The following is a 72,089-nucleotide window of genomic DNA, read 5'->3' as shown; positions in this document are numbered from 1 at the left end:
CTGTATGTTTCAGCATATTCACTGCACAAAGTCACAGAGCAACATAGGAGTGTTAATGTGCAGCTGAGTGATACAGTGTATTGAATACTGATTATAATTGTTTTTTTGTCAAGAATGCAGAACTCATTCACAGTGATCTTAACCTGAAGTGATTGAATGACAGCTTAAGTAATAATAAAAGAAGCGCTCTTTGGATAATTTGCAGATTGAAGTTTCATTATGCTAATAGACATGCACTGCAAACCGGAATTGAGTTTGAAAAAGCAGTGACTGTAATATAACTGTATAATAATTTGTACTTTATAAGATATACATTTTTAGCTATATTGTGCAGGTACAATCCAGCTTATTTGTTATTGTTTAAAAATGTATTATTTTGAGTTACTCACAGCAAACCAGAACATTGAATTTCTTGTAGGAGACTTCATTGCTGCTCTTGATCTGCAGTTCGTAAACTCCAGAGTCTGTGCTTTTAGTGTTCATGATGGTGAGATCTCCAGTTTGTTCATCCAGCCGCAGTCTGCGTTTGAATTTCCCGTTGTTAACATTGTAGATGCTGTTGTCACTGCTCTTTCTATTAACTGTGGCTATGATGGCATCTTCAAACATCCACAGTATCTCTTCATCTTCCTGTAGTTCAGTGACACCGGTCTGCAGATGGACAGGTTCTCCCTCCGTGATTTTTTGTGTGTCCTCTTCATGTAACAGAAACATGAAAATGTTTACATGTAAATCGGCAGATGAACAACTTAACATCTACTAAAGAGCTTAAAAGGAATAAAGTAATATTTGTAGTATAAAGGATATTATAATAAAGGTTATTTGAAATATTTTAAAAACATCACCTCGTACAATAACTTTGAATCTCTTATTTTTTGCTTTGCTGCCAGTGATCTTCATCTGATAATCTCCAGAGATTGGGATCCTGATGTCGCTGATGGTCAGATCTCCAGTCTGATGGTCCAGCTGTAGCTTGTCTCTGAATCGCTCATCATCGGTGTATGAGATGTTACCAGCCTTTTTGTAGATCTGAGCGATGACTGTATCTTGAGGTCCAAACATCCAGAGCACTTCATTGTCTCTCTGGATTTTAGTTGCACCTGTGTTCAGCGTGATGGAATTTCCCTCCGACACTGACATCATTTTCTTTTCTGTCTCAACATCAAGTGAATGGAGAAGATGTAAAATGTTTTAACATGGAAGATCATGAAAAAGCTTGTACATGAATGAGCAAGGATGAAAGGGTTAAACAATTCTACTCCTACGCATATTTACTGTAGATAACACTCACCTTTTCGTTTTTTAGAGTATTTTAACATGTAGCACATTACACCCAAAGCTACAGCCACTAACAGCGGGACACAAAGACAAATGAGCACAATATAACCAGTGGACAGACCCGGATCTGGAACAGCTGAAGAGAGACAAACACACGAACGATTTCATTATGAGGGAACATCTAAAGTACACTCTTTTAATGTGAGTTGACATGAACTACGTACCGACAAAAACATTGAATCTCTTGTAGAGTGTTTCTTTACTGTTGGAGATCTGTAGTTGATAAACTCCAGCGTCTGAGGTTCTGATGTCTCTGATGGTGAGAGATCCCGTCTGATTTTCCAGATGTAGTCTTCCTCTGAATATATCATCTGAATTCAGTGTGATCTCATGAATCTTAATGTTCATTTCAGCTATAACGCTGTCTGGATTTGTAGGTCCAAATGTCCACTGTATTAGATCATGTTTCTGTGAATCAGTAACACCAGTGTGTAGAGTAACAGAATCTCCTTCTTTCTTGTTTTCTAACCCTGCAAAAATCACATCTGGAAAACAAAAATGTCCACTGTATTAGATCATGTTTCTGTAACATAAAAAATAGTGTACAAATATCTGAGCTTCTCACCATGGACAGTAACACTGAAAGTTTTGAGGTAGGTCTCGTCGCTGATGATCTTTAGATGATAATCTCCAGAGTGTTTGGTTCTGATGTCACTGATGCTCAGAGATCCAGTCTTATTGTCCAGCTGCAGTCTGTCTTCAAACCTCCCATCATCAACATCATATAATGAGACTGCCTGAGTTTTCCCATCGATTTTAGCAATGATAGTGTTTTGAGATCCGTACATCCACATCAAGAAAAATATTCTCTGTATTTCAGTGACATCAGTGTGTAGAGTGAGAGAATCTCCCTCCTTCACTGAGACTTTTTCCATGTCCCCAAACACACCTGCAGAACAAAACGAAACAGCTAATTTAAAAAAATAATAATAATTTATATCATTAAACTACATTATTACTGCAATAAATAATTTAGGATGATGCCAACTGACGTTAATAGAGCCCACAATATAATACAGAATAATTGTCACATGTTTGTTCCGGTTTTCCTTTTTTGGTCATGTTTCCTGTTCCTGTCCCCAGGTGTGTCCCATTGTGTCATGTGTTTAAATAGTGTTCCCTGTGTTTAGTTCCTGTGTATGCTGTTAAATGTCTTTTTGTTCCTGTGTATGCCTGTTAATGATTAAATGCTATATCTTGAAGAATTCTCCTCCGTCTCCTCACTCCTTCCCGAGTGTATCATGACAGAACAGCAGACCAAGTAACATAAGCGGCACCCCTTTCCCCCTTGTTTTTTAATGAAGTATTTAGTTTTGTTTTTTCCCGCTCGTTCTGCCGCACTTAAATGGAAGAACGGGCAATGTTCATTACATTGGCTCAAGCGAGCCCAGACCCCATCAACTTCACGAGGGCATTCATGCCGGTCACTCTTACCAGCTCCCTCGAGGGGGAAACCTTGTGACGCTGTTCAGGATTCACGAGGGCATTCATGAGCTCCCAGACACAGGAAACGTATCATATATCACTGGGCAGGATCCAGTGTCTGCACAATATGATGGTAGTTCGACATTTTCCTAACTTCCAAGTTTTGTGATTTTTTTTTGTATGTGTGTTTTTGTCTGAGTCGCTTTTTTTTGAGTATAGGCTTAAAAACATGGACATAGTGTCCGTGACGAAAACCCGGGGGTTCCTAAGAGCGTTTTTGAAGCACAAAGTAGGCCACGGAATAGTGCCTGGTATCCAAATGAAGGCCCACCTTCTGAAATACGAAATGTGTTGTGATTGGTTAGGATGAGGCCAGTGTGATTTGTGATTTGGTTAGCACAATGGGTCAGTGTGTGTTGTGTTACTTTAGTCTGGTCCTGTGTTGTGATTAATTAGCTTGGCGTGTGTTAAAGTCAAGTCAAGTCACTGTTATTGTCACATCACCACAGCACATGTGCCTTGGTAAGTGAAATTCTGTTGGGAATGCTTGCTACCTTCAGAAATTGCAGAAAGCTGGGCCAGTGTGTAACATGGTTAGCCATACAGATTGGTCAGCTGGGTCAGTGTGTGTTGTGAAAGCTTGGCCAATATGCACTGTGCTTGGTTAGCTGGGTCATCAAGTCAAGTCAAGTCATAGTCACACACACAGTGTGTTCTATTAGACAAACTAACAATTAACACTACACACTTATACACAATATGTACACAGTCATACAGTTTAGCAAACTACACATTAACATACACATTATACACAGAATGTACACACATACATTCTACATTATGTAAACACATAATACACACGCATAAAACATACACACGCATAAAAATATGGTAAGGTGCAACAGAGTGTACATGAACCGGATACAGAAATGTCATGGATGTGCATCGGATGGTATCCAGTGGTAACAGGTAGGTTATTGTATTAAATGCAGTGTGTATGTATAGTCCAGTGTTGAGCTGTTAAAGTTAAAGTGCAGTGTGTGGCATACCATATTGTGGGAGTATGCTGTAGGGGGCTGTAGGGTGTATTAGTTCTGACTGTTCATTAGTCTGATAGCCAGAGGGAAAAAGCTATCCCTCAGTCGGCTAGTGCACGATTGGATGCTGCGGAGACGTCTTCCCGAGGGCAGCAGAGAGAGCAGTCTGTGGGATGGGTGGCTGGAGTCACTGATGATCCTCCGGGATTTCCTTATACACCGCCTGGTGTAGATGTCCTGGAGGGAGGGAAGCTCACCTCCAACAATGTGGCTGGCAGTTGGCACGACCCTTTTCAGAGCTTTGCAGTTGCCAGCAGTGCTGTTTCCAAACCAGGCAATGATGCATCCAGTCAAGATGCTCTCTGTAATGCAGGTGTTGAATGCTGGGGCTCATTCCAAACTTCCTCAGCCATCTCAGAAAAAAGAGGCGCTGATGTGCCGCCTTCTTCAGGACTGCGTCAGTGTGTGTAGACCAGGTGAGATCCTCACTGATGTTAATGCCCAGGAACTTGAAGCTGCTTACCAGCTCCACAGGTGTCTTGTCGATGGTGATGGGTGTGTGTTCTCTTCTCTGTCTCCTGAAATCCACCACCAGATCCTTGGTCTTGTCGATGTTGAGTGAGAGGTGGTTCTCCTGACACCATTTAGTCAGGGTGCTCACTTCCTCTCTGTAGGCCGTCTCATCGTTGTCGGTAATCAGGCCTATCACCGTTGTGTCGTCAGCGAATTGGATGATGACGTTGGAGCTGTATGTGGCTGTACAGTCATGTGTGTACATGGAGTACATGAGTGGGCTGAGGACACAGCCCTGAGGAGCACCAGTGTTGAGGGTCAGTGGGGATGAAGTGTTGTTGCCCATTCTGACCACCTGACTTCTGCCTGTCAGGAAGTCCAGGATCCAGCTGCACAGAGATCTATTTAGTCCCAGAGTCTGGAGCTTCGCAACAAGTGTGGCAGGCACTATGGTGTTAAATGCTGAGCAGTAGTCCACAAACAGCATTCTCACATAGGTGTTCTTATTTTCCAGGTGGGAGAGAGCAGTGTGTAGGGTTAAAGCAATAGCATTGTCTGTAGAATGGTTGCTACGATATGCAAATTGTAGCGGATCCAGTGAGGCAGGCAGGCAGAGCATGTGCTGAAGATGGGTGATTTTGTTTCATGTGATTTTGTTTTTCTTTGGTTTGGGCACAATGGTGGATTTTTTTGAAGAAAGAGGGACAGAGCTGTATTGAGAGCTTTTTTGAGGGATGTGTGTCTGTGAAAATTGGCTAGTTGGAATGCGCATGCTGGCTAGCCTGGGAATGCCAGTTATTAAGTCGGAAGGATCATACAGCCGCGACAGAGACGGAGAGGCACTCACATATTCTGCGCAGCCACGGGATGTTCTGTGTGGGCAGTAGCTGGTTATTAGCTCATCTGGTAGAGAGGCCAATTTACAGTCTGTTTATTTATGTTATGTTATTGATTCCCTGCCACATACTTCTTGGCATCGTTGGTGTTTGTTTGTTCTTCAACTTTGTTTTTGTATTGTCTTTTTGCGGCTTTGAATGATTTCCTGAGATCGTAACTGGCTTGTTTGCGATCATCAGCATTCCTGTATTTAAAAGCGGATGTCCGCACTGACAAGGCTGCTCGAACATTGCTATTAATCCACGGTTTTTGGTTGGGGTAGATGTGGATTGTTTCTGTTGGCACTACATCTTCTACACACTTCTTTATGAAACATGTTACAGTTTCTGAGTATGCCTCTATGTCGTCATCAGACGGTGCCCAGAACATGTCCCAGTCCACGTGATGAAAATTGTATTTTGGTATTTGGTTTGATTTGTACGGTCATGTATTAATTGTCCTGAGGGCGGGTCCTTCCCGTTTCAGTTTCTGCCTATAAGCAGGCAGAAGCAGAATGAAAGAGTGATCCAAATTGGCAAAAGGTGGGAGGGGGAGAGATCTGTAGTTGTCCTGAAAAGAAGAGCATCAGTGGTCCAGTGCACGATCACCACGTGTGTTGATGGTGATGTGTTGAAAATATTTTGGAGCTATTGTTCTGAAGTTGGTTTTGTTAAAGTCCCCCATAACAATAAACGCTGCATCTGGGTGCGCGGTTTCCTGCTCACTTATATTCCCATACAGTTCCTTGAGTGCCTGCTCTGAGTTGGCTTGAGGAGGAATGTAAACAGCGGTGATTATGACCGCTGTGAATTCCCTCGGTAGCCAGAATGGTCGACACAGAAGCATATGAAATTCCAGATCAGGGGAGCAGAAGGATTTAATAGAGTGTAGGTTCCTTTCATCACACCACAAGTTATTGATAAAGAAACAAACGCCCCCACCTCTTTCGTTCTGTCCGAGCGGTGCACGGAGAACCCCGTAAGCTCGATGGCTGAGTCTGGAACCACTGCAGACATCCAGGTTTCTGTGAGGCAAATAATGCAGCAGTCCCTTGTTTCTCATTGGTATAAGATACGTGCCTGCAGTTCACAGAGTTTGTTGTCCAGTGACTGAACGTTAGCCAGCAAAATGGTTGGGAGAGGAGGTCGGAGGGGACGACGTCTGAGTCTGACAAGGACGCCTGCTCTCTTCCCTCTTTTCCGGCGGCGTTTCCTCGGTTGTGCCCGTTCAGCCCAGACAAAGGGCTCTGATGCGGTGTCTGTAAACAAGGTGCCAACATTCAAGAACTGAAAGTCCCGTTTGTGTTTTGCGACATAGGAACCTATGCTTAGAAGCGTGTGTCTGTCGTAGACAGTTATACAAACAACATCCAACACGTAGAACAACAAAAAGACAAGTAAAACAAACGAAAAACTGCAAAGTTTACTCGGACCTCGCAACATGGCCGCCATGCTCGGCACCATCTTGGATCATCTTGGATCATGAGTCAGTGTGTGTTGTGACTGGTTAGCTGGGCCAGTGTGTGTTGGGATTGACAGCACTCGGTGCCTGGTCGGGAAATGTCATGCCCCTTACCATAGTCACCTGCTGCAAGCTTCAGTGTAAATATTGCATCAAAATCTAATCAATCTGACCTCGATTTAAACCTGGATGATTGTAACCACTATAAGTTTGTCTGTCTTAGGAAAGCTAGCACATCTCTGACATGGTGATAACACTCACTGCCTTTTCTAGTGCAGCTCAACCAGGTCTCATCCCATTCGTTGATATTTGTGATATCACAAATCCCGGCACTATAAGTTTGTCTGTTGGTTTGTTTAGTTTTTGAAAAGTGTCATCTCCCTTTGAATTGGACTTTGGCTTTGCATTTTTTAACTCAACTTTGCAGATTTTTTATACTCAAACAGCAACATTACAGAATGAGTTGTGTTGATAAGTTGATTGGTTTAACTCAATGTTGTCATGAAGGGTCAAATCAGCTATATAGACCAATTTCTTTTTTTTTGTACCAGGCTGTAAACTTTTATTTATTTATTTTTTCTGCTGTAAAGTTGGGCATTTTAACATGGGGAGTCTATGGAATTGAGTCCCTTTTGGAGCCAGCCTCAAGCAGCCAGTCGATGAATTGCAGTTTTTAGCCACTTCCTTGTTGGCTTCACGAGAGAGCAGGGGGGTATTCCAGAAAGCGTTGGTTGTTTTTATGTTTAGAGAGTAAGTAAGTGGATACCCTCAACTTTCGGTTCCAAAAACGGAGGTAACTTTCAGGGTATGTTAGTAGTCATAGCAACTCACTCTCGTGAACTTAACCTGCTCCGGAGCAGCTTCTGTTCCAGGGTTAGTTCACTTCAGCGAGCCTTCAGTGGGCGTGACAGATAGCACACAGCATTATATAATATTACAATAGTAATATACTTATTATATATATATATATATATATATATATATATATATATATATATTTTTTTTTTTTTTTTGATAGGTTAATGAGGAAGCACAATATAAGTAATAAATAAGGTAACATTATTCTAATATGATTATTTCTTTTATTGCCATATATAAGCGTTATCTGTATAAATTATAAAACATTATGACAAGGTAATGTTTAACTTATAAATATTTATTTATTTTATTTATTACATGTTATATTATCTCACACATGGATTTTCTATAATGTCTAAATTCTAAATCAAAATACATATCTGATATGACTTAATATATAATTAGCATAAAACAAAAAAAAGAATTCACATTCTCAAGGATTAAAGATTACATGGGAAAAAAATCACGGTCATCATTAGGTGGCGATATGCACTAACCATGTAAACAACTAATGAACGAAGAAAGAAACAGCTTGGCGAGCGTCCGTTTCCATAGTGACTCGTCAATTCGTCACTCTGTTGAGAATGTCTTGAGTCTTAACCAGGAACATACTCTGAGTTAAACACTCCCGGAGCATTTTTGGAACCACATACCTCGAGTAAGAGGGGTTAATCAACCGAGAGTTCAGGGTTTAGTTCACGGTAAGTTAACCCTGCTTTCTGGAATACACCCCAGGAGGTTGCCTTGCCGCTTGGTGTAAACACAGAGAGAGCCCATGGAGCTGCTAAGCTTCGTCAGATCGCGTAAATCAGCGGAAAATGAATAGAAATGTTGATTCTGTCTGAAGCAATATTAAGAAAACAAGAGTAAATATATCAATCTCTCCATGTTTATACATTTTTGGATTATAATCTCTTATTGACGCTGTTCAGTGAATCTATGTGAACACAAATAAACCGCTGCTGACATGCGTGGTGAATTTCTATTCTAAATCTGACATAATAGAGATTAATTATTTTGCACTCCTGACATAAATTACTAAATTACTGTTACTGCAACAACGTTTTATCAAAACAGTGGTCAAATATCAAAGCTATAGAGTCTTCAATATTTCTACTGACTGCAGTTTGTCCAGAGTGTGATGTTTAACGTGCTGTCAAAGTGAAACAAAAGTAATCTGGGGCCGTCGCCAATCTTTGACTTTAAGCCTTTAAGCATTGTCCCAATCCCATCCACCCAAACTGTGTTTTTCGCAGTTATTAAGTTTCTTAGTAAATAGTTTTCTTCCTCGTTTGAATATTTCAGGATCAGTAGCCTATCACAAAGAGGGGGAGCACACATTCCTTCGCGTTCACGCATCTGTTTTGAATCACAGACTTTGCGCTTTTGGTTGAACTTTTTTTGAGGTTATAAATACACGATTTGTATTACTATTCGAGACTCGTTGTATTTCGCTTCTTCTGCTGATTATATTCATGCGCAAGATATAAAAACATGAAACCGAAAGTACTGAAGAAATAAACCGAAAACTTACCGTCCAAAATGAATACGAAAGAAACAAATAAAAACACTTTCTTCATATTGCTGCAGGGTTCAAGATCCTGATCCTGACTCGAGTTCTCGTCCTGTCAGTTTGTCTTTTCTTACCAACACACCCAGTCTGACGCAGGGCCCGAGAGGGACTCATTTTTAGCCCTGGAATTTATACCTTTGACCGACCTACCTCCTTTTTTTTATCTATCATTCGCACGCATATCTCCAACAACTGAGGCTGTTGTTGTTTTTAGCAAGATGCCGCTGTCAGAGGAGTCAAAAGATAATTATGTCATCTACTGCCAGTTATCTTCAGAAATGGAAAATAAGTGAAAATTGTGATGTTTTAAGAAACTATTGTTTATTCTTGTATAGGCTGCTTGTAGAAATAAGTGTTTATTATTTAAGAAAATAAGGGACAGAATAAGGAATGCTCAAAATATGTGTACTGTACCATAATGCAGGCCTACAGTATATCTGCCTTATGTAAAATTATTTTAAAATAATTTTAATGTCATACAAAAAATGTCATCAGCCTGAGTAAATTGTACCATAATAGAATTGTGACTTCACAACAAGTGTAGAAGGCTAATTTAGGAGGCAAAAATAGTGTGAAATTAGAAATGGCATGAAGGTCTATGAAACGTCAGTCAATAAAGCATTCATGAATTCATGATTTTTCAGCCATTTCAATTAAAATTATCCTAAAATTGCTTTTATTACTCATTGTTGCATTTAGTCTGATGCTCCAGGCCATGCTTAACTCCTAATATTGCCGCTGCAGTGCTTGGGCCCATAATTGCTGCTTGCAGCTATATTTTATTGTTTTACTGCTATCACTGCCTGGTATTATAATAACTTGTAGCTTCTATTATTAAAAATGCAAGATGTGTTATTGACATGGGAAGCTGTAGCAAAAATGACAGTGCTCTAGCAACAGTAGCTTAATACATTAATACATGATAACTGACACTGAATGAGAATAAACACACAAAATAGAAACACAAAATGAAGATGATGTAATCAAGTTTCAGTGAAATATCTTCACAATCTTCTATGATGGCTGAATCTTCTATGATGTAAAAAAAAAAAAACAGATGATATTTGGTATTAAGGGACAAACTATTGCAATGCATCAGCATCTCTTAGAGATACTTCAGAGTAAAATAATCTAAAAAAACAAAATTTAATCAATTAATACATTTATTTAGTAATATATTTATAAATTTAGAATTTTATTAGCAAATGAGATGTTCAGAGAAAGTGCATTATAAACCTTAAAATATATTTTACAATGTTAGAAACATGAATCTCATTATGGCTGCGGGGTTTCTGCTCGAAAACACACTATCAATCAGTTCAAGAAAGAAACTGACCACTGGAGTGAGGGAGAAAAATCAAACACACTGACCACAATCATGCTCTTGGTCCTAAAAATAAATGTGAACATTAGTCTGTTCTTCAGTTTATATTCCATATGGCTATTATCGTTTGATCGTTATAACATATAATGGAGGACATACAGATAAGAGTCAGGAGGGATTGTGGGAAATGTAGTGCAGTGGTGATCGTGACAGTACATTAAAATCTGTTATGCATTAGATTACTTGCGAACAGCTTTTAAGTAAAATCAGTGTTTGTCCACTAGAGGACAGACATGATCAGATACTAATACCAGCAGCAGTGTATCTGTGTGACCGTTTATTTATTGAGCAGACAATTTTATCTAAATGACTTATGGATGAAAATTCAACAATCAAACGCAATTATTGCAAGGCAGAATACAATAAATGTAGTGGAATACAAAAACCAATATGATTTAAAGAGAACAGTCACTCAGGGCTCATTCAGCCAATACGAACTATAGCATTCTCTTATAAAGGACATACAGTAACAAATAACACAGTACCTCCGTATACCCGTTGTATAAAGTTAATTTACTCACAAACTGATGTAGTAAAGTAAATTCATGTATAACAAAATATATACAAGTTGAACCAAATACTGTTATATGTCACCTTTTTTTCCACAAGCACCAAAGTTAAATAGTTAAGAAAACAATCACTCTCATTGGGAATGTAATATCATCAAAAATGTGCAATACTAGTGCAATAATAGTTTCTATTATTGTTATGGTGTTGTTATTTGCATTAAGGGGGTCCCCTCCTGCTCAGGCCCCCCATCTGGACTTCTTTCACTCCCTGAATGCAAAAATGCAAAAAGTTAAAAAGTTTATATTTATGTACTAAGATAAATCACATTTAAAAAATCTAAGTATTCTGGAAATGGAAATTAAATCCCAATTGATATTTTTTTTTTTCAATGTAATTATTTTAATTAAAGTGAAATAATGTGATTTCCAAATAAAGGCACACTAAATAAGATCACCATGTTACTCACCACGGATTGTAACTTTGAATCTCTTGTATTTGGTCTCTCGGCTGCTGATGATCAATAGTTTATAAACTCCAGTGTGTTCAGTTGTGCTGTTTGTGATTGTCAGAGATCCAGTCTGATGATCCAGGTTCAGTCGGTTTCTGAATTTCCCTTCAGTTCCATCATATGTACACTGTGGAGGTCCAACTTGGTAAAAACAGTGGCTCTGCAGACTTGTTCTAAAGCTACTGCGATGAGAGGAAGTGTGTATCGAAACTTCACAGTAATCTTGTTGAGGGTAAAGTAATTGCAGTAGCCTCCATCGTTCTTTGCCATGAAGGAGAAGCTCAAAGCAGAAGGGGAAGCTGAAGGGAAGATGTAGCCTTGTTTTAATGCCTCCTCATTGTACTCCTCCATGGCTTTCTACTCACAAAGTGAAAGAGGGTAAATTCTCGTGTCAGGTTGATGCCGCAGTGATAGCCTTTTTGGGCAGCGCCGACATACAGAACGGTTTCATTACAGGTGTCCTGAGTTTAAATCCTGCATGGCTCGAGGAGCTTTCCTGATCCTCACACTCTCACACTCTCTCACTTCACTTCCTGTCAACTCTTCATTGTCCTATCATAATAAAAGCAAAAAACTACATCTTTAAAAAGAATTATCATTCCAGGATGAACGCTTCAGCTGCTGAAAATCTATTTAAATATCTAGAATTAAACCACAGTGTAAGAAAAAGAAAAATCCTTTTGATGAGGAAGTGGTTAAAAGTTTTTTTCAGTGTTACACTCTACATAAGCTTATTTTGCAACTTTATAGGCCTTGTGCAAAACTGTGACTTTATTTCTGACTTCAGTTTTTAAAATTGTGACTTCATGAGAACTGTGGGGTTATAAAGTGACACATTATAACAAAGTAGCTTGTTTACTTAATTTTCTGACTTTATTTTTGTCTCTTTATTTTCTTTTGTTGTTCAGCTCTTCTGCCTGTTCCTGTCATCTCCAAAAACTGTCCACAAAATCCTTCATCATCAGTCTCCAGATGTGTGCTGCTGTGTTCAGTGGTGAATGTGAGTCATGTGACTCTCTCCTGGTACAAAGGAAACAGTTTATTGTCCAGCATCAGTGTGTCTGATCTCAGCATCAGTCTCTCTCTACCTCTGGAGGTGGAATATCAGGATAACAACACCTACAGCTGTGTGATCAACAATCCTATCAGAAACCAGACCACACATCTGGACATCAGCAAACTTTCATCCATGTAGGGGTTTGTTTTTTTCTGTACTGCACAAAGTGAAAATTTATTTTAATAAATTCATTTTTAAGAAATCTGACTGTAAGGTATTACTAGCTAGCTAACTAACCCACATAGGTAAAATGAATAAGGGGCTGTTGTGTGTAAAGACCACCCATTGGCCCAAGTATGGAATTAATTGGGATGTGCGAAGGTTCACTGTGTAAGTCTTTTACTTGTGCTTCTGTTAAGTTCACTTTATTTATTAGAATTGTTGTTTCAATTTGATTCTAGCACTGTGCTTAATCTAAATACAATTTCAAATTATTACAAAATGTAGACCGATATATTTATCAGTTTAGTTGGTTTAATTTGGATATTCAATTATTTCTATTATTTCCTTATTAATTATTGAACTATATTCATTCATTATTGATTTGATGTCACACAGAGTCTCATGTGAGTCAGGTCATGGATCTCACGCTCACAAACTCTCAGCTCTGATCTCTGTCAGAGAATGCAGGGCTAACTATAACTATCTGGCCGCCCACTGCTTGTAGTTTGCTTCGTCATGTTTGTACAACTTGGTAAGACAATGTAGACATTTTAAGATATACTTTAGTATTATTATGCTATTATTGTGATAATAATACAGACCCGTGAAGAAGAGATAAGAAAGAAAGAAAGAAAGAAAGAAAGAAACCTTTTGAACTTTTTGTTTTAAGTGCCAATTAGGTAAGTTTATCAGTCAAGTGCCCCATACGCACTTTAAATTTAGGTCATATTAATTTGACATTCAGATGAGAATAGAAGGAAAAAAGCATTGACTCCAGAGCAGCTCATTCTTCAAACGTCCTCTTTGTCATGACTCATGGGATGCTGGTGTTCATCTCATTGTCTTAGGCAACATTTTTCCAGAGTGTTTGCACTTTTCCAGAGTATAAATGTGACCCAAACCACAAAACCAGTCATAAGTTGAGTAGGTATGTTTTTTTTGTTGGAATAGAATAAAGTGTATTGTTTGGGATGATTGATTTTTCTTTTACGTGAAAAAATCATTAGGATATTAAGTAAAGATCATGTTCCATGAAGATATTTTGTAAATTTCCTACCGTAAAATATACATCAAAACTTAATTTTTGATTAGTAATATGCATTGCTAAGGACTTCATTTGTGCAACTTTAAAGGTGATTTTCTCAGTATTTAGATTTGTTTGCACACTCAGATTCCAGATTTTCAAATAGTTTCATCTCGGGCCAAATATCGTCTTGTCCTAACAAACCATAAATCAATGCAAAGCAAAATTGACAAAATTTACCCTTATGACTGCTTTTGTGTTCCATGGTCACAAATGTGCATGAAATATTTGAATTACAAAAAGACTAGGTAAGACTTTACTTTAAAATTGACATTTAGTCATTGTTTATTCCTTATTTCATGTTCTCTTCAATTCTCTTAAATGAACAAACAAGAAGGAACATTTAAAAAATGTTAGATGAATTGAATATTCAACTTACCATTCCAAAAAAAAGTATAATTAATATTTTTGTGCTAACGTTTTGAGAACATTTTTAAACACCATAAACTATTATTATCAGAAGAAAGTTTGTTCATAACTTTAAGAGAACCTTGCCAGAACGCTCTGATAGCGTTCACTATTAGCTGGGTATCTGCTAAATGTGACTATAAGGCATGAAGGCATTATAAACATCATGATTTTCTGTAACAATGTGTACTGTGCAAAGCACTATACCAAAAAAAATTTGACAAATAACAACACATTACCTGAGTCCGTATACTATGGTATAACGTTCATATACTAACAAATAGATTTACGTATGAAAGTAAATTCATTTATAACAAATAAATGGACCAAGTTGTTAAATCTTTTTTTTTTTTTTTTTTTTTGAAGCACCAAGTCAAATAGTTAATAATAAATTCCCTCTCATTGGGTATGTAATGTCATACAAATGTGCAATACTGCCTGAAATGGTCTGAATTCACAGATACTATATTACTGTTATGAGTTTGATATTTGCATTAAGGGGATCCCTTCCTGCTCAGCCCCAAAGTCTGGGATTCTTTCACTCCCTGTAAGAAAACAAAGAATCACAGGAGGTTAAAAAGTTGATGTCTCAGCATTATGCAGCATTATACTCATGTTTAAAAATCTAATCGGATTCATCACACTCAAAGTAACTGAACTGTTGAGTGTCAATCCATGAAGAATCCACATTATTAGGAATATGTGACTATTGAGAAATTTTGTTAAAATTGGAGACATTTCAATTCAGAACTGAACTCATAATTAATTTTTTTTTCAAATGTAATTATTTGAATTAAAGCTGATGTGATTTCCAGATAAAGCCTACATATATAATATCACCATGTTACTCACCACGGATTGTTACTTTGAATCTCTTGTATTTGGTCTCTCGGCTGCTGATGATCAATAGTTTATAAACTCCAGAGTGTTCAGTTGTGCTGTTTGTGATGGTCAGAGATGCAGTCTGATCATCCAGCTTCAGTCTGTCTCTGAATTTCCCTTCAGTGGAGAAACTTGTACTGAAACTTGTACTGAAAATTGCTTTATTTATTTCTCCTCTAGCGATGAGACTGTCTTCAGGTCCAAACATCCACAGCAGCAGATCATCTTTTTGTATTTCAGTTTCGTTGTTTAGCGTGACTGAACCTCCCTCCGTCCCGTACACAGTCTTCTCTTTATTTTTATCACAGCACCACATAAAAGAGGAAACTCATGAACATTATAACACACGATGACTGCTATAGTAATGTCAAAATTAACGGCACCTGATAAATTCAAATTTTGTTCAATATTATGGATATATATTTTATTATGGATTTTTGTTTTGCACATAGGTAAGAACTTGCACAGGTTTGGAGTGACATTTTAAGTAACTTTTGTTTAAAATTATTTGTATATATTTTATATTGTTGATGGGTTTTTTGTACATATTCTTATCCCCTCTTTGCTGCATTATAAATTTTGACAACTACGTAAATCCACTTTTATGGTATAAATTTGAGTAAAGAAAAAAAATATATGCAATGCAAAATGTGTCTGTTGATCTTATTCTAGTTCATTTATAATTTCTCATGTTTGTTGCCAAAATATATTAAAACTAACATTGTTACCTATATTTCCATTATGAAAAACTTTATTTGTTTTTATTTATGTGTCTGTTGCCTGAGTAGGGAACGAGACACTGCGTCCTCTAGGGGTCGCTATGGGGAACATCTCGTCGTGACCCGTGTCTGAAGCATACAAATGAAAAAACACCAACGAGTTGGCCGGCGACAGCCTCTGACGTCACTATCGGTGCGACTATAAAACAGGCACCGGGAAAACACGTCATTCACTTCTTCGTCTGAAGCTTGCGTCCGAAGCATGGCAGGGGGCTAGAGGACGCAGTGTCTCGTTCCCTACTCAGGGAACCATGGTTACATTCGTAACCTGAGACGTTCCCTTTCAAGGGGACTTCGAACTGCGTCCTCTAGGGGTCGATGTGCGGAACAGTATACCCACGTAGCCATGCTGAGGGGAGTGCAGGCCAGAATCATGGCGAACACTAAGTACCAACTCTACCATTTCAATGGGAGTTGCCCCCGGGACGTTTAGACGGCTGTCTGTGACAATACCCCTTACGGCCAAAGGCCTAAGCTGCATACCCAACTTAATTGTTAGGGCCTCGGCCCGGTGGTAGAGCTAAAGGCTTGGAATCAGGAAAGATTCCTTTAAAGGGATACGGCTAGGAACCTAGCATTTTATACTAAGTCTTGCCTGTCACACAGGGGCTACAGCTTGCTTCCGCAAAAGCTTGCTGAAGGAGCTGTCTCAACAGATCTCCAGTAGCAACACCCTGTTTAGGTAGGTATCGAAGGATACATAGGTGGAGTGGCACCCAAGATGAACGAGGATTTTACCGACTCAAGAAAGGGCACGAAGCAACCCTGAGAAGCTCTCACTATATAGGATTTTAGAAAGAACGCAGAGTACTAGCGTGTGAACTTACCACAGTGTGGATTTCAGAAAGTGTGCAAAGACTTCACGTGCACACTTACCATATCATGGATTTTCAAATACTGTTCTAAGGAAGGGCTCTCATGGCACTCTGATAGAGCAGCTCATAGATGGGAATGGTGCATCTCAAAAAAGTATGTTTAGAGTCATCAACTCGATCTGTGGAAATAATGCTGGAGCGCTCTGGGAAAAACAGTGAACTCAGTCTCATATGAGAGGAGAACTCCTGAATCCAGAGTAGCACGCTCATAGGCGACCCTTCTTGGAAAAGGGGAGCGCTGCTAAACTACCACGAGAATCGCCCGAATAGCCCCTCATGTTGAGGGAAGCGATGCTTGAAGTGTATAAACAAATACACACTGGCTGAATGGAGCCCAAGGAACCAAGGTCTAATCATCTCAAGAAAGGGAACGAGGCGGAGCGCGTAACCCTTACCATACAGGATTTCAGAAAGTGCGCAGAGTCTTGCGTGCACACTTACCAATATGTGGGATTTTTAGAAAGTGAGCAAAGTGTTCACGTGCACACTGACCACCATGTGGTTTTCAGAAAGTACACAGAGCTTAGCGTGTGTACCTAAAGGTTCCTAAGCATCGCAGAGGCGCTGAACTGCACGGGAGAGGCAAGCTCAAATTTTATAAACCTCTAGCGAGGGGAGCATCACCTGAGGCAGCATATACAAGAAGACTTCTGTAACTGCCACCTTCACTTCCCGCTGGATGCGACAGCACCTAAGCGGCCAGGAGACCCCTCAGGGTGACCTGGCCGGACATCCATGAAATTCCCTGCAGTGCTGTGCCAGGCCTGATGATCAAGGAGGCTCCCGCAGAAACCTGTGATCTCAGCCGCCTAATACCGGAACATGAAGCCGGATGGCTGGTGCTGACGAGTGTTTAGTAAACACTGTAACTGAGCACTGCAAAGGAAACTCACAGAGTTTATTAGTAGACATAACCACCAGCAATTTACACATAAGTATATACAGAAAGGGTTATTTTTATATTCCCACCCTCCTGCGCTGGAGCCCCGCTCAAGGGGCGCTTCCTTTTAGTCCGGACCATCAGTAAGGTGGTTGCTATGAACATAGAACCAGCCAAAAACATTATAGGTCCAGCATAGGAGACTGTTATGCGTTAGAGGTTTCCACCTAACCTCGATCAGGTGGAGAGCTGGTGGTTACAGGGGAATTAGGAAGGGGAGGATAAAAGCAGAAGTTAAAAATCCCTAAAGGGAACGAGTAGATACCTCAGTATCACTCTGACTCAGACGAGAACGCTGCCTCGTCTGGATCACATCCCTTAGGTTCTGCTTACCCCCTGTGACCCACAATTCCTCTTAACCCTGCCCGCAGGTGGGGGAGGAGCGTGAGTCGCGACACTAGCCTTCTGTGCCCGTCTTTGATCCTCAGATCGAGACAGGCCAGGACCCCTATGTTGTTCGGGCTCAGACCTGGACCTTCGTGCAACGAAGGATCTGAAAAGCAGCGTAGTGCGCCTTCGTCTCCCCGAACTTCTCGATCACCGTCTCAACGGAAATACCGAAAAGTTCAGAAGGCGAAACCTGAGCATCGAGAAGAAAGCCTTTTCTTTCTTCCCGATGTCTGCCAGGTTCATCCACAGATGTCTCTCCGCCACCACCATGGCCGCCATAGTCCTGCGCTTGGCAGAGGCGGCCTGCTTGGTAGCCCGGAGAGAGGCCTGTGGTGCGGCGCAGCTCGGCTACCTGATCAGGAAAAAGGCTTTCGTCTTTATCCAGGTCTCTTAGCAGATCAGTCTGATATGCTTGAAGCATTTATTTTGTAATAAAACCACAGCCTGACCTGCTGCTGTGTATGCCCTGCCATTTAAGCAAGATGCATTGCTTGAAGGGGCTTAGATGGCAAGGAGGGAGATTAAGAGAGGATGTCTCCCCCGCAGAATGAAAGCTCTTTCTGCGGGGGCATCCTCTCATAGCCGTTATCGCGCATCGCCTCGATGTCGGCAAGACTCTTATGCTGAAACCGATGGATGCGAGAAGAAAACGGCCTCTTTTATTTCCTTTCGATCTCTGTATGGAGATCAGGCAGAAATGGAAGGCTCACCTGAGCTGGAGGGCTATGGTCGGAAAGATAACGCTCATCGAGGCGCGATCCATAAACTCCAACAGCTCTACATACGCAGGGAAGGAGAATTGAGAAGGCTCAGCCTCAGCTTCTTCACCATCCTCAAATATCTCCTGCTTTTCCTGGGTAAAAACCCAGCAGAGCACTAACCTTAGTATCAGAAAGTGTTAAAGATATAACATCATCCTCCCGAGGCTCTCTCTCGTCTGACGCCATTATGAGCGCGAAAGGGAAAGTCCCTCTTTAAACCATTCAGACAGATCCACCTGAAATTCTCACGAGCTCATTCTCCTCCGTGCCTCAGCAGCGCTGGGTCCTGAAACCGCGGGAAGCAGATGGCTGCCCTTTTTTTTTTTTTTTTTTCTCGGAAAGAGAGATGAACGAGAGCGGAGCTTTTTCCTTGAAAAAAAACGCTCGCAATACACGCAGATTGCCTCCTCAAAGACATCGCGTGCGTGCTCTTTACCCAAACAAATCACGTAAAGACCGTGTGTGTGTCATCGGGAGTCAAATGCCGACACGGATGCATACATTGTCTAAACGCTTGCTAGTAGTCGCCATGATAGACAGAGAAAGAGCGCTCTTACCGGTTCTTTCAGATGCACGCTTCAAACAAAACAGTCAGTGAAGACGAAGAAGAGAATGACGTGTTTTCCCGGTGCCTGTTTTATAGTCGCACCGGTAGTGACGTCAGAGGCTGTCGCCGGCCAACTCGTTGGTGTTTTTTCATTTGTATGCTTCAGACACGGGTCACGACGAGGTGTTCCCCATAGCGACCCCTAGAGGACGCAGTTCGAAGTTCCCTTGAAAGGGTGTTGATCTTATTCTAGTTCATTTATAATTTCTCATGTTTGTTGTGAAAATTTGCCAACATAATTTTTAAGTCTTCTTCAGTTTTTTTTTGCATCTTTAACTATTAATAGTAGCATTAAAATCCTTAAAAACAGTCAGAAATACGATTGAGTTACTCACCATGAGCAATAACCATGAATCTCTTGCATGTGCTCTTTTTGCCGCTGGTGATTTGAAGTGTATAAACGTCTGAATGAGCTCTGCTGATGTTCCTGATGGTCAGATCTCCAGTTCTCTGGTTTAACTGCAGTCTGTCTCTGAATCTCCCATCAGGACCTTTGTATAATTTGGTCTGATTAGTGGCTCGGTTGAGTTCAGCTATGAAAATATCTTTATCGCTAAACTTCCACAGTATCCGGTCATCTTTGTTCAGTGCAGTAACACCAGTTTGTAGAGTGACAGAATCTCCAACTGTATATTTCAGCGTGTTCACTGCCAAAGCAAGAGAAACATGTAGAAGAAATTTGTGAATGTAAACATGAACTCAGTTATCGATATTTTGATTATTTTTGAGCTACTCACGCCAAACAAGAACATTGAATTTCTTGTATAAGTCTTTATTTCTGCTCTTGATCTGCAGTTCGTAAACTCCAGAGTCTGTGCTTTTGGTGTTTGTGATGGTGAGATCTCCAGTTTGATTGTCCAGCTCCAATCTGTCTCTGAATCTGTCATCATCATCGTAGACATTGCTCTCATTGCTCTGTCCATCGATTTTGGCAATAAGTACATTTTTAGGTTCAAACTTCCACAGTATCAGATCATCTTTCTGTATTTCAGTAACACCAGTTTGCAGACGGACAGTTTCTCCTTCTGTGAATTTCCGTGTGTCCACTTCATTTCATAAAGAAACAGAAACACATAAAACATGTTGACGTGAATGTGGAGGTGAACAATTCAAAACCCACTAAGGAGCCCAATGAAGGTCAAAAACAAATAAAGTAACATATTCTGCCATCCAAAGTCAAAGTGCAGTAACTACACATCTGGTCAAAATTGAGTTAAGTCCTAAAATGTGCTTTGTGACATCTGTTCTGTCTTGTGACAAAGTCTCCTGGTTCAATCTTTTCCCATTTCAGAGAAACGAGAGTGGCAAAGTTAATGCGTTCTGGCTTTGTTTTCCGTTAGACACCACAGATACTGCGCGGTCTGCCTTGGTATCCCGCGGCCAAATGATGATTGAACTCACGTTTAAACGCAAATATCCAAAGACGGGTAAGGAAAATAGCAAAATATTAACTCCTAGCAAGAAAAATGACAGCTTTATAATCAGTTAACATTAACTATCCAGCCGCTAGCAAATTAAACAGCCTACCTACATTGCTTCATATCCACTCTGACAACGTAATAATAATCTGATTTATAATCGTGTTGATGTTTGTTGATTCAGACATATCTCCACGTTTTAGGCAGCTAATCCAATTGTAATAACAGGGGTTATTCCTTCAAAAGTTAGCTGGCTCCGGTAAAGTTATATAATTCATCAAAGCGTTCTGTATAGAACGCAGTCTGTTCCCTATCCATCTGTTCATATGCCATATGACTACCAGACTGTGTAAATAATAAATTCTTAACTGATAAGTAATCATTAGTTTTGCACAAATCACCGTTTCATTTGTTAACACATTCGAGGATATATATATCTATATATATATATATATAATTATATATATATATATAATATAAATTATATATGTTTAATTTATTTTTGTTTTGTTTTTCTTAGAAAATTTTATACACCTTTTATATACTTAACGGCAGACATGGACTTGGTACAGTACAAATATTTTGAGCATCCCTTATTCTGTCCCTTATTTTCCTATAAAAAATCACAATTATCCCTTATTTTTCTATATGGCATCCCTAGTTATATTGTTTGGAAAAGTTTAAATTGTGTGAATTTTAACTACTTGGTCTGTAATTAATTACTTTTTAAATAAAATGAGCAAAACTCTTTGTGGTGAAAGGAGCATTGCAATAAGATGATCTTGAGGCTTACTACGGAGTAATTTTAACATTCCCAGCATGCAAACAACAATAAAACCATTAAAGTTATTAAAAACAATCAGCATGTAGTAAGAAACACACAAAAAAGCTGGATGAACTAGTTTTTTATCTGATTTAGTTTGTAGATACTGCACTTTGCTTTTGCACTTAGTTGTGTAAGGTCAACCAAAGGCAGAGTGCAGTATCTGCATTTTAGTGGTCAAAGGTCACATAAATGGTCATGGTTTTTATCTATAAAAAATTTAATCCTAAAACGGCTTTAAATGAATGCACTGCCAATAATCTACACACAACATGTTTGACTCGCTGATGTAAAAACTTTAAAGGCATTTTTCTCAGTTTCAGTGTTTGCGTAGTTACTGCACTTTGCCTTTGTAGGGCAGTATTGACAGACAATACAGTAGGATATTTGAAGTGCTTGAGTTGTGCACCTCGTACAATAACTCTGAAACTCTTCATTTTTGTCACTTTGCTGCCAATGATCTTCATCTGATAATCTCCAGAGATTGGGATCCTGATGTCGCTGATGGTCAGATCTCCAGTCTGATGGTCCAGCTGTAGCTTGTCTCTGAATCGCTCATCATCGGTGTATGAGATGTTACTGGCATTTTTGTCTATTTGAGCAATGACTGTATTTTGAGGTCCAAATATCCAGAGCACTTCATTCTCTCTCTGGATTTCGACTGCACCAGTTTCTAGTGTGACAGAATTTCCCTCCTTCACGGACAGTGTCTTCTTTTCTGTCATCATAGAAAACATCAAGCAAATGGAGAAGATATAAAATATTTCAAAAGATGTTTTATTGTTCAGCAAGTCAATTTTTTGTGAAAACATCGTTATGTAAAAACAAATAACTCTTATAAACAATTCTACTCCTATATTTACTGTAGATAACACTCACCTTTTTGCTTTTTAGAGTATTTTATGTAGCACATCAGTCCCAGAGCTGCAGCCACAAACAGAAGGACACAAAGACAAATCAGCGCAATATAACCAGCAGACAGACCCGGATCTGGAACAGCTGAATAGAGACAGTCAAACACACAAACCATTTCATTATGAGGGAACATCTAAAGTACACACTTTTGATGTAATTTGACATGAACGACGTACCAACAAAAACACTGAATCTCTTATATAGTGTCTCTTTACTGTTGGAGATCTGTAGTTGATAAACTCCAGCGTCTGAGGTTCTGATGTCTCTGATGGTAAGAGATCCCGTCTGATTTTCGAGTTGTAGTCTCCCTTTGTATATATCATCTGAACTAAATGTGATCTCATGAATCTTAATGTTCATTTCAGCTACAAGACTGTCTGGATTTGTAGGTCCAAATGTCCATTGTATTAGATCATGTTTCTGTGAATCAGTAACACCAGTGTGTAGAGTAACAGAATCTCCTTCTTTCTTGTTTTCTAACCCGGCAAAAATCACATCTGGAAAACAAAAAGGAACAGTTTACAGAAAGGAAAAGAAACAACAGAAAGACTTCAAATATATAGCCTATATATTAAAAGCACATTTTTAACTCTAGAATTCACAGTTTTCCCATGTAAACATTGTGCAAATAGTATAAAAATATCCGAGCTTCTCACCATGGACAGTAACACTGAATGTCTTGAGGAAGGTCTCGTTGCTGATGATCTTTAGATGATAATCTCCAGAGTGTTTGGTTCTGATGTCACTGATGCTCAGAGATCCAGTCTTATTGTCCAGCTGCAGTCTGTCTTCAAACCTCCCATCATCAACATCATATAATGAGACTGTCTGCGTTTTCCCATCGATTTTAGCGATGATAATGTTTTGAGATCCGTACATCCACATCAAGAAAAATATTCTCTGTATTTCAGTGACATCAGTGTGTAGAGTGAGAGAATCTCCCTCCTTCACAGACACTTTTTCCATGTCCCCAAACACACCTGCAGAACAAAACGAAACAGCTACTTTATTTTTTAAAGGGGTGGTTGATTGCAATTAAAGTTTTTTTACATTAGTTAGTGTGTTATGTTGATGTTTGAACATAAACAATATCTGCAAATTTACAAAGCTGAAAGTTCAATGCAAACAGAGATATCGTCTTTTAAAAGTCTGGCAGTTTAATACCTACAAAAATGGCTGGTAGGGACTACAACAAGTTACTTCCCGGGTTTGTGATGTAACAAATCCAGATAAACCCGCCCTCTGGAAAAGGCAGCAAAGTGGGGGGAGGCCATGCTGCGTCCCCCTGCTCTGCACACGCTCTGCATCTCTCTCCCTCTCTCTCTCTCTCATTCAGCTCAGCTCTACACTTATTTTCACATAGCTATGAGAAGCATTAAACATGAATTTAACTTTGAAGTTTGTCGTAATTTTTTAGTGCTGTAATTAGGGTTATAATCATGTTTTAAAACTTATATTAAAGCTTTACATTTTATGTACCATTTACAAATAATATTGTATCTTTTGAGACAACAACAGACAGAAAACATAGGCCTACCATTAAAGGCTGTGTTTGCACAGGTTCTGCACGATCCTCTTCAATAATATTCTCTGCTTCTCAATCGGGATCAAACTGATCAGCGACATTAATGATGGGGTTTCGTTGTTTTAAAATTGGAGTGGAGTGCATGTGAGTTAGGTGGGGGGATGTTTTTTTTGGAACTAGAGGCGGTTTAGCCAATCACAACACACTGGGCTAGCTAACCAATCAGAGCCCATCACCTGTTTCTGAGGGAGGGGCTTCATAAAAGCAGAAAATGATCAGCACATTTCTCAGAGAAGGGACAGAGCGGTGTGGTAAGTGGTGAGGTAAATTATGTCAAAAATAATATTGTGGGTTTTTTTTTTTTTTTTACTAAGCATTAACACATGTTAGACTGCACCCCATAAAAATCAAGCCTAGAAAAAAATAACACAGTGAACCACCCCTTTAATATCAGTAAACTATGTAAACATATTATTACTGCATTTGATCATTTAGGATGATGTTAACTGATGTTAATACATCCCACAAAATAATACAGAATAATAAATATGACAGAATTATGACAGAAATTCCATTGTGATGTGCTCAGAGAAAAGATTTTTAACAAATAGCAGAGAAAATTTAATAAAATAGATATAAATGATTCTTTGACGTTTTAACTCCAACGCCAACTTTATTTATAAAGCACCTAAAAGTGCACGATTTGTACTAATGATCAAGACTTGTTGTATTTCGCTTCTTCTGCTGCTTCCATTCATGCACAAGAAATAAAAACATGAAAACCAAACTAAAAGAAATAAACCAAAATCAACTTACCATCCAAAATAAATATGAAAGAAAAAAACAAAAACAATTTCTTCATATTTCTCATGACCTTGACTCTTGTTCCTGTCCCGTCAGTCTGTCTTTTCTTACCAACACACCCAAACAGTCTGAGTCTGACAGAAAACTTTCACTTTTGAAATGTCTGTTGGCAAAATGCATTACTGTGCCACCCACTGAAGGCACTGCAGAAACTATATGCATTACTGTGGGATGCACTGAAGGCACGGCAGAAACTATGGAAAAAAAACAAGGGGAAGTCAAAGGGCAGATGTAGTCTTGTTTTAATGACTCCTCATTGTACTCCTCCATGACTTTCTACTCACGAAGCGAAAGAGGGTGAATTTTCGTGTCAGGTTGAATGGCGCGTGTCAGGTTGATGGCGCAGTCCCATGACCGATGTGGAGGCAACTGTGAAGCAACTGTCCTATCAGCAGTGAGATGATAAACACAATCTTGGCTTCATTCAGTTCTCAGTCCAGAATTTTTGAGTTTTAATGCTGGCCCAAGGACCTTTCCTGTTCCTGCTACTCTCACTGTTCTCCCACTTCACTTCCTGTCAACTCTTCATTGTCCTATCATAAGGACATATATCATATATAAAATTTCAGGATGAATGATTCAACTGCTGAAAATCAATTTAAATAGCTAGAATTAAACCACAGTGTGAGAAAAATAAAAATCCTTTTGATGAGGAAGTGGTTAAAAGTTTTTTCAGTGTTGCACTCTAAATAAGCTGATTTTGCAACTTTATAGGCATTTTGTAAAATTGCAACTTTGTGGGGTTATAAACTGAAACATTATAACACTGGCAAAAAAAGTAGCTTGTTTACTTAATTTTCTGACTTTATTTTTGTCTCTTTATTAGGCATTTTGTAAAATTCCAACTTTGTGTGGGGTTATAAACTGAAACATTATAATTTCTTTTGCATCAGTCTCCATTAGAGTTACTATCTATGGTGAGTAGAGAAATATGTGTTATTTCATGTTTGCTTCATAATTGTGCTTTCATATTAAATCATGGTTAAATTTATAATGTGTGTAATTTATTTTTTTAAATATAAAGATTCATATATTTACTGAGTTTCATCGGAGCATACTTAATTTTTTGTATTTTTGGATATTTTCCAGCTCCTCTGTCTCCTCCTGTCATCACCAGTTACTGTCCTTCATCATCATCATCTCATCATCATCATCATCATCATCATCATCATCAGTGTACGAATGTGCACTGCTGTGTTCAGCTGTGAATGTGAGTGCTGTGACCACTCTCCTGTTACAAAGGAAACAGTTTATTGTCCAGCATCAGTGTGTCTGATCTCAGCATCAGTCTCTCTCTACCTCTGGAGGTGGAATATCTGGATAACAACACCTACAATTGTGTGATCAACAATCCCATCAGAAACCAGACCACACATCTGGACATCAGAAAACTGTTTATGTTTTTTCTCTACTTCACAAAGTAAAAACTTATTTTAGTAAATTAATGTTTAAGAAATCTGATGTAAGGTAAAACTAGCTAACTAACCCACATAGGTAAAATGAATAAGGGGCTGTTGTGTGTAAAGACCACCCATTGGCCCAAGTATGGAATTAATTGGGATGGACGAAGGTTCACTGTGTAAGCCTTTACTTGTGCTTCTGTTAAGTTCACTTTATTTATTAGAATTGTTGTTTCAATTTGATTCTAGCACTGCGCTTAATCTAAATACAATTTTAAATTATTACAAAATGTAGACCGATATATTGTGGAGAAATCTAAAAAATGTTTATTGATAGATTAATTTTGTATAAAAAGCTAGGCCCGCAAATATATAATTTTTTCTTTGTAATGTCTATTCAATAGTTATTAATTGTTTTATTTATGTTAAAATATTCAGTACATGTATAAATGCATATTCTGCATACTCACGGCTAGGCGATGGGTGTCCAGTGGGTGGAGGTAGCCAGATGGAAACCCTTAGAACAGAACTGAAAGAGAAAAGAGAAGAGTTAGTAATAGTTCACCGATGTTGTGTTGTGAACTCTGGCGAAATCTGAAAAACTGGCTGAAAAGAAAGAACCCAAAAGTCAATCACGCTTGTTGCCTTCATCAAGTGTGTTACAAGATTGATCAGTTTAGTTGGTTTAATTTGGATATTTATTTTCACTATTCCCTCATTAATTATTTAACTATATTCATTCATTATTGACTTGAGTTCCAAGTGAGTCAGGTCATGGATCTCACGCTCACAAACTCTCAGCTCTGATCTCTGTCAGAGAATGCAGGGCTAACTATAACTATCTGACCCCCACTGCTTGTAGTTTGCTTCGTCATGTTTGTACAACTTGGCAAGTCAGTGTAGAATTTGTAAAATATTTGCTTCTAGATGCAAAGGAGGTCTGTATTTTTTAACAATGTGCTAAAAAAAATGGAGATGTCTCAAGAGTATTCATTTAAATGGTGTAGTTGCATCATACAAAAACATATAAAATGACACATTATCACAATCTAAAGGTTGAGGAGATGTACTGTACCTGCACTTCCAGAGAGTTCATTTCTAACAAACATAAAACTAACAGATCTGTATTTTGTGTTTTATGATGTACAGAAGGAAAAATAATAATAATACTAATAATGACAATGTTTATTTGTTCAAAATGACTGACTGTGAATATTGCTGTACATCTGTCTCTTTGTTATACACCAATACAACAATTTCTGTCATATATGCTGAAGTTTCATTGTTATAGTAATAAATAAACTCCCTCTCATAATGTCATACAAACATGCAATACTGCCTGAAATGGTCTGAATTCACAGATACTTGTCAGGCACACAACACGGACACAATTGCAAGTTTCAACAGGAGACCAGTTTATTTAGTACGTCCAAAAGGAACTCCCTCAAAAGAACAAAAACCAGCATGGACACAATATCAATTTATTTGCACTAGAAAATACAATGTCCTTGCTAAAACACACGGCAGGGGGCGCCCAATGGCGCGGCCGCTTAAATTTGACCATTGCTACAAATATACCTATGCTTCTTTTGACTGGTCTTGTGGTCCAGGTTCACATTTATACTCCACATTATTAGGAATACTGTATGTGACTCTACTGAGAAATTTTGTTACAACTGGAGATATTACAATTCAGAACTGAACTCAAAATGTAATATTTTGAAATGTAATTATTTTAATTACAGCTGATGTGATTTCCAGATAAAGCCCAAATATATAAGATCACCAGCTTTAAACCTCTTGTATTTGGTCTCTCAGCTGCTGATGAGCAATAGTTTATAAACTCCAGTGTGTTCAGTTGTGCTGAAAGTGACAATATAGCCTACAGCCAAGTATGGTGACCCATACTCATAATTCATGCTCTGCATTTAACCCATCCAAAGTGCACACACACAGCAGTGAACACAACACACACACTGTGAACACACACCCGGAGCAGTGGGCAACCATTTATGCTGCGGCGCCTGGGGAGCAGTTGGGGGTTCGGTGCCTTGCCCGTATTGCCAGCCCGAGACTCAAACCCACAATTTTAGGGTTAGGAGTCAAACTCTCTAACCCCTAGGCCACAACTGTTTGTGATGGTCAGAGATCGCAGTTGTTGGTTGTTTGGATTGAGAGTCTCTAACCACTAGGCCACGAATGAACTTAATTTATTCATTTCTCCTCTAGCAATGAGACTGTCTTCAGGTCCAAACATCCACAGCACCAGATCATCTTTTTGTATTTCAATATCATTGTGTAGTGTGTATGAAACTCCCTCCATCCCGGTTTTCTCTTTAACTTTATCAAAGCACCACATAAAAGAGGAAACTCATGAACATTATAACACACAATGACTGCTATGGTAAAGTAAAAATTAACAGCACCTGATTAAATTTGTTTATATATATATTATATTACGGATGGATGTTTTGCACATAGGTAAGAACTTGCACAGGTTTGGAGTGACATTTTATTTATTAGTTTTAAAATTGTTAACAATAGGCTACTTTATGAGTTATAGCCTTATTTTAATAGACATAACATTTGAAAATGAAAATATGTCCAACTGGGTAGACCAGTTTCAAAACATTTTCAAATAGGCCTATGTATAAACATTTATGAATTATTTATCAATATACTGTATAGGCTAATATATACATTAGTACTCGCACACACTTACATTCTCCATTCATGCATTTCTACTCTCTCACACACGTACATTCTCCTTACACATACACACATTTTTTTGCTTTCACACACATGCATTCTCCTTTTAAATATATACCTTTTTTTTGGCTGGCTTATGTTGAGGTACATCACTCTCAGATCAGGAAATACATGTGCAAGACTAGCTCAGTTCTTCGTCACAGTTTTAAAGTGATGCTATTCAAAGTCATCCTCTTTTTCTTTTCAAGTACATATTTTAAGTTTTTAACTTGAACATATCATGTAACCTACATGTTCTACAGATCTGTGTGCAAGTGTTATGATAATGATTTTGATCTTATTGACAGGGCTTAACGCTAAGGACATTTTCTACTGGTCCGGTTCAGCCAGTTTTTTTTTTTTTTTTTACTTGCCCTGGCAAAATTTTCACAGTCCTTGTTACAATCAATCAACCAATCATTCAATAAATCAATAAACAAGACTTATTGTTTTCATTGTTGACTGTAACATTGTATTGTAATAAATTATAATTAATTATATCTGTCTGCACTATGTTTGTACTTTCTGTACTGGAAGCTCTTACAATAGCTTTTAAAATTACCTAAAATATATACAGTTTGTAATTAGGACAATAATAATTAGTTCACATAATGTAGCAAAAGCAAGTAATCATATGGGTTTATTGAACAAAACTGTTAAAATACATAATGTATTATAAACAATAGAACTCATGTGCATTACGCATTATAACAAATGCCTGCAGAGGGCGCCAACGACCGGACGATTGTTTTACACTTTACTGCGCATCTAAACATTTAATTCAAATGTCCACTTAATTTTAATATTTGGCCATTTCTTTACGACAGAAATGCTACAGCCACTGTAATTTGAATATGTGCACATGAAAACGCGTCAACTCAGGGTTTGAGCTTTTATTTTGAAATCACGATAAACAGTTAGCACCCTTTCCTCAAATCTTGTCCTGGAGGTCCAATGCGCTGCAGAGTTTAGCTCCGTGTCATGTTCATGCGAACTTTAATGTTGGAGAACAGAATAACCTTATATCATACATTCACTAAATGTCCATGAATAATTGCATATTGTTTACACAAATGTGTCATTTGCATCAACACATGTCAGTAAACACAAGAAAGTAAACGTAAGTAATGGTCAAATCGGAATAGACATGCAATAACTGAGGCGTGCACACAAGAGCATTCACTGTCTGCAGAGTTGTAGAACATCATTTTACAAAACACAGATGATCTTATCACATGCATTTTTCATCATATGAAATAATGCATGATTTGTCAAAATAATAACAATAATGTTTTATTTCAGTAGTATATAGATTAGTCTTATTTTTTTTTTTTTATAATTTGGAGTGTTCTTATTTCATAATGTTCTTAAAACTCTTGGAGACAATGGCTTATGCATTCATTTTGATTTTTTTGCAGCATCTGATTGGTAAGTTATACCTTTGTTCTTGTACATAGTCTAAACATAGTATTTAAACGTACATTATTCAATATTATCACCGGACAACAGATCTTTGTGTAACTGAATCAGTTTTTCTAGATAAGCACCTTTACTTTTCCAAAATTCATGCACATTTTGATTCTCAGAACGCTTCCAGAACAGTTTTAAGTGTTTCTTGACCAGGAAATAGTGTGTTGTTGTAGGTTGTGTGTGATGGCTAAGCACAACATACCCTTATCTCTAATTTCTGGGGAACAATTCTGCACATAATCTATTTTAACAATATGCTTTGTGTTTTGTTTAACTTTCAGTAGTTACTACTGATAACCATAACATTATAAATTACGATCTATATACGATATATATAGAATATATATATATCTATATACTATGATATAGATTATCTATTACACAGCTATCACACCAATACAAATTTCCTTGCCACTGAATTTTAATCCTCTCTATGTCCTAATAAAATGTCTATTGACGATAGCAGACAGGCCCATTAAGCAAAATAGAAACAAAAACCCCACGGATAATGACTTCTATTTTCCATCACACTTCATGAACACAAAGTATATAGAACTAATATGTTTAGGGCTTATTATTGATTATATTTATATATTATATATATTCTTGCATATCTTCATCACATTGGTAGTAAATGCTGCGCATTACAATATATACATCTAATGTAGGTCAGCAGTTTCTGGTACTTGGTAGTTTATGATTAAAGTTAAACATTGGTATTTTTACCATAGACAAAAAATGTGTCAGTAGAAGGTTATTAGTTTATCATACAAAACACCTCCCTATGCAATATTTCTAGGATAAGACATAAATCGGAAATAATTAAACAATAAAAGAAAAAAAAAATAACAGGACTCCCATACCACTAACATCAGCGATCATTCTATAGTTAGTCGCTGGGGTTATGCAGCATTATGAACAGGAAAAGGTTCAGTTTTCCACAACCTTATTTCATAGCTTGAATCAAAATTATAATTTTGAATTTATAAAACACAAAAAAAATTTAACTTATAAACAATTATTTAGTTTTGAAATAGGTATCAAAATTAAAGCAGTTAATTATTGTTATTAAGAGCTTGATGTTACCAACCAAATAAGAATTGAATCTTTGATTGAGTAACAGTGTGGTGTTGTTCTGCAGGTGTGTTTGGTGATGAAGTGAAGAGAGTGTTATGTGAAGGAGGGAGATTCTGTTCACTCTACCACACTGATGTTTTACTCAAATACAGAGCTATACATGACACAGGATGTGGAACATTTGGAGAGACATTTATTAAATTTAATATAAAAACTCATACAAGGCTCATATAGTGATAGGGCTGAGAGATTCAGGAGGACAGAATGAAGGTGGATCAATCAGACTGATCTCTGACCATCATGAACCACTCAGAACCACAGACGTCTGGAGATTATATATTACAGATTGTAATGGAAATGCCATATCTGAAAGAAGACCTTTAGATGTTTCTATCTATGGTGAGTAGAGAATTATGTGTTATTTCCTGTCTGCTGTATATTGTGCTTACATATTGAATCATGGTTTTAAGTTATTTATAATGTGTCTTAATTCATTTTTATAAAGATTCATATAATTACTGAGTTTTAGCGGAGATACTTAAATTTGCAATATTTTTTCAGAGGGGTTCACAGCTACTCTCGTCCCCTCCTGTCCTCACCAGTTACTGGCCTTCATCATCACAGCATCAACATGTGTAAAATGGTGTGCACTGCTGTGTTCAGCTATGAAGGTGGGTCATGTGACTCTCTCCTGGTACAAAGGAAACAGTTTATTTGTCCAATCTATCAGTGTGTCTGAATCTCAGCATCAGGCTCCTCTCTACCTCTCTGGGTGTGATATCAGATAAAAACACCGACAGCTGGTGGTGAACATCCTGTCAGCAACCCGACTCAAAAATTTGGACATCCCAGTCCACTCTGGTACACATGTTCAGGTAAAGTAGTCTGCTGATATGTCGCGTTGTTGAGCTGAGCGGGGAAAGCACTTTGCTGTATAGGTGTCAGCGAAATGGCACCATTACGACCACAGGGTGTGCACTCATTTGCAGGACACTAAACTAGCTGGCCAGAACTGTTAGGTAGTAACGACAAGATAGAAACATAGGACACTGAAAGCAGGACCATTTAGAATTCAACAAACCATTTTTGGTTGTACCGACCAGTGTGACGCAATGAGTAACTAAAAACAAAAGTAAACAAAGTAAGGGTCATGAAACAGGTCTTGACCTTTCCCTTTTGTGGTTGTCATTATAATGGTGGCCGTGCCTGTTTTTTGTCGGCCGCCGGGACCTTTGGTGTTGGGCAACGCGGAAGGCGGGAGCCGATTGGTCGCTCGCTCGGCGGGGCGGTGCTGGCTCTGCTCTGCTGGTGGTGCGTGATCCGATTGGTCGTCTCTGCTCTGATGGGCGTGGCTGCTGCTGCTGCTTTGGTTGTTCTCATTGATAAACCATCTGATAGACTGTCTCTCTGTCTCTGCCTTTTTAAGCTTTTTTTTTTTGCCTTTGTTCTGTTTGCTAAAGTGATGATAGAAATTTTTACCTGGGCTCCCATGTAAGAACCACAGTCTATATTTAGTTCTCTGTGATGTATTAAAAAAATGTTGCTAAAATTAAATGTGTGCTGGGGCCAGTGAAAATAATGACAGGGCAAGAATGAGAACAAATCTGAACTACTGCCCTAATGGCTTTTTGTCTATTGTCTTTATTTATAAACCCTGCACAATTGATTTGCTTTAAGTGTTGAATTTCAGAAAAATAAACTGAAATTGTCTTTAATCAAATTGCTGTTGCAAGTCATGTTGTAATGTTGCATTTGTATTCCAATTAGTTGTTATGTTGGTTTAAGTATTGGTTTATCAATTGTTTTTTTTAATTATTGTAGTATCTAATTTATTTTTTTATGTTTATTTTATTTTTTTTGTTTTTATTATTGTAATTTATTTTCTTCTAAATACTTTTTTTAGAAGAACTTGTTTTAGTATGTTACTCACTAAACAGTCATACTTTTCTAAGCTAACATAATGTTTATAAGCAGTTTTTTTTTTTAAGTCACCAGTGTATGTTAAGTGTATGCTATTGTGTGAATCGATAGAAATTAAATTGAAATCTTAATTTCAGGCCATGTCTCACTTTTACACAGCTGATTTGAAATGTGAAAGAAAAAGTACTACCAAAAGAAGGCAGAAATTAACTAAAAAAAAAAAAACAGACATTTTAATACTACACATAGACCAGCGCCCCCCAAACCCCAAAACCAGTTTAGCCCCTTCAGACCCTGCGTTCATTGAAATGGACATCACATGATCTCTTGATTAAACCAATACAATTATACAAGAGCAAATATCAAGTGGATAAATTATTATTATTATTTTTTTTCCTTTTGCCCTTTGATTATTTGAAAATTTAAAGGAAACCTTTTGTTTGCACTGATTTTCAAAGAGTTATTCGAGCATTATTCTGATTATAGCATGGTTTCATATGTAGGGGGGAATGAAAGACAAATGACAAATTATACCATATGATTCTATTAATTATATGCAGAACTTTATGCTTAATTGAAGGGATGTCATGATAGCAATAAACTAAGAATACGAATGGGATGATTAACTTATTTGACCTACAGTTTATGATGAAATAGATAGTCCGTATATACTCTGCACAATTATGGAATTACCATATAATAACTGAAATTAATTAGAATAATTATTTAAAAACAGATTAAAAATCCTGGTTTAAGTCTGTTGTGACAGATATGAAGGGGAAGGGAATTTATAGGTGCACCAGGTGTTTCAACAAAATACTTCTGCAAGGATGCACCTGTGTTTCCTCACGTGTGCTTTCTCCTTTCTGAGCTGTCCATTAACAGTCATTCTGCTGTGTGAATTGTCTTTAAAAATCTACCGACCCTAAAGAAAAGCTGAATCAGCATTAGATCCTCATTTCAAGAACCTCCCTTTCTCATCTGTGAACGACCAGACGTGAAGACGTGAAGACTGCTAAGTGAAGCATCTTGTCTGGAGCAAACTAAAACATTTAACACAAGTCATTTGATATACAGGATGACATTGATGGAAACAACAGAATATTATTATTTAAAATCTTTTTAAAGAAAAGTCATTTGTGTTCCCAGGATCTTATGGTGTTTGAGCTGAAGGCATTGCCATTTATTATAAAAAAAAAAAAAAAATGATAATAAGCTTGAATTAAATAATAGTGTGTTAGTGTTAAGTTCATCTGTGTGGGTGATGCGTAGCTGAATATGTACATAGAGAATATAAATGCATTCAACAGAGGCCAATTTTGCAGCAGCATTTTATTCTTGCCTCACTTGAACAAACACAGATTTTGTCATTTTCAAACTGAACATCAGCATTATACAGTAGCTGAATATGTACATATACCCAGCGTGGCACATGAAACATCCCGTACATCAATTTATACAACGCAATAAACAAACAGAAACAAAACATGACTGATGTGTGAATATACAATGCAATAAACAAACAGAAACAAAACATGACTGATGTGTGAAAAACATATTGGCCTATTGTATGTGTATAAGGCATGTATGTGTGTTAATGTGTGTCATGTGTGTGTGTGTGTGTGTGTGTGTGTAAACGTATATATATATATATATATATATATATATATATATATATATATACTATATAACAGTATGTATATACATACAGGCAAACCAAAAATTATTCAGACTTTTCTTTGATTGCTAATGCAAACTTTTTCCACCACAGAATGAAAAGAATTAAGCATTGCTTGGTAATTGTTTGTTGGTAAATTGGTTTTATTTAATTGTTTTTATCTAATTAAATTTATGTGTTTAATTTTTGTATTTGTGTAATTTTTTTTATTTTATGTATATGCATATAAACCTTTATTCAGTGCCTGCATTATTATTTGAAATTTTTGCCTCATAATCACTGCCTGCTACTCTATAACTAACTAAAGACAAGGCAGTTTGAACGTGTGTGTGTGTGTGTGTGTGTGTGTGTGTGTGTGTTTCTTATTTATTGCTAAGAGAGTGTGTGTGTGTGTGTGTCTGATAGTGTGAGTGTACATGCATCCACACACGCACATGTCCGAGGCCTTTATGTTTGCAAGCACAACATGCTCCTGAACATGTTGTTTCTCTTACTTTTATTCTTCCCCATTCACTTTCAATGGCCGGCAATTTTGACAAGTGTGACTTTGTTCAATTTTGTACAAAATTAAAGCAATTTTTTTTACTAAATAAAAACATTTAAAAGCAAACCTCCTGATTAAACATTGTGCACAGATGGTGCAATGGTTTGTTTAATATTGTGAAAATTAATCATAAATTTTTTGTTTGTTTGTTTTTTCACTCAATAAATGAGGTACCTACCCTCAGATAAATGAGGCCTATGATTAATCAGCTGCAAATATAAACACCGGGGACACCACAAGTGTGACAGGAATCTGAATACAACTGTTAAATTACAAAATCTGGAAATCAATTTTTTAGGGGTATTGTCCCTTGATGCAAATGTTTATTTTTTCTGTCACTGGTTTAGGATTATCTTTCAGTTTTTGTTCTGACTGCACAAATTGGTGTTCGTGAAATGGCAACCAGTACAGCAACTAGTGACCTGTGCAACTGGGGCTTAATGCTTGCTTAAAACATGCTTAGATCATCCTGTGAGAATCAACAATTCATCAGTGTGTAGTATAGTGTTAATTAATTTCAATTTACTTGCTAATATTTTCCAGCTCATCTGTCCCCTGGCTGTCATCACCAGTAACTGTCTTTCATCATCATCATCATCAGTGTACGAATGTGCACTGCTGTGTTCAGCTGTGAATGTGAGTGATGTGACTCTATCCTGGTACAAAGGAAACAGTTTATTGTCCAGCATCAGTGTGTCTGATCTCAGCATCAGTCTCTCTCTACCTCTGGAGGTGGAATATCAGGATAAAAACACCTACAGCTGTGTGATCAACAATCCCATAAGCAACCAGACCACACATCTGGACATCACTCAAATCTGTCAGCCATGTCCAGGTATGTCAGTGCTGATATTAGTGATTATCCTACTTCAACTTTCCCTGAGGTTTGTCTCCCTCCCTTAATGGTCTCAATAGCCAAATATATACAGAAGCAGTGGATATTGGGTACAAGTACCACCACAACCCTGACAGACCAACTTATGGTTTAGTTCTCTATTGTAAATTTGTTATTTGAGCAGCAGCTGCATTGTTCTTATTGTGCTTGTGCTGAAAATAAAAACAATTTAACACTGGTTCTGTATTAGCAAAAAAAAGGCCATGTTCACACAGTAGCATATATGGTTGTCAGTCCTGGAGAGAAAAAAATATAGTTGGTAAAAAAAAAAAAATAATAATAAAAATTGCTTTTAATTTACTCACCTTCAGGCCATCCAGATGCTAGGTGACTTTTCTAGGACTTTTTCAGTCAAGAAGATTTTTTAATGCAAGTCCATGATTAATCATATACAGGCAAGATAAAATTTATACCTGTGGCTCCTGACAATATATTGAGGTCTTATGAAGTAAAACGATCAGTGTTTGCAAGAAAATAAACATTGTTTACAACATTATTACCTGTAATACCGGTAGCTCTCTCCTGGTACAAAGCTGGATTGATGTCAAGTTACATGCAAATGAATCATTTTAGTGAACAGGAAGTACCAAATCAGACTGAAACGCCTCAAACTGTTTGCAGATCTATGCCATTGAAGTTACTCAATCACAATTCTCTGAATTGTAATGAACCAAAATACCAGCACATGTGATGCTATGATGCTGGTTTAGCTGATTCATTCAGCACTCTAGTTTCTTTAACAGTCACTGAACTGAGGAAGATGTTCAGACTCGGACCGAAGACCAATGCTTGTATAAAGTCACATGTTTCACTGATAACATGAAGCGACATTTGGCCAGCAGTTCACATTTTATGAATATAGTACTAAATTATATAAAAAAAATAAATCCACTTAAAAATTCCCACCTGTTGCAAATCATTCCATTGGGCTCCTTTATAATAATAGAATTTTTATTTCATTATTTCAGGAAAACCTTTAGAAAAAAAAAAAGTATTTTTTTATGACATAGTGAAATCTTGTGTCTGTATAATGAGAAGTATTGGCCAAATCTCACATGCAACTTAAGAACAGAAAAAAAATGAATGAATAAAAATATTTGCATATACTAGTTCAAAGTGAATGATTATGTGACTGTAGCTGCAAAATGTATTGATAGCTGTCTATCTATACACCAAACACCTATTTAAACTGTTTAAACAAATGTTTATCTGTATGCATCATATTTGCTGCTGCTTCATGCTGATGTTTGTTATAGATCAGACTAAAACATTCTTTTACATTAATATCTGTGTTTCTTTATCATTTCAACACCGAGCCCTGAAACTGGGTCTTGCCCACAATGTCAGACTGATGGACGGCTGATAATTGCTGGTGCTACTGTAATCTTCCTGATCGTGATGTCGTGTCTCAAAGCCAATGATGAATTTCTTCGATGTGGTTAATAAAGCTTGGGAGTCAGAGTTCCAGATATCAAAATATAGACTTTATTAATCAAAGTAATAAAGCCGAGATAACAGGCACCACATCTGAGTTCTCTGTCTGTCCGCGCACTCGTTTTACACCCTTATCTCTTACCAAAGTTGGTAGTTAATTGGCACTGCCTGCCCGGTTTGCCACACTTTATCACTAGTCCACCTAGTCCAGTTTTTTAATGGTGGAATTTGGCCAAATCAACCATTTTTTAATAAAACTTCCATTTTGCCTGTTTCTATTGGTTGGCTGTGGTCACATGAGACATTCATCATATTTGTTTACCATTGCTGTCAGCCTCTGGAAATCACCCAAAGTTCACAGGGTTACTTTAGTTCACAGGTGCAATACACAGGGGATATTTTAGTAAATAGGTACAATTCAATGGAAGACTACCAGCACCTCCCAATGGGAGGTCCTTTATACATCCAATCCTCTTCAACTCTACCAGTACTGCCTTTATACATCCAACCTTCTATAAGACATCCAGTATTTGGGTATAACTCAGCATATTAATCAGTATATTGATCTCTTTCATAGTCATGCATATTATTTTAAGATAATACCATATTGAGTAAATAACATAATATAATAGAATAACACAGTAGTGACTGATAAAGTGATTTTCTGTATTTACAGGAAACATAAAAAAGCAGGACAACAAAGCAAGTTCTACACAAGTGTTACATTTTTGACAATTTGTTGGTTTGTTACAAATTGCTGAACACTCTAGAAAGTCCATGTGACTCAGATGTTTGGTAAAGACCAGTCACAATGAAGTATGCAAATATATGACATCATTGCTATTTTAGATGTTGACAGTTGTGTGAAATATACGGGAATGAAAATTTTAAAACTCTTAAATATATCAAATTTATCTGTAAATGTTTGTAACAATATTAAAGATTAAGTTTTGCATTTTAATGTGATTATTTTTTAAACAGTTCAGACCCATGAAGAAGAGATAATTGATGCTGATCCAACATTCAAACAAAAAGTCCGCAAAGTGGTAAAGTCATTGTGTGTCCTTTCAGCTAAATCCACAATATTAAATACACAGTTACAGCTCTGCAAATTAATTGTTTATTTCTAAGAAGAATAAGCAGTACGAAGAAAGATGAGAGAAGATAGAGTCAAGACAAGTTAAAACATGTGGTTGCTGGGTTGTGGCTAGAAGGGATACAGCTCCGACCGGAAATTAACAATGAAATTAATTTTCAAACTATTAGATTGTATTTTATTAACATCTACACCAACCCCAAAACTAAACCTACCCCTTACAATAATGAAAAAATAGTAATTATTGTTGTACAGTGTAGCGTCTGTACCAATCATACACAGCATTTTTCATTTGATTTAACAAATCAGTTATTCATTAGATCAACAAATGATCACAGACCCCTCAGCCAATAAACATACTAGGTGCCAGGATGTCTGCGAATGACTGTAGACCCCTGGTTACCATGGCAACCACGACACCTCAGCAAGATAAGATAACTTTTATGGCCTAAGAGTATGTGGAGAGTTCTCTCTGAAACATACTGCTATAAAAGATGTTGTACAGTAAATTTCGCACACCAACTACAGGGACAGACTAGGACACACACAGACCAGTGAGGAGGGAAGAACCGAAGTGCAACAGGCCTCGGGGGCCAACCCTGTGGTGAAGACTTCCTCATAGGTTTCCCCTATCAGTAGTTTTATCCCCACCTCATAGGTGTCAAATTACTTAAAACTAGGTTGAGAAAAACACTATACGATCACCAGACTTAAAACCACTATACTTTTAACAGAAGTCTAAAAATGTCTCTGCATGAATACTGCTGGTCTGCTTTTCTTGTGTTGCAGGTATGTGTGCATGAGATGTCATCTCCTTAAGCAGCACCCTGGTGTAAAGCATCATCTCAAACATCCATGAACAAGCTTCATGAGGACCAAGAGTCATCTGAGTGAATCTGCGTGGGAAATGGACTACAGAAAACAGACTTCACAGCTATTAAGTTGCCATGGACTTCCAGGACTTCCTCTCATGCTACATGGTTTCTGTGTCATCATGTAGTTTCCACAACATGTTACCATCCATGTTGAATGTGTCAACAGTTATGGTTCTAAAAAAACTATTACACCTAAGTAAATCTAGGACCAAGACACAGAATGAAGTAATATGTGCCTGCCATAACCTTTTCAGGTTACATGACTGCAAAGATGGGGCTTATGTTAACAAACATAGGCCATAGAATGGACTTATGAAGTTTTTAAATTTATGTATATGTGAGAGTTATTAGAACTCTCAACGGGAGGACTGTGGGATTACAAATTTATAAAATGTTAAATCTAGGTTCCAATGTAATAGAATGTACCTTGTGTTTTTACATTTTGAGGAGATTAAGATGATGACATTCTGAGATGATCAAGTCAAGCAGCCCAGGTTTCTGAGACAGTGATTAACCTTTGTTTTTGTGCTCTTCCTGACCATCTGGCTATTTAAGCTCAAGGCATGGCCTGTTGCCTTTGTTTCTATGATAATGTGAGAGAGATTTTGCGTATGTAAGACTGTGCTGTCAGACACCTCTGTATTTAAATGACACTGTTATGCTGATGAGATCAAGGCTGATTCTGTACTTCATTTTGCATGCTATGGGTTAGATGGGTGTCTCCACCTCTACTGAATGTATCCCTTCCACTTGAATGTATAAAAAACTCCAAAAGTATCATTTTGCTTTGGTGAGACTTTTGATGACTGCAGCGCCATCCAGCGTGTTCTCAATAAAGAATTCTGCTGAAGATTACCCAAGTTACAGTTACTACTGGCAGCTCATATAAATAATTGTAATTAACTGTCATAATTGTAATTATATTTATATACATTCCTTTTACTGGATTTACTACAGTGACCAGACTGAAGGGCGATCTCAGTTACGATAATGTAACCCTTGTTCCCTGAAGGAGGAACGGAGACGTCAAATCCCATCGCCACAGTTAGCTGCTACACAGTTGCTGTATGCCCGGTCATCGGTTTTGGCTCTTCAGCAAAAACATGAATAATGCAGTGCACCTGCTGCTTCTAATACCCACACTGCGGGGTGAAGCAGCCAAATTCGAAATCCACATGCTAATGTCCATAGCTCATTTAGTTACACTCAAAGTGGATTGGTCTTTTTGGTGAGATCCCAATTCGTCAGTCATCACCGTCGTGATGTCTCCATTCCCTCCTTCAGGGAACAAGGGTTACATACTTAACCGAGACATTCTCTGTTGACTAACTATATTCTTAATAATTGTGCTGAGTAGCACTATACTTTGTTTTGACAATATTAATTTGTTTACTAAATGCAAAATGTCTCTATTGGTTGCATGCAGTAACTTCGATATTTTCATATTGATTTTAATTTTTGATTATTGGTATGAATGATTGGAAGATTTTGTTACAAGTTTTTGTTTGGTTTTTTGTTTGGTGATTTATTTTAAGATCAATTTTTTGATCCACAGACACACACAAACACAAACACAAAATTTATTAACATGTTAACTTCTGCACTATTTAGAATAAAATTGTAATAAAACTACATTTAGTTTGCTCATTAAAAACCGAGAAACTTTTGTTTGATTATTAATTACTGTTAATTGTTTTTTGAGAGTCTTAATTCCTGTTCTTGATTGTGTTCTAGATGGGACAGATGGAGTGTGTTAGTTTTCAGTGTTGGTGTTGATGATATGTAGGAATATAATCTGATACAGTGGATGTTTGGGAGAAACCCGAATACCTGCAATCAGCAGGCTTTCCCAAAGCTCCATATATGACACTGATGATGATAAAACACTCAAAAACAGACTGAATCTGGACACTCAGACTGGATCTCTGACCATCACAAACACCAGAACCACAGACTCTGGACTTTATCAACTATCACTGACCAGTGGAGAGACAAAATACAAGAGTTTCAATGTCACAGTGTCTGTTCAGAAGTGAATTTGTGTAAATCACCTTTACTATTGTTTTGAAATATTTTATCTAATGTTTATTATTTAATCTGAGATTAACTATTCTTACTGTGGTGTCCACTGTGTAAATAACAGAGATACAGTGTAAACAGCTTTTCAAGTTTCCTCTGCTGCATTCCAATTTGCCTACTTATACTATTCCCTAAAAGTAATTACTGTTTGTGGAGAAAAAGACAGTAAACATGTCAAAAATTTCTCATATATGTAAACTATCCAAATTGTAATTTGTAAAAAAAAATACAGACACATAGACGTATGATGTGATTAATGTGAACATAATGGCATCTGTCTACTGATTAGTTTCCAGTGAGAGGGTTCACATTCACACACACACACACACACACACACACACACACACACATACAGTATAAATGGGGTTTGGGAGAAGGGCACAAGCCTTTAAAATATCCACAATCTGTTCAAATGTTTTATTTTAAGATTTATACAGCTTAAGCAGATTTTGCAACAATCCATATGTTTAATGCACCCAATTGCTGCTGGATTCTGTATTTAATAACATTTATTCATTTAGAAGATTCTTTTATCTTGAAAATAAATGCTAGAGACACTATTAGGGCCATTAAAACTGTTAGATGAAAATAATGAATTGGGGTGTTCACTGAATTTGCATTATAAATAAATAAATAACTCTGTTAAAGGGTGATAACATCTCATCCTAGCTGTGGGTGTTTCTGTTAAACTCCTGCTGTTAATCAGTTCTAGGAAGATAGTTGTGAATTGGGGTGAAAAAAAATATTGTTGTGAATGAGAAGTGAGAAGAGACAAAGATAATTGACGCAGCAGGTGCTGGCTGCGAAAATAAAGCGTGGGACATTCGTCATTCATTAGTGTAAATTCCGTTTGATCTCCATCAGGGTAATCATTCATGGACTATTTTGGAACAGATCTGCAAGAGATGAGTCAGTGAGTCAACAAATGAACGATTCCATCAAACAAAAACATGAATTTATGGAATATAGCAGCAATGATGTCAATTAAGAAGCAGATGGAGAGACAAGAGAACTGCAAGTGTACAGACGCTTTAACCCGGTTAACCACACTGTGGTTTAATGAGCCAGAAAAAACTAATTGATTAACATTCTACTGTTCATTATGTGAACGTGTGACGACAGGGAGAGAGATAGAGTGTCACCCCCAAGTGTGGGGGCCAGTGCAATTGACATGTTTTTTATACAGAAAAAACAAGTAGCAAGTCAGAATCTGCTTATATAGTAATCCACTCATTGTAGAAAATGCATATCCAATTATCACATAAAAAATAAAATAAAAGTAAAAAATTAAATTAAAAAAATACAGAACAGTACACAGATAATAAAACCTTGTACAGGATTCACACATCTGGATTGACTGGTGATTCGCAGATGCCAAAAGAATAACCTTTTGGTCTAAATGGCTTCCATAAAGAACTCTTTAACATCTGAAGGACCTTTATGTTTGCTCAGAAGGATTCTTTGTGGCGAAAGGAAGAAGGTTCTCGATTATAAAAAAGTTAAGGAAGAGATGGCTCTTTAAGAGAAACCTTGACGGAATGGTTCTTTGTGGAGCCGAAAATGGTTCTTCTATGTTATCACTGTGAAAAACCTTTTTAAAGAGCACCTTTCTTTTTAAGAGTATATGACTGCCTGCTGCTATATTATTGTTTTGAACAATTTTAATTTCATTTATGAACAATTTACAACTGGATTTTATACTGACAGTTTATTGTGTTCCTGATAGTCCCTGTGAATAATTTAGACTGAAGGGCAACAATCAAACATTACACCCAGAGAGATGATCATTAGGTGGTTTATAATTTATTTATTTATTTAGTTATTTATTTGGTTGTATTATTATTATTATTATTATTAATATATTATTTGTCAGATTCAGTAATTTTAACCAGTGTTATGGTAACAAACAGTACATCTCTTATAAGGATGTTGTTGGAGCGCCAACTAGTGTCTGAAGATGTAAAACCAAAGGCCTTAAAAGCGGACCATTGTGGAACTTCAAGTCTTAGTGGAAAATGATATATGAACTATTTGGGATTTCCCATAATCTGATATTTTATTTTATTAAATTCTTTTATGAGTAATGTTTTTAAGTGTGTAGAGTGCGCTGTGTTGACATAACTTTTCCAGAATTGATTCATGAAATGGTCTTCTAATAATAACACTGTACTTTTAAAATACATGGACATTCATAATGCTTGCATTTTTCAACATTTTCATTTTTTATGCATTTTCAGTTGCTCATGGTAAGTATTGGTTTACGTGCATCGTCGCTGCCCTGCTGGTGAGATGATGTAACTACACACTTATCTAAGGAACCACAGTATCTAACCTCCTTCGCTGAAGGGCATGTCAAACATAGTGGTAAGTGTGTCCTGACAAAATAAATGTATTGTGTAGTGCAAGCTTATACCAACTGAAGAATCAGTATCTTCAGGTAGTTTCTAGTTAACCAGTTGTGACTGATTACTTTCGGGATGCTCCAGGAACGATTCTTGTACAGCAAAATGTGTGAATGCAGGATGCTGCTGCTTGTGAATGACATATGCAACGACGGCATTAACATGTCAAATGCGTTGCCTACTAAACATCTTATGGCCTTAACAAGCACTGCTTTATAGAAAATTTGTATGTACATTTCTGTAATTTTGGTCCAGATGCTCTTTTTGTCGTACCAGGTAGCAAATTCAGTTGAGAAACAAAACATAGCCACTTTACCCATTCTACCATACTGTGTTGAGTAATCTATTCAAAATAGATAAAAATTAGAACAGGAAGGGAATAACAGATAATAGGAGAATAGAAACAATAGTGCAAGTCATAGAGGAAACCATGTGCCTGAATGAAGGGTTCTCAGTGATTGTAGTGGATATAGAGAAGAAATAGGGGCCAAGGGAAAATGATCCTGAGGAACCCCTAGCTGGTCTAGCCTATAGAAATAAGATTTTTAAGTATTTTAGCATAAGAAAAACAAGTATGAAGCAAAGATGTAAGATTGTAATGCCTGATTCAAATATGATATTAATCCCAAACTTGGTGAACAGCTTTGGTGGAATTTGATGATTGCCCATTTCGAGAGATAGGTGCTGTACTTGCATACCCAAGATGCATTTCAGAGGCTGCGGAGAGAAATTACTTGCCTTAAAGAACTTTGGTTCAGATCAGTCCACAAAAACACTTAACTCAGGTGCTGTTTACCCAAATGTTTTCAATAAAACCAGAAAACTTTTTAAGCATTGGTCGTATTTTACACGACAACAGCGTTTGTGAGGACCTGATAAGCTACAGGTGTTGAGAACTGGTTTCATATTCATATCAAGTGTTTGAAAATTATGCTGTTGTCATCTCTGAGTAAACTACAAAAACTTGTTAAAACAGTGACATCATGCACATGAGTATTACGTGTTCAGTTTATGGGAATGTGTGAATGTCTTTGTAAAGTGACATCGTCAACTGCTGGTCTGGCATGCATAATACAGCATTTTATACTTAGAAAAAAAAAAACAAGAAAGAAAAAAAAAGCAAGACAACCAAAGTTGAGTTCAAAACAATAATCTGACGGGTTTTCTGAGGATTGTAATTTTTATATAAACAAAACATGTATTTCTGTGCAAACAGAAAAAAATGATCTACTGAGACCAGATGAGAAGGGAAAAACACTTTAGACACTGTGGATCACGTACTTTAAACTGCTAACTGCTGCGGTTTAATGTGCTTCTGCTGAATAAATGCTGATAAGAGTCCAAAGTGTTAAAAAAGCTGCAGTTACTTCTGCTTTTTTGCCTGCAAATGAATGTGAGAAAGATAAGTGTGAAAAACAGAGCAGAAACTGACCAGTGCATCAGAAAGTTTGCTTTTAATATTGAACAATGATATTCAATTTGGAGATTATAGAACAGATAGATTTAGTTTCTACTTTGTTAATCTTCAGATTCAGTCATTTTAACTCAGTGGTTCTTATCCTGGTCCTGGGAACCCTGTTCTGCACATTTTAGATGTGTCCCTTATTTGATACACCTGAGTCAGATCATCAGCTCATCAGGAGAGAGATCTGAGTCTGTCAGATAAGAGAGACACACAAAATGTGCAGAGCAGTGGGTCCCCAGGACCAGGATTAAGAACCATTGTTTTAGCTTAATGGTGTACAGAGAACACAGGTCTCCTAAAGACCCTGCTGGAGCGCCAACCAGTGACTGAACATGAAAAAACAAGGCCTTAAAACTTAAAACTTTGTAAATAATGACTTCACTTTTGTGAAGTGTATATTAACTTAATGTACATGTGATAAAAATATATTTTTTTTCTAAATTACGTATAAAACCACAGTTTGATCCTGTTTTTAACTCAAATTTGATCTGATCATCGATTCACTATAAGCTCCTGTGAAAAAACATTCAATATATTGTTCATTGATTTGTGTGTTATTAACAGACTTTATTATCTGGCAGCTCTGTTTCCTCACTGAACTCTGATTAAATGTCTTCAGCATCTTTCATAGTGATGGGGATTTAATTCATCTTTGTTTCCAGAGATGGTTTTATCAAATGTGACCCTGGACCACAAAACAAGTCATATGTTGCACAGGTATATTTGTAGCAATAGCCAAAAATAAACTGTATAGCCTAGGTCAAAATTATAGATTTTTCTTTTTATGCCAAAAATCATTAGGATATTAAGTAAAGATCATGTTCCATGAAGATACTTTATACATTTCCTACTGTAAATATTTCTGATTAGCAATATACATTGCTAAGAACTTCATTTGGACAACTTTAAAGGCAATTTTCTTAATATTCAGATTTTATTTTTTTATTTTTTTCTAGATTTTCAAATAGTTGTATGTCGGCTAAATATCGTCCTCTCCTAGAAAACCATACATGAATGGAAAGCTTATTTATTTAAAATAAATGGACATTCATAATACTTGCAATTTTAAGCATTTTTCTTGTATATGTATTTTCAGGAGTAACCCCAGAGTGCAGTCTGGACGATGCCTACTACATTTTCAGTGGCTCATGTTTTGTATTGTTTTCTCTCTTCTCTTCTGGTTAGTGTGACCTTTTGACCCCTGCTGGTGGATGTTGTAACTACACTCTGGAAAAAGGAGCAACTTCCTCATCTGAACGAAGGCCACTCAATGAAAGTATTTGCAAGCAACATAAGAATCGAAAATGTTTTACTTTGTAATATTTGTTGTTTCTTTATTTGTATGCTTTTTGTTGATGTTTTACAGCAATATATGACTCTCCTGATGCAGATGCTGCTGCTTTAGCTCCCTCTTGTGACTGAATATGGAAACACATTCTGTTCAGTACACAGTCCATGTGTTCGGCCTCTACACTGCCATTTATTTTCACCCGTAGGTGGAGAAAAGTGAGTGCCTTAATGTGTGACACCCATGCAGGTCCATTTCTGGACACAGACAAACCCTGAACAAGGCTGGAATATTTTTAAATTAATAGAAATTGTACCACTTGGTAAGTCAATGAAGATTTTTTAGGATAATCTCCTGTAGATGTAAGGGAGGTATGTATTTTTACCATAAGATATTCTTTAGTAAATGTAAGGGAGCTCTGTATTTCTTTAGCATTGTGCTAAAAAAAATGGTGGTGTTGTCTAGAGAGTTTTTTTTTATGTTGTGTTTTTGTATTATAAAAAAATATATAATGTGACATTTTATCAATATATAGGTTTTGGGGATGTGTTGTGTATGTGCTATAAGAGAGTTCATTTCTAACAAACATAAAACTAATAGGCCTATATTTACAGCTATGTCAAGAACAGAAAAAAATTATGACAATGTTTATTAGTTCATAATGACTGACTCTGACTCTGTGTTATACAGTAATATAACAATTTCTGTCATATTTGCTGAAGTTTCATGCTGATGCTTGTTATAAATCAAAACATTTTCTCTTACACTAATATCTGTTTCTCTGGCGTTACAGCACAGAATTCTGAACTTTGCAGAACATTGCAGTGCTGATATTTGCTGGTGCTGCTGTGACTTTACTGCTCATGGTTACTATTGTGATGACCTGTATTTACAGGAAACAGAAAAAAGCAGGACAACAAGGCAAGTTAAGGAAATACTGTTGTTTGTAAGACAGCAAAAGGGAAGTTTTACATTTTTGACTAAGTCCATGTGACTCAGATGTTTGGGAAAGAGACAATTCACAACTCAGTAAATATATGGCTTTATTGCCATTTTAAATGCTGACAAATGTGTTGAGTGTAAAAAGAAAGGTTTTAAAACTTCAATTCTGAAATGTATCAAATATATCTGTAAAATGTTTGTTTTTGTCATGACTCATGGGATGCTGATGTTCATCTCATTGTCTTAGGCTACATTTGTCCAGAGTATTTGCACTTTTCCAGAGTATAAATGTGACCCTGGACCACAAAACCAGTCATAAGTGGCACCGATATATTTGTAGCAATAGCCAAAAAATACATTGTATAGGTCAAAACTATTAGAAAAAAATCATTAGGATATTAAATAAAGAACATGTCCCATGAAGATATTTAGTAAATTTCCTACCGTAAATATATCAACAATTAATTTTTGATTAGTAATATGCATTGCTAAGAACTTAATTTGGACAACTTTAAAGGTGATTTTCTCAATATTTTGATTTGTTTGCACCCTCAGATTCCAGTTTTTTAAATAGTTATATCTCGGCCAAATATTGTCCTATCCTAATAAACCATTATATTATTGGTATCATTATACCAACCAACGATTATAAGGCTTCATAAGATATCAACACATGAACAGTAGGTTACTATATAGTTACAGACTTATTTTAATAGACATAACATTTGAAAATGAAAATGTGTCAAACTGGGTAGACCAGTTTCAAAACATTTTCAAATAGGCCTATGTCTAAACATTTATGAATTATCAATATAAAGGCTATTAATATGAACATGTAGAATAGCCTACTGCTCTTGTAATAAGCAGCTGTATGGCATGAAAAAAAAACCTGAACTCTGAAATAATAGACATCTGCTGATCATACAATTATCTAGTTTTCAGAAATGAGGTCTACTGTACAGTGATTTTTTTTTTCTTAAAGACGTGTTGTATTATTTTATTTAAACTGTAAATGAATATATTTGGATGCTCCATGTTAGTCACTGAATAGGTTTACATGATTTTCAATTGATTTTTTGGTAATATAGCTCGAAAAGTTAATTATAATGAGTGCTCAAAGAAAAAAAAAAAACTCAATTATGTATGCAGTTTATGTGATAACATAACCTGAGGCTAAAAGCTGTGATATTCCACCAAAGAGAGCCACAGGATAAGGAATAGGCATATTTAAAGCTTATTTTTAAAAATCAATTTCCACACTTACTTTTGAACAGAAATTAATGTATATAACAATTTCATTTAATGATGTACTGACAGTATAGTTTTATATAATCACTCTACATTGATTCTCCCATAGATTTTCCAATTGTTTATATTTTCTTAAATGCTGTCTTAGTTTTTCTTGATTACTAACACACAATTAATGAAACAATTCACCACTTTCTCACAACTATAAACACATTCTCGTTACAAGCAATGTCAAAATCAAATACTCCAGTCAAAAACCCTTACATCTATCAATATCAAACTTTGGCCTCAGATGACAAAACCTATAGTACAAACACACAGACAACATCCCTGCCAAGTGAACACTAGTGAGATCAGTTCAGAACACTGTAACAAAAACCTCTTATTTTGATTCAGGAATTATTTGGCAGCTCAGTTCTGCAAAAACTTGTGTAAAAAAAAAAAAGAAAAGGAAAAAATGGCTAAATTTGACAGTCATAAGTTTGAGTTTGTACAACATGTCATACTGTTTACTGGAGACTGAGTAGTGAAATGTCCCTTATATAAAGTACTGTTACTATAGCTTCTATACTGAACTACACTGTGTAAGCAGCATAAAGGCCTGCCTGTGATTCTTTCAGCTCTCTCTCCAGTGCTAGGATGAATTTTTTAAGCAGTCACCTGTGCTCCTGTTTATCCTATCCTGAGATTCTGAGTGGTCTGGCATCACCTTTGCTACTGAATGCTTGCTTATGGATAATTGTGTGTTATTTGAGATCACACTGTGACACTAGAGTTAATTATATGATGTGTTTGTGTTTTATTAATGAGAATATAAAATATTTGTAAAATGAGGCCAACTTTGGAGAGATCATAAAAAAAATGGAATGTGTGTATTTATGCATTCCAGTATAATATATAGCCTAGAATATTATAATTTCTAAACTACTAAATTAATTATTAAAACATTGCATAATTAAATATTTTACTCATGGTCCGTTGCTTACATTATGAATGAATCTTTAATTTAGCATTTATTTATTTTTAACTGTGTTAATGCATTAAGCCATTTTTCAATTAACGGTTTTCTTGGGGACAAAACTCAAAATGTTGTCTTTCCTTTTGGATTACAGCAGAACCCTTTTTAAAAAATAGGGTGCCATAAAACCATGTTTTGAAAGTGCTATAGGCCTATAGTACCTTTATGGTGTTATGAATAACCTTAAATCTGTTTTTATTAATTTTTTTATTGTTTTACTGCTCTCCCTGTCTGGTATTATAATAACTTGTAGCTTCTATTATTAAAAATGCAAGACGTGTTTTATTTTTATTGACATGGGAAGCTGTAGTAAAAATGACAGTGCTCTAGCAACAGTTGCTTAATACATTAATACATGATGACTGACACTGAACGAGAATAAACACACAAAATAGAAACACAAAATGAAGATGATGCGATCAAGTTTCAGTGAAATACTGTATCTTCACAATCTTCTATGATGCCTGTATGATTCTAAAAAAAAAACAAACAAACAAAAAAAACAGATGATATTTGGTATTAAAGGACAAACTATTGCAATGCATCATCTCTTAGAGATACTTCAGAGTAAAATAATCTTTAAAAAGATTTCAATCAATTAATTAATTTTATTATTTCTTTTGTAATGTATGTATAAATTTAGAATTGTATTAGCAAATTAAATGTTCAGAGAAAGTACAAGTAACCTTAAAATATATTTTACAATGTTAGAAACATTAATCTCATTATGGCTGCGGGTGTTTCTGCTTGAAAACACACTGTTAATCAGTTCTAGAAAGAAACTGAGTGTGAAATAAGTAAAAAAAAAAAAAAAACCCTGATTACAATCATGCTCTTTGTCATAAAAATAAATGTGAACATTAGTTTGTTCTTCAGTTTATATTCCATATGGCTATTAGTTTGATCTTTATAACATATAATGGAGGACATACAGATAAGAGTCAGGAGGGATTGTGGGAAATGTAGTGCAGTGGTGATCATGACTACATTAAAATCTGTTATGCATTACTTGCGAACAGCTTTTGAGTAAAATCAGTGTTTGTCCACTAGAGGACAGACATGATCAGATACTAATACCAGCAGCAGGTTATCTGTATGTGACCATTTATTTACTGAGCAGGTTTTAACCAAATAACTTACAGATGAGAATGCAACAATCAAACACAATTATTGCAAGGCACAATACAATAATAGTGGACTTCCAAAACCAATATGATTTAAACAGAACAGTCAGGAAAAAAATAAGCAAGCTCATTCAGCCAATAATAAATATATTGTTCTCTTATAAAGGACATACAGTAACAAATAACAACACAGTACTTCCGTATACAACGGTATAAAGTTAATTTACTAACAAACTGATGTAGTAAAGTAAATTCGTTGAACCAAATACTGTTATATATGTCACCTTTTTTTCCACAAGCACCAAAGTTAAATAGCAATCACTCTCAAAACAATCACTCTCATTGGGTATGTAATATCATATAAAAATGTGCAATACTGTCTGAATTCACAGTTACTATTATTGTTATGGTGTTGTTATTTGCATTAAGGGGATCCCCTCCTGCTCAGGCCCCCCATCTGGACTTCTTTCACTCCCTGAAACAAAACAAAGAAAACACAAAAGATGATATTTATGTGCAAAGATAATGGCATTTAAAAAATAAAATTATTCTGGAATTAGAAATTAAATCCCAATTGAATATTTTAAAATGTAATTATTTTTATTTTATTTTTATTAATGTGGTTTATTGTGATTTCTAAATAAAGACACACTAAATAAGATCACCATGTTACTCACCTTATTTTTATCTTGTATTTGGTCTCTCGGCTGCTGATGATCAATAGTTTATAAACTCCAGAGTGTTCAGTTGTGCTGTTTGTGATTGTCAGAGATCCAGTCTGATGATCCAGGTTCAGTCTGTCTCTGAATTTCCCTTCAGTGGAGAAACTTGTACTGAAACTTGTACTGAAAATTGCTTTATATATTTCACCTCTAGCGATGAGACTGTCTTCAGGTCCAAACATCCACAGTACCAGATCATCTTTTTGTATTTCAGTATCGTTCTGTAGCTTGACTGAATCTCCCTCCATCCCGGACACAGTCTTTTCTTTAATTTTATCCCATCACCACACAGAAGAGTAAAAACATGAATGTTATAACAAAATTAACTCCCATCTGATTAATTAGAGGGCAAGATGGTGGATTTTTGTTTTGCACATAAGAAAGAACTGTGTTGGAGCTGTACACATTTTAAAATGCCCCTAATTTCTGGGCACCAATGAAAATTTGACTAACATAATATAATTTGTTTCTGTCTTCTCGAGTTGTTTGCATCTTTATCTTTTTGCAGCTTTAATTATAAGCTAAATCATTAAAACATCATAAACCACGATTGAGTTTACTCACCATGAGCAATAACCATGAATCTCTTTGCATGTGCTCTTTTTGCCGCTGGTAATTTGAAGTGTATAAACATCTGAATGAACTCTGCTGATGTTCCTGATGGTCAGATCTCCAGTTTGCTGGTTTAACTGCAGTCTGTCTCTGAATCTGCCATCAGGACCTTTGTATAATTTGGTCTGATTGGTGGCTCGGTTGAGTTCAGCTATAAAAATATCTTTATCGCTAAACTTCCACAGTATCCGGTCATCTTCATTCAGTGCAGTAACACCAGTTTGTAGAGTGACAGAATCTCCCACTGTATATTTCAGCGTGTTCACTGCCAAAGCAAGAGAAACATGTAGAAGAAATTTGTGAGTGTGAACATGAACTCAGTTATCGATATTTTTATTATTTTCGAGCTACTCACGCCAAACAAGAACATTGAATTTCTTGTATAAGTCTTTATTTCTGCTCTTGATCTGCAGATCGTAAACTCCAGAGTCTGTGCTTTTGGTGTTTGTGATGGTGAGATCTCCGTTTGATTGTCCAGCTCAATCTGTCTCCAATCTGTCTCTGAATCCGTCATCATCATCGTAGACATTGCTCTCATTGCTCTGTCCATCGATTTTGGCGATAAGGGCATTTTTAGGTTCAAACTTCCACAGTATCAGATCATCTTTCTGTATACCGGTCTGCAGATGGACAGATTCTCCTTCTGTGAATTTCCGTGTGTCCTCTTCATTTCATAAAGAAACAGAAACACATAAAACATGTTGACGTGAATGTGGAGGTAAACAACTCAAAACCCACTAAGGAGCCCAATGAAGTTAAAAAACTAATAAAGTAACATATTGACAGACAATACTGTAGGACATTTTGAAGTGCTTGAGTTGTGCACCTCGTACAATAACTTTGAATCTCTTATTTTTTGCTTTGCTGCCAGTGATCTTCATCTGATAATCTCCAGAGATTGGGATCCTGATGTCGCTGATGGTCAGATCTCCAGTCTGATGGTCCAGCTGTAGCTTGTCTCTGAATCGCTCATCATCAGCGTATGAGATGTTACCTGCCTTTTTGTAGATTTGTGCAATAGCCATTTCTTGAGGTCCAAACATCCAGAGCACTTCATCGTCTCTTTGGATTTCGACTGCACCGGTTTTTAGTGTGACAGAATTTCCCTCCTTCACTGACACGTTCTTCTTTTCTGTCTCAACATCAAATGAATGGAGAAGATATTAAATATTTTAAAAGATGTTTCATTGTTCAACTATTCAAAAATACATTTTTTGGTGAAATAATAAACTACCGTAAATTGAGTCCCATTAGAAACAGTAGATTTGATTCATAAGTGATTTAGTTTGGAGTTTGATTAAATTTACTGAACAGTGATCTGATTGGTTTTTAAGTCACTTTTTAAATGCATTTCTAGGGTGTTACAACTTCCTTTATTTTTTCTTTATTAAGTAAGAGAAGGATTAATTAAATGTTTGTTTGATAAAACAAGTAGTTTTTCTTCTGCTAAATTGTTGGCATTAATCCACGAGCTGCCATGCTAAAGTGCAAACTGTCAACAAACACTTCCTCATTCCATAATGCACAGCGCAGCTGGCTTCACGGCAACTGGTTTTAGTCCAAAAAATGATCTGTTTTTTTTGCAGTTGGGTCTGTTTGAGGTTGGATCACGTTCTCACCACAAAGCGTACCGCTCCAGAGTTCGTTTGAGAAAGCGTGCGAGACCACCTCTTCAAGCGGGTCTCGATGCGGCTTCATTCGTCTGATGCAGCATTTAGGTCCGCCTTTAGTGCGCACCAGTCGCGATTGCTGCTTTTCACACCTGCCCAAATGAACCCGCGCAAAGGGAAAGCGAACTCTGGTACGATGCGATTCAGCGAACTAAATGAGGCAGGTGTGAAAGCACCCTAAAGATGTCTTGAGCCTGCATCTATGCGGGCCGGCGGGAAGACGCTTCAAGGGTACAAAGGCTGCTGACCACACTTCAGAGCGTTAAAGGCTGAATAGTGCGGACTCGTGGAGCTTCGTAGACTCGGCGAGCATGTGCAATTTAAGTCCATGAGACCGAAAGTCCACATGAAGTGCGCCATTTGGGACAGGGCCAAAGATGTCTAGCGCAGGGATCCTCAAATCTGGACCTCGAGATCCACTTTCCAGCAGAGTTTAGCTCTAACCCTAATCAAACACACCTGAGCATGCAATGCCAATCAATGTCTTTGGGATCATTCAAAAATCACAGGCGGTGACTTTAATCAGGGTTAAAGCTAAACTGTGCAGCACATTGAACCTCCAGGGCAAGATTTGAGGAAACCTGATCTAGCACATATTTACATAGAAAAGTGAAGTATAAAGCAGCGGAACTTTGTAAACAGCTCAGAGTAATCATGACATCTCCATAAGAACCATATGATTGCCAGAACAAATTTAACGGGATTTTTGAAAAGGTTCTGTTCACACATGATCTCTCAATGGTAACTTACCAGTAATTTACCAGTAAAGACTGTATGTGTGACAGGGGCTAAACTCTTCCTCTGTATATGCTGTGAATTTGAATTGCTAAACGTTCCTCTGGGAAAACAGTGTGCATTAACGAGCCTGTCCTCCAACAAAAAACGACCATATAGGTCGTTTGTGCAAAAGCTTTACTGCTATTACGACCTATTTTTTCGTTTTTAGCGTTAAGCGGCCTCTAAGCGGTATTAAAAATAATGACAGTATCGGCGTTCGTCTGTAGATCATGAAATGGCGATATAGCGTCATTACCAATCAAAGCGCGCGTTTATTTAAATGCAATGTGTGGACTTTTTTACACCGATCTCACAGTAATTTGTACATATTTTACTAGGAGGCTTATTACGTTCGAATGACCACACCTAACCCCACCCCTAAACCTAACCCTCCACAGAAATCATGCTAAATTATGATTTTTTTTGAGCATATACATTTTCACGTGCATGTCCATTCTCTGGGATCGAACCCATGATAGCATGATTGCATATCAGGTATAGCATAATAATCTACCAACTGAGCTACCGCAGCGCCAAATCCGCGTTGCAAATAAAGAGAGTACAAAACATTAATATGAACCACGACCTTTTTGCCGATAGAGGCGCGCAATTGTAGTATACGCTCTGATGGGTCGTATTTCAGGGATTTGGACAAACGACCTATACGAGCGTATTAGTTGGAGGACAGGTTGGCATTAACTCACTAGATTTGTAACGCAAATCATTTATAACCCTTTGCCAACACAGGAAAATACATCAACCTATGTCTAAATATGCCATGTATTGTACATCGCGAATTCAAATGAAAAGTTTCTGCCTGTGGCTAAGTATTAAAATTTAATGGATTTAAACATCGTTTAATCACGCTGTAAAGTTAAATGTCACCAGGCTGTTGGCGACCTCTGCAGGTATTTGTTTTAATACATAATGTACTTAAGTTTGTTAAATCATGCTGTATAGTTGTATAATCAGGCATATTAGCTGCAGGCCCTAATGTATTTTCTAACAGTGTTGTTTAAAACAATCATGTAATTTCTTGGTTTTGATAGAACAATCTCTGTCGCGTAAGGGTCAAGGCTGGAAAACCATACTGGATGCCTGTGATCTTCGGGCCCTTAGGCGGCACTGCATCACATACAGGAATGCTACTGTAATGGAAATCACAACATGGGCTCAGGAATACTTCCAGAAAACATTGTCGGTGAACACAATCCACCGTGCCATTAGCCGTTGCCCAGCTAAAACTCTATAGGTCAAAAAAAGAAGCCATATCTAAACATGATCCAGAAGCGCGGAGTGTTTTCTCTGGGCCAAGGCTCATTTAAAATGGACTGTGGCAAAGTGGAAAACTGTTCTGTGGTCAGGCGAATCAAAATTTGAAGTTCTTTTTTGGAAAACTGGGGCGCCATGTCATCGGACTAAAGAGGACAAGGACAACCCAAGTTGTTATCAGCGCTCAGTTCTGCATCTCTGATGGTATGGGGTTGCATGAGTGCGTGTGGCATGGGCAGCTTACACATCTGGAAAGGCACCATCAATGCTGAAAGGTATATCCAAGTTCTAGAACAACATATGCTCCCATCCAGGCGTCGTCTCTTTCAGGGAAGACCTTGCATTTTCCAACATGACAATGCCAGACCACATACTGCCAATTACAATATCATGGCTGCGTAGAAGAAGGATCCTGGTACTGAAATGGCCAGCCTGCAGTCCAGATCTTTCACCCATAGAAAACATTTGAAGCATCATAAAGAGGGAAGATGCAACAAAGAGACCTAAGACAGTTGAGCAACTAGAAGCCTGTATTAGACAAGAATGGGACAACATTCCTATTCTAAACTTGAGCAACTTGTCTCCTCAGTCCCCCAGACGTTTGCAGACTGTTATAAAAAGAAGAGGGGATGCCACACAGTGGTAAACATGGCCTTATCCCAACTTTTTTTTGAGATGTGTTGATGCCATGAAATTTAAAATCAACTTATTTTCCCTTAAAATTATACATTTTCTCAGTTTAAACATTTGATATGTAATCTATGTTGTATTCTGAATAAAATATTGAAATTTGAAACTTCCACATCATTGCATTCTGTTTTTATTCTGAATTTGTACGTGTCGATAAGCAGTGATATAGCACATCATTTTCCAAGTTTATTATATAGCTCTCATTCTTTAGTTCATTCTGAAGATAGGTTTGAGTTTGGAATGGTATAATTTTGAACGTTAATGTTGACACAGTCATTGCATGCTTTGCATGTGCTGCCCGTTGTTGTCAGAAAAAAGTTCAGGCTTAGGATTTTTTTTTTTGCTTTGACCCCTGATATTCGCTGTAGATAACACTCACCTTTCCGGATTTTAGAGTATTTTAACATGTAGCACATTACACCCAAAGCTGCAGCCACAAACAGAAGGACACAAAGACAAATGAGCACAATATAACCAGCAGACAGACCCGGATCTGGAACAGCTGAAGAGAGACAAACACACAAACCATTTCATTATGAGGGAACATCTAAAGTACACTATTTTAATGTGATTTGACATGAACTACGTACCGACAAAAACATTGAATCTCTTGTAGAGTGTTTCTTTACTGTTGGAGATCTGTAGTTGATAAACTCCAGCGTCTGAGGTTCTGATATCTCTGATGGTGAGAGATCCTGTCTGATTTTCCAGATGAAATCTCCCTCTGTATATATCATCTGAATTCAGTGTGATCTCATGAATCTTAATGTTCATTTCAGCTACAAGACTGTCTGGATTTGTAGGTCCAAATGTCCATTGTATTAGATCATGTTTCTGTGAATCAGTAACACCAGTGTGTAGAGTAACAGAATCTCCTTCTTTCTTGTTTTCTAAGCCGGCAAAAATCACATCTGGAAAACAAACAAGATCCATTATCAGATGTAGCCTACTGTGCATTTTGAGATAGAAAAAATAATATAAATAAATAAATAAATAAATAAATAAATAAATAAATAAATAATAAAAAATAATAAAAAAATAATATAATCTTAATAATAAAAGTACATATTTTAATACTGTAATATTAATGTAATAGCCAGTTGCAGATTGTGTAAATTTACTCATAAAACACTTAAGTCTATATAATAATTATCATTAATCATATGGATATAAATCTATAAAATTATGACATTAGATGTATCTGAGCTTCTCACCATGGACAGTAACACTGAATGTCTTGAGGAAGGTCTCGTCGCTGATGATCTTTAGATGATAATCTCCAGAGTGTTTGGTTCTGATGTCACTGATGCTCAGAGATCCAGTCTTATTGTCCAGCTGCAGTCTGTCTTCAAACCTCCCATCATCAACATCATATAATGAGACTGTCTGAGTTTTCCCATCAATTTTTGCAATAATATTGTTTTGAGATTCATACATCCACATCAAGAAAAATATTCTCTGTATTTCAGTGACATCAGTGTGTAGAGTGAGAGAATCTCCCTCCTTCACAGACACTTTTTCTGTCTTGCTGTACACACCTGAAAAACAGAAACAGTATCTTAAAATTTTCAAATATTAGAAAACTACAAACAAAACATTAGCGCTGAAGTTGATATATAAAATCGTAAGGATTATGTACATTATTTTAATAATACAGCCCACTAAATATTACCCTTAGGAAAATTAACCATGGTTTTATTATAGTTAAAGTGTAGTAACCATTGGATTTTGGCATATTGTTTACATTTGTATAACCACAGTTTTACTATAAAAACATGGTTAAATTTTGCCTACATTATGGTTTTAACCATGATTATTATTATTATTATTATTATTAGCCTATATGTAGTAAAAGCATGGTTAATATTAGTAAGGGTATAGAATACTGGGCTATAGAATTAAGGTAATCATAATGTTGTCATTTGTGGATTTTGTCCACGCTTGCTTATTCAGTTGGCTATTTAATCTATAAGCATAACAAAACGTTACCATTTTAGTAGTATTTTTTAAAATATCCTATTTCTTGTGTACTTGTTTTTACGGAACTGTTTATATATACAGGTCCTTCTCAAAAAATTAGCATATTGTGATAAAAGTTCATTATTTTCCATTTAAAATATCCTATTTCTTAGCTTTATTTTCCATAATGTAATGATAAAATTAAACTTTCATATATTTTAGATTCATTGCACACCAACTGAAATATTTCAGGTCTTTTATTGTTTAATACTGATGATTTTGGCATACAGCTCATGAAAACCCAAAATTCCTATCTCAAAAAATTAGCATATCATGAAAAAGGTTCTCTAAACGAGCTATTAACCTAATCATCTGAATCAACTAATTAACTCTAAACACCTGCAAAAGATTCCTGAGGCTTTTAAAAACTCCCAGCCTGGTTCATTACTCAAACCCACAATCATGGGTAAGACTGCCGACCTGACTGCTGTCCAGAAGGCCATCATTGACACCCTCAAGCTTAGAGGGTAAGACACAGAAAGAAATTTCTGAACGAATAGGCTGTTCCCAGAGTGCTGTATCAAGGCACCTCAGTGGGAAGTCTGTAGGAAGGAAAAAGTGTGGCAAAAAACAGCTGCACAACGGCAGAAGAGGTGGCGGACCCTGAGGGATTGTGGAGAAGGACCCGATTCCCAGCCCAGGGGAGACCTGCGGAAGCAGTGGACTGAGTCTGGAGTAGAAACATCCAGAGCCACCGGGCACAGGCGTGTGCTTTTGAACCAGAAACAGCTGCAGAAGCGCTTCGACCTGGGCTACAGAGAAGCAGCACTGGACTGTTGTTCAGTGGTCCAAAGTACTTTTTCTCGGATGAAGCAAATTTTTGCATGTCATTCGGAAATCAAGGTGCCAGAGTCTGGAGGAAGACTGGGGAGAAGGAAATGCCAAAATGCCTGAAGTCCAGTGTCAAGTACCCACAGTCAGTGATGGTCACCCATGGGGTGCCATGTCAGCAGGGTCAATGCAGCTAGCTATCAGGAATGGTATCAGCATGTGCTGGTGTTGGTCCACTGTGTTTTATCATGGGCAGGTCAATGCAGCTAGCTATCAGGAGATTTTGGAGCACTTCATGCCTTCCATCTGCTGAAAAGCTTTATGGAGATAAAGATTTAGTTTTCAAGCACGACCTGGCAACTGCTCACAGTGCCAAAACCACTGGTAAATGGTTTTACTGACCATGGTATTACTGTGCTCAATTGGCCTGCCAACTCTCCTGACCTGAACCCCATAGAGAATCTGTGGGATATTGTGAAGAGAAAGTTGAGAGACATGAAGACCCAACACTCTGGATGAGCTTAAGGCCACTATCGGCATCCTGGGCCTCCATAACACCTCAGCAGTGCCACAGGCTGATTGCCTCCATGCCACGCCGCATTGGAAGCAGTCATTTCTGCAAAAAGGATTCCCTGACCAAGTATTTGAGTTGAGTGGATGAATAACTGAACATAGGTTGTATTCATTTGTATTGACTTTTTGTATTAAAAAACACTTTTTCTTTATTGGTCGGATGAAATATGCTAATTTTTTGAGATAGGAATTTTGGGTTTTCATGAGCTGTATGCCAAAATCATCAGTATTAAAACAATAAAAGACCTGAAATATTTCAGTTGGTGTGCAATGAATCTAAAATATATGAAAGTTTAATTTTATCATTACATTATGGAAAATAATGAACTTTTATCACAATATGCTAATTTTTTGAGAAGGACCTATATATATATATTCGTGATTGTCTTTGAAGTTTTCAAAATGAGTTTATCAAAAGTTTATTGTCTCCAATAAGATTTCTGTAATGGCTGATTTGGCTGCACGTCTGATGGCGAAATTACGTAACGTGAAATTGAAAGGACGTCAAAAGCACATCGCCTAAAACTAGTCGTACGCTAGTAGCCTATTACTTTTTTTACGTAGCAACATAGTTAGGCCTATAGTCCCACACCCCAAGTTATAACACAGAAAAACACTGATTTTGTAAATGTCTGTTGAAAATGCGAGATTTTGTGAAAGGACATCGCCTACGCTTATTATCACGCTAGTAGGCTATTGCACGCCAATGTTAGTGATTGAGACCGAAATACCTTTCTTCCGCTCATGCATGAGATAACTGAAACTGAAAGTATGAAGAACCGAGCCTGCAGTACTTACAGTCCAAAAATAATGCGAAGGAAAAGAGTAATAATAGTTTCTTCATATTGCTGTGCTGTATGATTGTCAAGCTCACAACCATGACTCGATCGATCAGTAGAGTAGCCTACCGTCGCAGCGGAGACGCGCACGGAGAACCGCCGTCATGGGTGGTGCCACCCTTTAATGAAATGTAGAGCAAGATATGCAGGTAATGACATCATAAAGCAGCCAATGTTCGTTCATGAGTTTAAGTTACGCACAAATGTAGTTTTACTCTTTAAATACACACTTTTTTTTTTTTTTTTTTTTTTTTATATACCTTTTTTCAATAACAGTGATTAGAATATCCAAAAATCCTAAAATATGGTATCTAAACTCTGTTCTTGCTTGTAGTTTCTGTCACTGTACCTACACATAAGGGCAGAGGATCCTATTTGCCATTGAATTCATATGTTCCACAGACTCAGAAATACTTGTTTTACTTTAAGCTTTAAACATAAAATCAATATAAGACTATTAGAGTATACCCTTTTATGATCAGTTAATTTATATGAATAAAAATGAACAAAACAAATAGGGCTTCAGTAGAAGTTTTACCCATTACTTGACTTAGTTATAATAAACATATTAGTACCGGTCTGAATTCTACTCCTATTTTGATCAATATGTCGTTATGAGACTAAGTTGGAAAGGCAAATCCAATATTTCTATATTTGACATTAAACGTAGACCAATATAAGTCGTCTTCTTTAAATATATATACACATATATATATATATATATATATATATATATATATATATATACATATATATATATATAAATGAATAGAGATATTTGACAACAATAAGGGCTATTGTTTTCATGAGCAGTAACAAAATGGTAAGATGATTAATACCCAGCAAACATGCTGAGCAAACCCACACTAAACCCACGTTGGCCCCATGTAGGTTAGCCCATGCGGGGCCCACAGCAGTTTTGCCCATTGTGGGCCCTATGTGGGTTTCATGTGGTTTTCACATGAAACCCACTTGGGGCCCCCTGTGGAATAGCCCATGGGGGGCCACAAGCAGTTTGGTCATTTGTGGCCCTATGGGGATTTTCTGTGGGCAACCCACTGTTGGCCCTGGGTGTTTTTTTTTTATTTTATTTTTTACATGCAAATGTTGCACTAAAATTAGATTTCTGTGATGATGACAGTAAAATGAAAACAATAAATTGTCCATAACAAAAATATAATATATGTGTTATGTGTATATTTATTATGTATATAAAAATACACACACATGCATGTATATACTTAAGAAAAATGTTGTTTTTATATTAAATATATTTACATATAATATAAATAAATGTTTGTATTTATATACATAATAAATACACACAATACACACATTATGTAAACAAAAACTTTTAGTTTGAATGCGATTAATAGCGATAATTTGATTGACAGCACTAATAGCCATTAATGGCGCAAAAAAAAAAATATATATATATATATATATATATATATATATATATATATATATATATATATATATATATATATATATATATATATTTTATGATTATTATTTTATCATTACAATTAAAAGAACCAAAGACTTAAACTACTTCAGTCTGTGTGCATTGAATTTATTTAATACACAAGTTTCACAATTTGAGTTGAATTACTGAAATAAATGACCTTTTCCACGACTTTTCCATAAATAAATTCAATGCACACAGACTGAAGTAGTTTAAGTCTTTGGTTCTTTTAATTGTAATGATTTTGGCTCACATTTAACAAAAACCCACAAATTAGAATATGGTGACATGCCAATCAGCTAATCAACTCAAAACACTTGCAAAGGTTTCCTGAGCCTTCAAATTAGTCTCTCAGTTTGGTTCACTAGGCTACACAATCATGGGGAAGACTGCTGATCTGACAGTTGTCCAAAGACAATCATTGACACCCTTTCACAAGGAGGGGAAGCCACAAACATTCATTGCCAAAGAAGCTGGCTGTTCACAGAGTGCTGTATCCAAAGCATGTTAACAGAAAGTTGAGTGGAAGGAAAAAAGTGTGGAAGAAAAAGATGCACAACCAACCAAGAGAGAACTGCAGCCTTATGAGGATTGTCAAGCAAAATCGATTCAAGAATTTGGAGTGAACTTCACAAGGAATGGACTGAGGCTGGGGTCAAGGCATCAAGAGCCACCACGCACAGATGTGTCGAGGAATTTGCTGAACCACAGACAATGTCAGAGGCGTCTTACCTGGGTTAAGGAGAAGAAGAACTGGACTGTTGCCCAATGGTCCAAAGTCCTCTTTTCAGATGAGAGCAAGTTTTGTATTTCATTTGGAAACCAAGGTCCTAGAGTCTGGAGGAAGGGTGGAGAAGCTCATAGCCCAAGTCGCTTGAAGTCCAGTGTTAAAGTTTCCACAGTCTGTGATGATTTGGGATGCAATGTCATCTGCTTGTGTTGGCCCATTGTGTTTTTTGAAACCGTTTACCAAGAAATATTGGAGCACTTCATGTTTCCTTCGGCTGACCAGCTTTTTGAAGATGCTGATTTCATTTTCCAGCAGGATTTGGCACCTGCCCACACTGCCAAAAGCACCAAAAGTTGGTTAAATGACCATGGTGTTGGTGTGCTTGACTGGCCAACAAACTCACCAGACCTGAACCCCATAGAGAATATATGGGCTATTGTCAAGAGGAAAATGAGAAACAAGAGACCAAACAATGCTGATGAGCTGAAGGCCACTGTCAAAGAAACCTGGGCTTCCATACCACCTCAGCAGTGCCACAAACTGATCACCTCCATGCCACACTAAATTGAGGCAGTAATTAAAACAATAGGAGCCCCTACCAAGCATTGAGTACATGTACAGTAAATGAACATACTTACCAGGAGGCCAACAATTCACTAAAATGTTTTTTCTTATCAAGTATTCTAATTTGTTGAGATAGTGAATTGGTGGGTTATTGTTAAATGTGAGCCAAAATCATCTCTCTTGCTCGGTGCTCGCGCCAGCTTGTGTGTGAGATGCGCCACTCTTCTTACAAAGATATTTATAATCTATTATTTTTAAGTAACATTAACATGACAGTAAAATGACTGTATCTTTGTAAGAATAGGCTACAGGATCCTCCAAGTCCAAGACACCACTGTTGTAAGTGATCAACTATTATTTTTAAGTAACATTAACATGACAGTAAAATGACTGTTGTACCCACACTCAAAGGTGTCAAAATACAAACCCACACATTTTGTCCACGCCCATTTGTATTCCCCATATATCCACGCCCTCCACACCCAGCAATATTTCACTTATATACATTGTGATTTTCTTTGTCCACGCCCACACACAGCCCACAGTGTACCCACATCTCCCCCACTGTTCACGCCCACACCCATTCCCCACAGTTCCCCACATCCTCTTACTGTGTCCACGCCCACACCCAGCCACAGTGTACCCACACTCCTCCCCACTGTGTCCACGCCCCCACAGTGTACCCACACTCTCCCACCCACGCCCACAGTGTAGCCCACAGTGTACCCACTCTCCCCACTGTGTCCACGCCCACACCCAGCCCACAGTGTACCCCCCACACTCCCCACTGTCCATCAGCCCACACTCCAGCCCCACTGTGTCCACGTCCACCACAGTGTACCCACATCTCTCCCACTGTGTCCACGTCCACACACATCCCACAGTGTACCCACACTCTCCCCACTGTCCACCCCACACCCACTCCCCCCTCTCCCCACTGTGTCCACGTCCACACACAACCCATAGTGTACCCACACTCTCCCCACTGTGTCCACATTCACACCCAGCCCACAGTATACCCACACTCTCCCCACTGTGTCCACGTCCACACAAGCCCACAGTGTACACACTCTCCCCACTGTGTCCACATTCACACCCAGCCCACAGTATACCCACACTCTCCCCACTGTGTCCACATTCACACCCAGCCCACAGTATACCCACACTCTCCCCACTGTGTGTCCATCACGTCCACACCCAGTGTACCCCACACTCTCCCCACTGTGTCCACGCCCCCACACCCAGCCCACAGTGTACCCACACCTCTCCCCACTGTGTCCCGTCCCACACACCCCACAGCCTGTGTCCAGCCCACTCCAGCCCACAGTGTACCACTGTGTGCCCACACTCTCCCCCTGTGCCCACCCCTCCCCCACTGTGCCCACACCCAGCCCACACTGTTACCCACACTCTCCCCACTGTGCCCCACATACCCACTCCCACAGTGTACCCACACTGTCTCTCCCCCACTGTGTGCCCACACCCAGCCCACACTGTACCACATCTCCTCCCCACACAGCCCACACCCAGCCCACCACTGTACCCACGCTTACAGCCCTCCCCACCCACACCCAGCCCACAGTGTACCCACACTCTCCCCATTGTGCCCACCCACGCCCACACACAGCACACACTGTACCCACACTCTCCCCACTGTGCCCACACCCAGCCCACACTGTGCCCACACTGTGCCCACACTGTACCCACACTCCTCCCCACTGTGTTAGTTACAGTTTTAGTAAAATATTATGTTTTGTGTGTGAATGTTTTAGTGTTTGTTGTACCCATGCCCGTTGGTGTTCATCGATTGAAGAAACTGGAAGATCGATGAAACACACAACGTATCAGTGATGGAGGGAGATTCTGTCACTCTACACACAGATGTTCCTGAACTGCAGAGAGATAATGTGCTACTGAGGACGTTTGTACCTCAAGACACTCACATCGCTAAAATGTCCACAATGAGAGGTTTCACGATGTTGCTGATGAGAGATTCAGAGACAGACTCAAGCTGGACTCTCAGACTATATCTCTGATCATCACAAACATCAGCACAGAACACAAAGGACTTTATAAAGTAGAAATCATTATTGATTGTAGGGTATAGGGTATCAAGGATTTATTTGTTTGTTTATATGTTTGGTAGGGAGTTATTTTTTTTTATATTTATTTCTGTTTTTTTTATTTTTTTTTTTATATATTTTTTATTATTTATTTTGTGTGTTTATTCAAGCATAACAGTAATTTAAGATATGGTAATATGATTTTCAGTAAAGCTGCTTTGAATAAAATGAAAATAAAATGACTTAATTATAAGATGGACACTTGTTTTTCTAAAATACTGAGCATTATTTTATTGTAAAATATGGTGCATTATTTTGAACATTTCTTCATCCTTGACATCTATGGCAAAGTTTCCATTTTGTTATTGTGGTATAATCTACATTCCTAAATGTCATTTAAAAACAAAACCATTTGTGGTTGGTTGCTTTTCATGTTGGTCAGGTTCTTTGCCATAATTTAATTCTCAGCCCAGAATGAAGACTTCAACTAAAAGGCTTTTAGTAGATTTAAACCACTATGTAACTGAAATGAAATACTTTTGATGGGAAAGTAAAGGATTCAAAAGTCATCGCTTCTCTGTTCAGTCAAATAGTGCTTCAAAAATGGGAACTACCAAACACTGTATCCTATTTCTTCAAGAATTTATTTTCTCCATTTTTCAGTCTGGCACCTTCTATAGGCAGACTTTGCAACTTTATATTGTTCAATTGCAGTTTTATTTCACAAAACTGCAACTTTTTAGTGTATCTCACAAGTGCACTTTTATTTGCATTTGCATCCTTATTTTTTATCATATTTCTGGGTTTATAAACTGTCGTAATAAACCACTGGCAAACAAAGAAGCTCTTACTTACTGTTTTTCCTGTATTTTCTTCTGTTCTTCAGCTCATCTCCCCATTCCTGTGATCACCTGTCCACAAAATCCTTCATCATCAGTCTCCAGATGTGTGTGCTGCTGTGTTCAGTGGTGAATGTGGGTCATGTGACTCTCTCCTGGTACAAAGGAAACAGTTTATTGTCCAGCATCAGTGTGTCTGATCTCAGCATCAGTCTCTCTCTACCTCTGGAGGTGGAATATCAGGATAATAACAGCTACAGCTGTGTGATCAACAATCCCATCAGCAACCAGACTCAACATATGGACATCAGCAAACTTTGTCAAATACATTAAGCTGGTGAGACAAGTGATGTGATGAAATAATTCTTATTTATGGATGAACTATTCCTTTAAATATGACTGCCACTCCTCTTTTGAGTACTTTATTCCCGTTCTGTACACATTTACAGCATCTACCAACTGTGGCTCCAACTATGATCACTTTCCTTTCGCAAAAAAAAAACAAAAAAAAAACGCATTGTTAAATATGTTGTTGTTTTTTGACAAAGGTCGTAGTTTTGGTGTAGAACTTGACATCATTCTAGACAAAAGTAATACACAAGCTGCTTTCAAAACATATCCAAAAATGTCACTGTATGTGTTATGGAAACACATTATACTGAATACATTCTAAACTACAATTTGCAGGGTTCCTCAAATCTTACCCTGGAGGGCCAATGCGCTGCAGAGTTTAGCTCCAACCCTGATCAACCTCACCTACCTGTGATTTTCTAATGATCCTGAAGACACTGATTAGCATGTTCAGGTGTGTTTGATTAGGGTTAGAGCTTAACTCTAGATCTCGAGGTCCAGATTTGAGGATCCCTGATTTAGGGAATTCAGTCAGAAGAAAACTAGCTGTGCATTTGCCTTGTAAACGATGATTCTAGTAGGCTACTAATTAGCCTAAATCTTAAAATAATTTACAAATTATTTTCCTCTTAATCCTTAGACTACGTCCACTCTTATGGGTTTACTGAAGCTGTGATCCGATTGGCTCTCTATGCTCTGGTGGGTGTGGCTGCTGTTGCTGTGCTGATTTATGATGTCAGATCCAGACCGGTTTGACAGGAAGGACAGAAAGACTTTTTTTTCTTCTATTGCAAGCAAAACAACTGTAAATGCTGCTTGCATTTTTGTTTCATTTGTCAATGACAGAATTTCCTGTTTCTATTTTGTTCACAATATTAAACCTTAAAGACATTTCTAATCATGCAAATAATCATAAGGACAAAAGAGTTGGGCCCACTGCCCATGTGTTGATTTCATCATGCAGACATCTGGGTAAATGTGATTTCACCAAGAAGAACATGTTCCTGGATCAACATGTTGATGTTCTTGTTGAGCCATCATTTTAGTTAACCAACCGGATTGGAGGGATAGGTTTACAGTGAATGTCAAGTTTAGGCTTATAAGAAGGGTTAGGGCTTCTATACCATTCTAATTCACTTATTATTTACCTCTGATTAAGGGATCACTTATGGGTAGGGTTAGGTTTAGAGATAGGCATAGGACTATGTTTTTGGACAGGAATGTTATTCAAACAATAAAAAGTGAGTTTCTGCTTAGCTAAAAGGGTATATCTGAAAGCGTTGAAACAGTTTTACCAGAATAAATTTGATAGGCAGTAAAAATGTAACTACTAACTCTCAAAGTGAAACACTGTCAGAATAATTTGATGTTAGAAAGCTTTAACAAGCTATTCAACAGACATTCACAGCATAAAGAGTTTTTTTTTTTTTTTTGACAATTATGGTAACAAACGTGACTGAATTTCTTGTCAGATTCAGCTGATAAAACATTCTCAGACGTTCCATTGTCATCTATATTCAGAAATTGTTTAAACTCTTGTAATGACCTGTCACCGTTCACAGCAGGAACAGAGATGTTCTCATTGTTACTGAACGTGTGCACTTCACAGCCGTTATAGCCAAGGTAGTGAAGCGAAAGCTTAGTGATGAGATGGTTTGATTTTTAAGTTGGTCAGTTTTGAAGTGGGTTTCTGTAATGTGTAAAGGGCTTCTTTTCCATTCACTGCTCATATGAAACTTGTAAACCTTAAACTGTATAAGCCTCTTTTGTAGAGGCCTAAAGGTGCAGTAAGGCTAGTTTTTGAACATGAAACACTGGAAAACATGCAGCTTTTTACATTTTGTTTTCTTTATGTGGGGCCAAAAGTTCACAATTAGATGCCTTACTCGTCAATTGTCTTTATGTATTATGCAAATTCGCAAGTCATAATTCATTAAATTTGAACTTTCTAGTCTACTGCTGTCATCATGTAGTCGAAAAGTTGAAGTGCATGTACAAAGGTTTTTTTTTTTGTTGTTTTGTTTTTTTTTTTGCAGAGGGGTGAAAATTCCAGCTTTTGAATCATAATAAAAAATTAAGTCTATACAGGGCCGCTGCTGGCCAAATGGGTGCCCTATGCAGGATTGTATTGTTGTGCCCCCCTTCCTCAAATATGATGAAACAAACAAACAAACAAACATAAAAAACCCTCCTATGGGGTGAAAACAGAACTTTAATAAAATAAAAATGTAAATAAATTAGCAAACAAATTGTATTATTTACAAATTACAATTGTAGCTCTTGACATCTATGGCTATAACTTTATTATGACTCTAATTTATTTTATAGTCTCAAGCATTCAGAAATCATGCGAAACAAAATTAAGTAGTTTTACTATGATAAAACCATGGTTTATTTTTGTAAGGGTTGTGATGTCCACATGTTTTTTGTTAAAGAAATTATAGAGGCTGTGTCATCTATAACAAAAAGGCGGCCAAAAATGAAAGATTAAGTGTATATTTGAATTAAATGTTTAGCCAATAGCCTAAACAAGGATTTGATCCTCCTGTAAGTGTAACAGCAGCAATTACCCTTTGGCTCCCTTTGCAGGTATTTGTAATAGCATGTTATGTACCTAAATTGTTTATTTTGTATTAGCCTTCATTATGTATTTTAACAGTGTTATTAATGTCACGATCCAGTCACTGAACTCCTGTTAATTCACCACCAGAGGTCATCATCCACAACACAGACTCTTACACTACACAGTCCACCCTGGACTACATTTCCCATGCTCCATTGCACCAATCACATTCACCTGAAAACAATCACACACAGCTGCCACCAATTACACACACACACACAGCACAATCATCAGACACACTTTATAAGCGCTGGACTTCCTTTCACACACACTGCCGAGTATTGTTCTGCACATATCCCTCCCCCTAGCGATAGCAAGCCATTCCCGATTCCGTGTTTGTTTTCTTGTTTTTGTTTATTGTTTTCATAGTCTTGTCTCTGTTTCTAGTTTTCATAGTCTTGTTTCAGTTTATAGTTTTCATAGTTTAGTCTTTTTCTTGCTTTGCCCCTTTACCCGTGTTTTGACCCTTTGCTCTGGATTCTGGATTACCCCTCTTGCTTAGCCCTCTGGATATTGTTCGCTGATCGGAGACCCTTGCTTGCCCTTGGATTATTCTTATGTCTTGGCCATACCATACCTGTTTCGACCCTGTCTGTGTTTAGACCATGTCAAGGAATAAAAGCTTGCATATAGATCCACACATCTCTTTCACTCTGTTACAATTAACCAATCACTATTGCCACATTGTTTATTTTGTTTTTTATATACAATGTATTTTAAGTCATTTTAAAGGCTATTGATGGCTTAGGTCTGTTTTTATAACAACAACAACAAATATTACAGTATATCAATACTTCTTTGTAAATTATTATTTGAAGCAACAAAACAATACCATGACTACAAGAATGATGGTTTTTGGTGTTATTTTTGTTAAAACCATGGCTAACTTTCATAAGGGAACCTGGAAAGTCAGAAAGAGCAGAAAGGGCCTTGTTTTTTACCTAAATGATTTACACTTCCTCTGTTTAAATCTAGATTAAAAACACACCTCTTTGGCCAAGCATTCAAATAATGCATCTTATTATTTTGGACTGCAGTTATATCTGATCAAATGCGCATTATTATTCCTTAGCTTGGGTTAAACTAATTAATTTTACTTGGCTGTAACAGCAGCTATGCTAATTATGTCTCTATTTTTTTATTTTTTTTGTTGTGTTATTTTAATTAGTTTTAGTCTGGATCCAGAACACCTGAGAAGAGATGATGCCAGCCCCTCAGAGGATCTCAAGATGATGATAACCCAGAGACAACATACAGAACTACCACATTTTGCTAAAAGTTTGATTGCATAATTGCTGTTAATAGTGTTAATCATCTGTTATTTTACGTCTTTTATTGATTTTTCTGAACATTTCTGCTGTATACACATAAACTGACAGTCATCACTAATAAGCTACTACTAAATATTGTAGAAATTTAATTTTCTGTAAAGTTGCTTTGCAATGATTTGTATCGTAAAAAGCGCTATACAAATAAACTTGAATTGAATTGAATTGAAAGAATATTAGATGCTTTGGTGGTGGTGAAATTATTTCCAACATTAAAACTCATTAATGTCAACAGCCTAAACACTTTTTCCAAAAACAATTTCCAAAACAATTTCACAGGAATGTGCCTAAAAGTAATTCAAGGGCCTTGTTTTTTTACCTGAATGATTTACAATTTATTTTAATAAATATTAAAAATTAATAAGGTGAGCATTGTAGCTGACAACTTAATGAACACATTACAGTTGTTTTTATGACTGTAAGTCTTTCTCCTCAAATGCTATTGAGCTTTAAATTTGCGTTTGAGCCCATTCTGTTGTGAAAAAGTAGCATAATTGACATG

At 37.2% G+C, this 72,089-nt stretch overlaps 2 protein-coding genes and 2 long non-coding RNA genes across 6 annotated transcripts in view; all 4 read right to left on the bottom strand.

The window, feature by feature from the left end:
* LOC109064771 overlaps positions 1–9,386 on the bottom strand; it is a 9,519-nt gene extending 133 nt beyond the window's left edge. Inside the window, exons 1-7 of the mRNA XM_019081803.2 lie at positions 9,043–9,386; positions 1,904–2,227; positions 1,503–1,823; positions 1,292–1,414; positions 846–1,151; positions 390–695; positions 1–21 (exon numbers count right to left, since the gene is read on the bottom strand). The exon at positions 1–21 is cut by the window's left edge and continues 133 nt beyond it. Coding sequence (XP_018937348.2) covers positions 1–21; positions 390–695; positions 846–1,151; positions 1,292–1,414; positions 1,503–1,823; positions 1,904–2,227; positions 9,043–9,088 — 1,447 coding nt within the window. The 5' untranslated portion in view covers positions 9,089–9,386. The remainder of the gene's footprint in view (positions 22–389; positions 696–845; positions 1,152–1,291; positions 1,415–1,502; positions 1,824–1,903; positions 2,228–9,042) is intronic.
* Positions 9,387–11,183: 1,797 nt separating this feature from the next.
* Positions 11,184–12,257, bottom strand: LOC109064759. The gene is made up of 2 exons (XR_002013446.2): positions 11,442–12,257; positions 11,184–11,242 (listed from the first exon to the last, which is right to left on the bottom strand). It is a non-coding gene; the product is annotated as an uncharacterized LOC109064759 (long non-coding RNA).
* Positions 12,258–14,160: 1,903 nt separating this feature from the next.
* Positions 14,161–61,751, bottom strand: LOC109075626. Of its 3 annotated transcripts, none has more exons than XM_042749943.1 (9): positions 61,581–61,751; positions 58,634–58,957; positions 58,010–58,330; positions 22,549–22,668; positions 22,079–22,387; positions 20,166–20,474; positions 19,764–20,075; positions 15,047–15,367; positions 14,165–14,739 (listed from the first exon to the last, which is right to left on the bottom strand). In XM_042749943.1, the coding sequence occupies exons 1-9, from the start codon at positions 61,660–61,662 to the stop codon at positions 14,669–14,671; spliced, it is 2,169 nt and encodes a 722-aa protein (XP_042605877.1). In that variant the 5' UTR covers positions 61,663–61,751; the 3' UTR covers positions 14,165–14,668. The 3 variants fall into 3 exon arrangements, with proteins under 3 accessions (XP_042605878.1, XP_042605877.1, XP_042605876.1); XM_042749942.1 differs by lacking the exons at positions 22,079–22,387; positions 22,549–22,668 and adding exons at positions 53,837–54,142; positions 57,799–57,921 and having other exon boundaries at positions 14,173–14,739; XM_042749944.1 differs by lacking the exons at positions 58,010–58,330; positions 58,634–58,957; positions 61,581–61,751 and adding exons at positions 22,761–23,081; positions 23,241–23,594 and having other exon boundaries at positions 14,161–14,739.
* On the bottom strand, positions 52,370–53,495 carry LOC122141790. The gene is made up of 3 exons (XR_006158102.1): positions 53,366–53,495; positions 52,963–53,275; positions 52,370–52,663 (listed from the first exon to the last, which is right to left on the bottom strand). It is a non-coding gene; the product is annotated as an uncharacterized LOC122141790 (long non-coding RNA).
* Positions 61,752–72,089: the final 10,338 nt, after the last annotated feature.

Source organism: Cyprinus carpio, chromosome B22, assembly GCF_018340385.1.
Source record: "Cyprinus carpio isolate SPL01 chromosome B22, ASM1834038v1, whole genome shotgun sequence".
NCBI classification, from domain to species: domain Eukaryota; kingdom Metazoa; phylum Chordata; class Actinopteri; order Cypriniformes; family Cyprinidae; genus Cyprinus; species Cyprinus carpio.
Note: the sequence above shows the minus strand (reverse complement) of the source record. Positions and strands in the feature narration are given on the sequence as shown.

What these genes read in the sequence shown, in the direction of transcription:
- LOC109075626 (XM_042749943.1), bottom strand. Translation starts at nt 61,662, where the DNA reads ATGGTTGTGAGCTTGACAATCATACAGCACAGCAATATGAAGAAACTA. An exon ending in CTTCGCATTATTTTTGGACT is followed by an intron (nt 58,958 to 61,580) that starts GTAAGTACTGCA and finishes TCTGTTTTTCAG; the next exon opens with GTGTGTACAGCAAGACAGAA. An exon ending in ATTCAATGTTCTTGTTTGGC is followed by an intron (nt 20,076 to 20,165) that starts GTGAGTAGCTCA and finishes TTGCTTTGGCAG; the next exon opens with TGAACACGCTGAAATATACA.